Source organism: Pyrus communis, chromosome 7 (assembly GCF_041283825.1).
Source record: "Pyrus communis isolate YQ-2024b chromosome 7, ASM4128382v1, whole genome shotgun sequence".
Taxonomy (NCBI): Eukaryota; Viridiplantae; Streptophyta; class Magnoliopsida; order Rosales; family Rosaceae; genus Pyrus; species Pyrus communis.
Genome location: NC_142571.1, coordinates 17,644,534 through 17,711,010, shown reverse-complemented (window position 1 = coordinate 17,711,010; position 66,477 = coordinate 17,644,534). Strand labels below are relative to the sequence as shown.

Below are 66,477 nucleotides of genomic sequence, written 5' to 3'. Positions count from 1 at the left end.
ATTGAAGAGATATGAAGTACCTATCAGAAGAAGCTGGTTCTTTTGATAGCCATTTCTTTCCAATTCTCGAGCTTGCCCGAGCTAGGATAAGATTTAAGAGAAAGTTGGTTGAAGAAATGGTCGTAAGCCTCATGTAGATCTCTTCTATACTTCTTGATCCATTTAGCCTCCCACCAAGTAAAGAAAGTCGAGGTGCATTCGAAATTAAGGGTTAAAAGCTTTTGGACAACCTTGCTTATAACCTTAAGGCTACGTCGGGTAGCTCGGAAAGTGAATTCTTCAGGAGAATGAAAGCAGTAAGAGGTGCCACAATGAATAGAGTCAAAGAATGGGATTGGGATGGCCTGCCTAAAGCCTAATTGCCTACTGCAGAAGTTGGGATGATAAACCTCCGGCCTGTGTTCATAACGATCACTGCGAACTTCTTAGGCTAAGTCTTGTGGTTAAATACAGCTGATAAATTTCTCTCTGCAAAAAAAGATTAGCATTTTCTCCAAAGTCATCTTGGAAGGCTTGATAAAAAAACCAGGAATACCTCCTAAAAACAGACGCCCCCCACTCCAAGTTTGCCTGAGTTCTACAGATTCTAAAAAAATAAAAGCAGGCAAACATGGAATGATCTGTAGGAGTAGCTTCAACTAGAATTTGGGTAGAGGCCACACCTTCTGGGAACTTCAAGTTAGCCGCATGAAATTCTAGGAAGTACCATTGTAGCCATAATTGGACCATCTAGATTGGTTCGTTAAGGTTGGTTTCAAATGGTTCACCCTGAGTCATCTCAAAAAGGAGATGGTAAAGATGGGAGAGGAGGAACGGGCCAATAGCGACATCGTCAAAATTATGAAGAGCTAATACTAAAGGAATCCATTCAAGCTTCATTCCCTTCGATTTGTTGGGGAAGACATGCTTGTTGAGCCAGTACAGAAGGAAGTACATGTGCTCTTGATCTAAGTTAACATTAAAGGAACCTGCAACAAAGTTCTTCTTCACAAAAGGGATGAAACCTTTGAAAGATGTCCTATAACTTTTGAAAGTTGCAGAGTTATATTTCAGTGAAATGGGGAAGCCGAAGTACCCGAACTCTTAGTAGTCGGACGAGTTGGAGGAGCCCAGTCATGAGTCACATCCACAATTCTGCCCGATGGTCTTAGCCCGAAGACTTGCGCAATATCCAGGATAGTTGAAGACATGAGGCCCATCCTGAAGTCAAAAAGTGTTGGTACCCGAGTTCCAAAAAAGGAGAACGGTGGTCAATAACTCGGGCTTAGTGACCATAGTGGTTTTTGAGAGCATTATCATTTCATAGATGCCATTGTTCATCCATTTCCTTTTGAAGGTAGGCTCGAGCTAGTTTATCCACTTAACCGAAGACTCATCATTCATAAGATGAAAGAGCTGTGGCGGTGGTTTGACCACTTAGATGAGGAAATGCCCGACTCAGCCAGGAACGGGTTCGAAGTAAACCAATTGGCCTTGGGCATGTTGGTCTCTACTGCAATTGGAACTTGAAAAGTTCATACAGGTCCTAGTAAGTACACCCTTTTATTCAAAGAAAAGTTCAGAGTGCAGAATTCAAAGAAACGTTCAGAGTGCAGACCTACTCGAGGACGATGAAGAGCGTTGAGCAAACGTCGCATGATGGCAATACCTTCACTAGATTCATAACATGATCGAGGTTGAGTGATTGATCGAGTTTGGGTGGTTTTTGGGGCCATTGATTAAGCTTGAAAGGAAAAAGGATAATAAGAATTCAAGTCAGAAGGAAGGAGGAAGCCAAAAACAAGAAAGATCTTTTGGGAATTCTGGGAAGTTTTGAGGATTTGAAGGTTTGAAATTGCTTAAAGGGATGAGGAAATAATTATGTAATGAGTAGTTGATTAGTAATAAGAGATCGTGGGTTAGTGCAAAGGGCCCAGTTTACAAACGACTGCATTAAAATGGCACAAGTTCCGAGTAAAGGCGTGCGACGATGGTTACTAAGGAGCAGCTGTTCAATCATTATTAGTGGCTCGGTTTGCAGGCTTAACAACTATTGAAGGAGACACTATTTGGATTAATATTTAAACTTTGGACTTAAAGGAATGGAAGCCCAAAAGAGCTAAAGTGAAGAAACTCGCCCGAGGCCCAGCACCAAGCCTAGCCATCCATCTCAAGATAATATGGCGGCTCCTCATTAATGAAAAGGATATACAAGAAAAGTGACAACCAATGGAAATCAACCTACTATTAGCTAGGGGTGGTTCGGTATGGGATACCATACCGAAACTAGTATCCCGAATCCCAAACCAAAATTTTTCGGGACGGGAATTTGAAGACCAATCCCAAACCAAATTTTCGGGAATCCCAAATTTCGGGAATCCCGAAATATTTTCGGGATTTTGGGACAAATCGGGAATCCCAAATTGAAATATGAAATTATGAATTGTTCTTCAAATATATAATTCAAGAACACATTCATGAACTAGGAATTTCATTTCATTCACACTACCATTTAATTGAACACTGGCATGCTTGACTGTTTTTATCATAGTCAAAATTCAAATTAATTAAACCCTTTTTGCAATATGTTGAGAGACAAAAGAATCAAGCCTTCTAAAATCATCAGCCATGGCAGCAGCAATAATAAAATCCACATGAATATCAAACAAAACATGAAAAATATGCAAGGTGTAGGGCATTCCAGGTTGCAGAGCATGAATTAGAAACTACTAGCATCAATTATAAAAGAATAATATATATAATAATTAATATTATATATTTTCGGTTCGGTATGGGATTCCCGAAATATCGAGAAGCCAATCCCGAATCCCATACCGAAATTTTGGGATCGGTTCGGGATAGCATCCCGAAAATTTCGGGAATTTCGGTTTGGGAAATTTTTGGTTTGGGATCGGGATTTTTTCGGTTCGGTTCGGGATTTTTGGGAATTTTTTCCACCCCTACTATTAGCCAAAGAGAACTTTATGGTGGCAATACAAGTAAAATGTTGTTGACTCACTACCCCCAAGTTACTTTCGGGCAAATACAAAGGCACAACAGTTACGCTAATTTGTCTATAAAAGGAGGAGAGGCCCCAAAGATAAGGACACTCAACTAATCAAACAAACAAACATACAACTTGCCTTTCAGTCAAGCAAATACCCAAAAAGCTGTGCTTTGCCCAGATTCTATACCCTTTTAGCCTTAGACTCCTCTTAAAAAGACATCTTTTGTCTAGTATAAAAGCTCTGCTACCTTTTCTAAATGCTGTAGTATCAATTGTCTTGTGTAAACTTGCTTACCATTCATCCTGCTTTAGTACTCAACCCTCTGTAACTACAAAGAGAAAAGATCGCAAGATGTTTAAACCTTGCCCGACTCTCTTTGTTTTATCTTTAAGTTAAGAGATCTGGTGTTATGATGTATTCCCCAGTATATATTCAAGTCATTTCCAGTCTTTTGATGAACCAAAGTTCTGTTAGTTCTCAGATTTGGTTCACTTAGTGGTTTTACTATCATAAGAAGACTAAATGTGAATTAAACTGATGACTTGATCAGATCTGGACATCCACCCTTTAAGGATACAAGATAACCAACTAAAATTCCCTAATCTTAAGCCATAGAAAAGAACTTAATGTAGACTTAACCCATCTACGACAATCCTTTGATAACAAGAAGTCAGAATAACTTGGAACGCAAGTAATCGGCTTAAAAACACTTATTCTATATCTGCTATATTGAGATGGTAGTGGCACGCCTAAGCACTTAGTCAGTTTTGATTGTGAGCCTCAAGGCCTACACTTAAGGCCCCACAAAGGCACCTTTTAGAACTAACTTTGTCCTCCTCTTGCAACATCTCGGCAAACCGGAGCCCAACAACCAACGAAAGTGCCAACTCCTCGAGGAGCTATGTGCTCGAGCCAGGAACCCCTCACAGCGAGATTTCCTGCTTGAACACATGGCAGTTCCTGCACTAGATCCATGTAGTTTTTACCTTTTTTGGTCGATGTGTTGTCTGGATTTGATTCACCTTCTTTACTTGATACTTTGCCTTCATTTGGTATGGATAATTGGATTAGACATTATGGAAACTTCTCTCTTCTAATCCTACTATTTTGGGAAGGATTGGAATCGATAAACTTTTCATTTCTACCTTCTCTTTTTAATTGTCCATCTCCTACCTCACATTTTGTTTTTATTTCTTCCTTCAATATACCTTAAATATAATGTCTTACTCATTTCGACCCAATCCTCTACCAAGCAAGACAATTTATATTGGTGGCTTAAAAAGTCTTTGCGGCATGGAGTTTATATGTTAAAGTTCCATTGAGCTTGTATATTGGTTCAGAGACTTTCTTTAGGGATAATTTAGTTGCGGTTCCTGGTCTCTAACAGTTATAAACTTAAACCTTATGCATTTTAGGTGTTTGATGAAGTCCCTCTCCTGCCACATAAATGACATAATAATTAAAGAGATGAAATAATACCAATAAAGACTCAACAGTTTTTTTGCTTTCATTTACACTACCAATTCAATTTTTCAAAATTAGCATTCTAGATATATATATATATATATATATATATATATATATATATATATATATAAAGGGATTTTATTTTATTTTTATAAAATATGAGTAATTTATATAATAAAATTTGGCTACATTTTACATATAAAAATTGGCACATTTATATAAAAGTGTGGGTAAACATTCAAAAGATTGATACATTTTATGCAAAAAAAGGGGCACGATTATATGACAAAAAATGCATTATATATATATAAAGGGTACATTATAAATAATTATGGGTACAAATAAAAGATTAAATAAATTATGAGTACAAATAAAATTTTAAAAATAAAGAGAAAAAAAATTTAATATATGGGTACAAATTAAAATTTATAAGAAATACAATTAAAAAAAGGGTTTCAAACTAAAAATGGGTACATACTAGAAATAGAAATACATGATAAAAAAGTTTAGCCATAAATATAAATATACCAAATGTAACGTTTCTAACATGAAATGAATATATTTAGAAATAAAATTTAATTATCTTGACATGTAAATATTTTATTTTTGAAATAATTAATGAGGTTTATTAAAACCCAAGGACCTTGATAAAAATTTGAAAAGGAATAAGATTTTAATAAATGGAGTAGAAAAAATAGGGATGAGAACCTAATTTCTCCCCTTCTTTACAATGACCTTTTAAACAAAATTTGATTTTTTATTAAATAAAATGATAGTGTACTGTTAATTACTGAATTTACACACAAACACTAGTAAAAAAACCCCTTGCGCGACGAAACACATATCGTCATGCAAAGTGAATTTGCTTGACGAAATATTAAACTTCGTCCCGCAAAGTCTTGTGCGATGAAATTTTGCGTGGCAAAACACTTATCATCATGCAAAGTCACTTTGCGCGACGAAACTTTAAACTTTGTCGCGCAAAGTCTTTACAAAAATAAATAAAATAAAATAAATTATTTTTGAAATCTTTGCATGATGTAATCCAAATATTTCGTCGCCTAAACCAATTTATTTTTCGTTTTTTATTTTATTTTATATTATATGTCACATCCCAGCCCGGGCCCCCACCACATCCCGGGCCCAACTCCACCATAGTACGATATTGTCCGCTTTAGGCCTAGACCATGCCCTCACAGTTTTGTTTCTGGGAACTCACACGAGAACTTCTCAGCGGGTCACCCATCTTGGGATTGCTCTTGCGCGAACTCGCTTTACTTCAGAGTTCCGATGGAACCCAAAGTTAGTGAGCTTGCAAAAGGTCTCGTGCTAGGTAGAGATGAGAATATACATATAAGGCTTACATGATCCACTCCCCTTAGCGATGTGGGATGTAACAATCCACCCTCCTTAGGGGCCCAACGTCCTCGTCGGCACACTCGGCCAGGGATTAGCTTTGATACCAAATTGTGACATCACATCCCGATCCGGGCCCCCACCACATCCCTGGCTCGACGTCCTAGTTGAAACTAGTTTCGTAGAATGCGTATCCTATCAAAACAATAGATTCACTAATACTTAGAGTTTATTTATACTTTCATTAAGTATAACATAACTAGTGTAAATATTTTAAATTGAAGATCGAATTCTTTCATTGTATTCATATAAGGTCAATGAGTGTAACTGTAAAAAATCATCAAAATTGGAGTTAAAATAACCGTTAAATCGTGAATTTTCGTTTATAACCATCAAAAATTTTTGTCTTGTTACTTGATCTTTGAATGTTTGTTTTTTGCGATCTTTGGTGTATACGATCTCGAAGTATATACAAACATGTTTGACGATTGGATGGTTGAATGATATATATATTTATTAAGTAGCTTTAAATTATTTATTTTGTACGTATAACACTTAAGAAATTGAATGGTGTGTGTATATATATATACACACACACATATATATATATATATATATATTTATTGAGTAGCTTTAAATTTATTATTGTAGTTCGGATCGGGTTTTTGTTAGAAAAATAAAATATTGTGGGTCTTATGTAAAAAAAAAAATAATAATAATAATTGAATTTAAAGGGAGTAAAGTCACATTTTCAGTAAATTTTATAATAATTTTTTTTTAAATGTAACTTGTGTGGCACCACAATGGGGTCGTTGCGCAAAAACCAATAGCACGATGTCATAATGTATACATGCGTCGCGCAAACCAATTTATATTTTTTTTTATTTAATTTTATATTATAATTTTAGAATATAGTTGTTTTCATAAGTTTTTATTATTTTTTAAAAACTTTGCACGACGAATACCATTATTTCATGGCCTAACCCTTATTTAATTATTTAGTTATTTATTTTTATATTTTATATTGTTAAACTAAATTATTTCTTTATTTTTTATTATTTTCTTTGTGGGACGAATACACATTTGACCGCCTAATTCGTCGTGCAAATCCTTAAATATGGACAAGAGCCAAAAATGGGACGAGGGAATTAAAAAAAAAAAATTTAAAGAATTTGCGTGACCAATCATTCGTCATGCAAAACTGTGACATCCCGTCCCGGAAATACCGAAATGTACGTATGAAATTACAATTTTACCCCTAGTGTGCTTTCGTCACGTTTTGGTTGTTTGTTGTGTTGTGGCATGTGTTTGGAACCTCACACACTCCCACACACACACAGACACTATCCTTCTCTCTCTCCCTCTGTCTTCTCTCTCTCCCGAGTCCTCTACCCTTCTTCTTCTTCCTAAAAACGTACGGACCAACACATATACCCCTCAAACCGTGACAGATCGAGGAAACTAAGGACACCATTCGACTCGTGAGGTCGAGGCGAGCACGACCATAGCATTTTCAGGTAAGAACTTCGACGTTTTCACGTCGATATCGCGAGGTCCGTTTTGAGCACTGTTCATGCAACATTAATTTACTTAGTTTTTGGACATTTGAAGCTTGTAGGTGTGTTGGTGAGGTCCTAAGGAGCGTCGGAGTAGCTCGTTGGACGAATTTGGACGTCGGGAAGGCCTAGTTCGAAGTTGGCCGGTTTTTGAGTTTTGAGACAGGTATGATCGCGTAACTTTTAGCCTTTAAAAGTGGTCCAACGTGATTCTACTAGTTTAGGGCTTTCTTTTGGTCCAAGAATCATAGAAAACGGTTGAGAAACGAAGGAGAATAGTTAGTTTAAAGTTTTTCCCAGTTTCCGGCGACCGGAGTCCGGCGAGGGTAGGCCGGAGAAGAAAGGGGAATATTCCGTCAAGTTTGACGGAATATTCCTAACGGCAGTGACGGTATCCGGTTAGATTTGACGGAATATTCCGTCAGTTTAACGGAATATTCCTGACGGCGTCTGTTGACACCGTCAGTGTGCCTGGCACGTGGCCGCGCGTGGGGGGCGCGTAGGTCCGTGCCTGTGCTGGCGCGTGGGGGCGCGTGCGGGGTCCAAAAATTATTTTAAAAATATGGTTGTGATCCTGAGGTTGTGTAGAGCACGTTGGTATATTCATTTGTCCATTTTGAGCAATGTATGAGAAGTTATTACGAGAAACGGGTTATGTGCTTTAAAGTTAACGTTTTTATAGTTGTTTCGCATTTAGGTGACACGTACCCAGAGGACGAGCGTGCACACGCGAGACAGGGGGGCTACGACCCTTCTACATACCAGTGAGTGGGCTTTTGTTTTCCGTATATACCTATATACATTTATATTCCCAGAAATTGATTTAAAAAGGGTTATTTGCCTTATGCCATGCATGTTATTATTAACGTTTATGCATCATCACATTCATTAGTAGTGGCATGCATATACATATTTATATGTGGGTGCTGTGGAGGCATAGGTAAGTACCAGGTAAGCGTTATTTAACGATTGCATTAAATAGTGGTTAGAGATGCTTAGAGAGCTCATAACCTGCACCCCCGGTGTTAGTGCTCCCGCCCAGAGTAGGGCACAGTCCTTCACGTGTTGTTCACCTCCCGCACCATACGCTCAGCTTGGATCCAAGCTAGGTGCATAGGCCTGTCGTACAGACCACGATAGGTGGTTCCGACTCGTAGGTGACCCGCGATTATTCGCACAGCCTTCACGTGATCGTAGCACTAGAGCGTATATATATGTTACACCCAGGCTTGTCGTACAGACCACTTTAGGTGGTTCCGACTCGTGGGCAGGTTTAGATATTGAGATTGAGATTTGAGCTCTAGATGTAGCCGTACAGGTCACGTAGGTGACTCCGGCTGCCTGATTACATGATATTGATTATGATTATACCTGGGCACTTGCATATCACTTTGAGATTTTGGCATGGCATATCTTGAGCATGATTGGTATACCCTTGAGCATGTTTTGCATGTTTACACATACGTACATATGTTTATTTTCTGGGAAGTATACAGGTTTTACGGCGAGGGGTTAGAAAGTATTTTATGAAATGGTTTTCAAAGAGCTTTGTTTTTGCCCACTCACGTTTTTGTTTTGCGCCCCTCCAGGTTCTAGTTGCTTAGCCGTTGCGGTGGTTTCCCTTGAGAGCTTTTCGGCGTTCTGACAGACACTCCCCATTGTAGGGTCGCCTTCGGGCGTACTATCGTTGTTGTTTTAATTGGACTGCTATAGACCTGCTCTGAATTTGTATCGCACTAACTAGCACTCATTCTAGTACTTGTATGCTAGTTTTTTTTTATTATTCGTACTTTCATATTACTACTTTAGCTTCCGCACGTGCACATGGCTACGTCACCTTTGTGTGACGGCCAGCACGCTCCGATCTCGGTCGGGGTGTGTCAAAAACTTTGCGTGACTAACACTTCGTTTCACAAAACTCTAAAAATTTGGGCGGGCGCCAAAAATGGGGTGTGGGAAAAAAAATTTTATAAATTTTTTAAGACTTTGTGCGACCAATATTTTGTCACGCAAAGTGATACGGTTTTTAAAACCAAAATATATAACTCCACAATTTTCTCAATGTCTTTCTCTACTCTTACCTCTCCTCTTTCTTTCCCTCTCCCCAAATTCGACCCTCTCTCTCTTCATTATCTCTTACTCTCACTCACTCTCTCATCTCTCTCTCACTGTCTCCTCTAATTCTCTCACACTCAGCCATCCCTCTCATTCTCACTTACTCTCAATCTTGCCAAAAGGTATATTCTCCCCCAAATTTTAATTTTTTTTTCTTTTCATTAATATTTTTTTTGGAGTTAATTTTAAGTTTGGTGCGGGCTTTGGGTTTGAGTATAGAGTGAGGGGTGGAGTTTAGGGTCGGATTTGGGGTATACCAATTTTCGGGGAGATTATGCCAATTTTATGGTATTATTTTATGTTATGTTTTGGTTATTTGACCATAATGTTTTTTTTGTAGGGAATCGTCGAGACTTTGACGGCTAAAGTTGAGGATTAGGATGCTATCAAACCATATCACCCACCACTACCACCACAATAGAATTGTATTACGATTTTATTATTGTACTTTGTTAATTTATGTGTACATTTTGAATACATTATATATATTGGATAACTTGATCACTATTTTTTATATGTAATTTTATTTTGAATATGTCAATTTAAATTAAAGTAATTAAAAAAAATAAAATCATACAATTAAATTAAATTTAAAAAGTAAAAATTCAAAAAATCTTGCGCTACCAAATATTTCGTTGCGCAAACAATTAATATAAGAGAAATAATAAAAAAAAAAAGTCAAAAACTTTGCGCGACAAAATATTTCATCGCGCAAAATATTAAATTAATTTATTTTAATTAAAAAATAAAAATCTTTGCGCAACGAATATTTCATTGTGCAAAATATTATATTAATTTAATTTAATCAAAAAACAAAAATCTTTGCACTACGTAGTGTTTCATCGTGCAAAATATTAAATTAATTTAATTTAGTTAAAAAATTAAAAAACAAAAATCTTTGCGCGATGAAGATTAGTTTTTGTCGCGCAGACCCTATCTTCATGAGCTTTGCACGACAAAGCATTCGTGACCAAAATTTCGTCATGCAAGGTTTTGTACGACGAAATTGTATTTTGCGCAACAAACTTATTTCGTCGCGCAGAGTGTTTTTTTGTGGTAGTGAAATGTGGGTTAAGTCAATTGACTAGTGCAACAATGCAAGTTCTCACTCACCTCTTTGTATAGTAGAGTTGTTTAGAATAGTCTTGTGTTTAAAATTAGCACTTTTAAGGTCTGTTGTTTTCAACTATATCATAATATTATGATATTGGAACTATATAACACAACAATGTTGGAATTGCTTTTATAATAACTAAAAGCACTTTCAAGTCGCTAAAATGTTTCTGATTATGCTTGACAGAAAAAAAGTTAAAAGTGTTTTTGTGTTTCAAAAAAGTTGAAGAAGCACGTGTTTAAGTGCTTTTCAAGGAAGTGTACTAGTGTGTTTCAAGAAAGCAGTTGCATTATTTTTTGTTAAAAATTTTAAGTGCTTCTAATAGAAGCGCTAGAAGCGGTGATATTGAAGCACTTTTGAGGAGAAATTCTTTCTAAAGAAGCATTCAAAAGCATCATTTACATTTTGTACCCACATAGTTTAATTCTTTTTGGTAGTCTTTAAAATGTATTGAGGAAACAACTCTAAGTTATAAATCGTATACTACTAGTTCATTCGTATGTCAAACTATTAGGGGGCGTTGATTGACCTGAATTGGGTTATCTAACATTAGTTCCATCTTTAACCAAAATATGGGGTTAATTGATACCTGGATAAGCTGAGACTACACATTTCCTCTATCAACTTATTTTAGACAACTTAAAATGAGAAGCCTAAATAGGAACACTCAAACCTAACCAAATCAATCCAAGCCAATCATATATATATCAAATATGCCTTCAAATCATCATCAAACCCTGAACTCTTCTTCTGAACCTATTTGCAGGTGGACTTTGCAAACCCCTTACTGCAACGACGATGATTTGATTGTTGAGTTTCAGGGAAGGTAGGTGGGGCTTGGAGAGTTGCCGTGGGTTGAACAAGTCCTGAGTGTATCAAACACCAAATAAGACTCCAATCCTAAGAGAGTGGTGAGGTAACCTTAAGGGCTTATGTGTTGCCTAAACATTGGTAGGAAGTGGTTCTCAATCTCTCCTTTCATATAAAAGCAACTTACATGGAATGAGTTCGCCACTACATGATTTTCTCAGAGATCTGTATGGATGGGGCATCCTCAAACAACAAAGTCACAAATTAAAAAGCTCAAGAATTGACTAAACAAAACACTTAATATATCCATAAGGTTTTTCATACAATATATTACAATATCCCTCGATGTGTTTTCATGTTTTGAAAACGTTGCATGACAACTTCATTAACAATACCATCAAATATCTCTCTCTATAAAAATAACCATATTATCATTCATCCACTGATCTCATCTGATTTCTCAATTGATTGTTCTCATAAATTTCATGGCCAAAAATACACTTTCAATGGTGATAGTAGCAACTTAAAGAGTTGATGCTAATATAATGTCTCTCATGTAAGTTTGCTTTATGCAACATGTACATTTTTCTCAAAAAAAAAAAAAAAAAAAAAAAAAAAAAAAAAAAAAAAATTAGTGGGGGCATCCGTCCCCTGGGTCTAAGGTGGCTTTGCCTATGGGTTCCCGAAGCAGTAACACATTGCCATGTAGAGAAAATCTTACACATTACACTAAATTATTGAACAAAAAACACTACATAATGATGAACATGTTTCATATAAGTCATTCTCCTTTCATACACACATCTTCAAGGTAACTATTTGCTTTAGGAAATCAATAGAGAGATAAAACTGTCACAATGCTTGTGGGTCACATAGATGAGGATGGCGTTGCAAACATACACATAACTCGGTCCAAACCTTTTTGCTTGGCTTGGTTGGTAAACAGTATCTAGTCAAACTAAACCCAAATCTTATGGCATTATTATTTGAACATGTGTCCTACAGTTCTCAATATATTAAACTATTACAGAAATACCTATCTCGTGAATCTTGTAGGTGAAGATCCGAAAGAGAGAGAGAGATGCATGCAAATCCATGCATTGATGATAACGTTATGCATATTTTGGCACGTCACCTTTTGTACTTGAAATTTGCAGTTGAACAGAAGTAGTTGAGATGTGGTTGGCCTTAGCTTTTACCCTAGCTAGGGTAAACAACATAGGGTTATACCAAAAACGGCAATTAAAACCATCCTCTCATTTAATTCAACCCTAAGCAAACAACTTCTCTCTCTCTCTCTCTCTCTCTCTCGCTCTCCCTCTCTCTAACTTTGTTCGTGCACGTCAGTCCAACTTCTTCTCACCTTCCACCACCTCGCTGGAGAGGACTTCGTATATACTTCCCTCCATCAAACATTCTCGCTTCCTTTCACATCATTATTCTGATTATTCAGTAATTATAATCAGATCACTCCTATTAATTATAAATGGAGGATCATCATCAACAGCATAATCCACCTCCATTAACCTCCCAATTGCCGCCCTTATCGTTACCATTCTTGTTGCCCCCGCCACCCCAAAACCCTCCTCTTCCTCCTCCCTATCTCTTCACACCCTCTTCATCCTCCTCACTGATGACCAACCCTCCTGATCTTCTAGACATTGATTGGGTCAGCCTTCTCTCTGGTGGTACTCAGGCGGCTGGCTGGCTTAGTCATGATCAGATTAATAGTTTTAAGCCTATGGCTACGGTGGACAAAAATATTAGTGGCTCTGCTGGGACTATTATTAGTGAAGCTGCAGATCAGGAAGAAAAGGTGGGTATTAAAAGGAAAGCTGGGGGTAGGATGAGAAAAGCAGCGGCAAGCCGACCTAGGTTTGCTTTCCATACTCGGAGTACGGATGATATTCTTGATGATGGCTACCGCTGGAGAAAATATGGACAGAAAGCCGTCAAGAATAGCTCATATCCCAGGTTTATTCATTATTTTTTCTTTTATAAATATTATAAATATGAACACATTGTTCATACCATGTATCAATATAGCTAGGGAACAAATTTTATTATTCTAGAAAACAAAAATTTGAAAATAATGAATACTGGTTACTTCGCTGGCTAGTGAATCAAGGGAATCTGAGACATAAACGAAGTATGATATGCACATATTCATCGTTTTAGCTGCTTAATTTGTCAGAACTTGTGAATTCTCTAATGAACATAGTGAATCAAGTTATTTAGTCAAATTGTTTGCATGACTAGGGTTTGTCTATAATATTTAATATAGCAAAACATTTCTAAGCCTGACCCCAGAAGAAAATTGAGTACATGAATATTTGTCATTTGAAGTCATCAGAAATTTATGATCCAAAATTTCAAAAGTTCAAAATCCGAATCCTATATGTACTTTTAATAGCAAAATATGAATCTGACAAAAAAGTATATTGTTAGTAGAAAATACAATTCTAACAAAACATTTGTCCCACAAAAAAGAGCTCCCAAGTCGTTTAAAATACCAATATTAAATTGATTAGGGAAATTAGACTAATTTATACCATAAAGAAGAAGCCATTAATTGGACCAATCATATAGGTACATTATGTTCTAGCTAGCAACCTTTGAGGTTGTCTAGCTAGCATCTTGAATCCAAAACTCCTGTAATTATTTGGTTATGTGTATTATATAGGATAGGACCCTCCATATATAACTGTGTGACAATATATATGCAGTGAATGATTCAAAAATTTATATGTTGGGGTAGTTTATTTTTGTCCAGCTAGTTAAGCACAATGATACTATTAGGGCATTTACTCAATTAATTATGTATTGTAGGAGCTATTATCGCTGCACACATCACACATGCAATGTGAAAAAACAGGTCCAGAGGCTGTCTAAAGACACGAGCATCGTCGTGACAACGTATGAAGGAATTCACAATCATCCTTGCGAGAAACTCATGGAAACCCTAACTCCTCTACTGAAGCAAATGCAGTTCCTCTCTAGGTTTTAATTAACAAGTTCACTATATGTCATCTTTCATTGGCATTTGTACTTATATATATTAACCCTTTGCACAAGTTGGCGACAGATTTGTAGATCAAGTGGGTTAAGAAAGTTTACTTTGCATCCGAGACTATGAGTCATGTGTTCAAGTCCCCTTCCCTTAGTATCCTCTTGTATAAAAAAAGAAAAGAAAAAGGGAATTGTTATTAGCACTTCAAAAATCTCATTCTACACTCCAACTTTCTATATTAGGAAAGAAAATACACTTGCGAGGACTGTAGAATGAGATTTTTGGAGTGCCAATAACACTTCCCAAAAAAAATTGTATTAACTGTTGACTATGTGATCAAGAAAAAGAAATTAAATGTGATCAAAGTACCTGCAGAATCAATATTAGTATATGTTATGCATTAGGCTTTAGTCTTTTGTATATTTTGTGTTACTAGATATACATATGTTTAGACTCCTTTTTTTATTCTTGCTTTCTAAATGATATGCTTGTGAATAGTGTTACAATTGCTCCACTTGTAACTGGGAGGTCTCGAGTTAAAGTCTCATGAATGGCGAGTTTAAAACCTAGTTATAGCTTGCCCATTGGCAAGTTGTATAAAATATGAGACACTAAAATCCTTACCCTGGTTAGAATAGAATATCGCTCAATAAAAGAATGATAACATTTTGGTTGATAGTGAGACATAAAGCCTGAAAGAAAGAAAAACTATAGGGATTTTTTAACTTTAATCCTTCAAGAACATTGAAATTTAAAATAAACCTGGTGTTAGATTATATATAGATTATAGACTTATAGTCCCTTGATGTGTCCTTAATTCAAAATAATTAATGTGCATTTTATTTAATGTCTCCCATTAAATATATAAATTTATTAATATACAAATTTTAATTTATTTTTTGACCAAAAAAAAGTTTTTTCTTTTTAATTTATTAATTTTATTTAACATTCTTCAAACTTGAAAGACTCAATTAATGTACCTAAATGTTAGTACCAAAATGTATGTACTGAAATGTATTATATTGAACTAATGTATTTAAATGTTAGTATCGAAATGTATGCACTGAAATATATGCACCGAAATGTATTATATTAAATTAATGTACCTAAATGTATGTACCGAAATGTTGCACCGAAATATTAGTACCGAAATGTATTATATTGAATTAATGTATCAAAATATGTATACCTAAATGTATTATAATGAATTTAATGTACCTAAATGAAGAAGACAAAGTACATTGAAATATATTGTATAACAAAAATTAGTTTAAATGTTTACAACAATATATATTATGATAAATGAAATTATAATTATAATTATAATGAAATAAAATTAATACATTAAAATTAGGAAGAAAAAGATAAATAATTAAAAAATCAAAAATGTAATTAACAAGTGAGGTTATTAATGTATCAAGGGACTAAAATTATATTTTGATCTTACTCATGGTTTTAGTCTAAAAGTCATCTTTGCCAAATATTAGAATGAAGTTTTTTAAAAACTATATCAAACTATCTCAAGGCCAAACGATCTCAACTATATCAATAACCAAACGAGATTGACAAGATGGAGGAGTTTGCTAAAAAAAGACTAGATCTAAACCCAAATGAGCCAGTTCATCAATAAAAAAATTCATTTTCCGATAAATAGTATGCCAAATTTCAAAAGACCAATTATGGTGCATAAAATCACGATAATTTGTAATCAAACTCCCCAAAAGTTGAATATCAACTTTGGCATTTAAAATCAAGTCCACAGCAAAGGCAGAATTAGATTCAACCAAAATATTCTTATATCCCTTATTTTGCACAAGTTGCAAAACATACCCCAAATTTCAGCAATTAGAATCTCACCTCAACAAAGGTTGTCACAAAAACCCGCAACCTCTTGCTATGAAGAATTTCTGAAGACCCCACCATCGTTAATAAAATTAGCCCTTTATAAGACCTATCAACATTACATTTTACCTAAGCCCTTTGGAGGATGTTCTAAAGAATATAAGGCACAAGATCGAGGAGGATCAAGGTAAAGAATATAAGGCACAAGATCGAGGAGGATCAAGGAAACCCATTAGCCTAAAACCAATCCTTCAAGTAGGCAGTAACAACATACTTAGGATCCGAAGGAACAAAATCCTACTCAAAAACTCTTCTTCCTCGAATGCCAAAGGAACCAAACCATATATTACTATTTAAGTGGACTGGACCTCAAGCAACCGAGCCTAATGGTTTTTGTGGTTCTTGAGGCTTTCTCTAGTGAACATCAAAAGCGTAAATTTAAGTTACACATGTAAATAAGAGCCATTGGATCTTTTAATCTAATGAAATCTAACGACTCGTGTTCATATGTCACTACAAGAAAAATTGCCACTGCACAAAAAAAAAAAATATATATATATATATATATATATATATGTGTGTGTGTGTGTGTGTGTGTGCCCTATGAGGCTTAAGGACACCAATATAGGTGTCTTATAACAATAGCAATAGTGCAACAACTTAAATATTATTTGTGCTCTCTATGGATGTGCCCTTTGGTCATAGGGCACAATATAGCATTCTGGACTCAAAGACTTAGCACAAATAAGAGCTATTTTGTGCCTTTGTTCTGATGACATGTCAGATGGCTTTTCCAAGCCATGTTAGCACAATTTTGTTATTGTGCCCAAAAAGTTCAATATTAGAGAAAAACAAATCTAGATATTACAAACAAGCTTTTACAATTTAGTTCTACAAACAATCAATTTATACTAATAATGACAATAACAATTCTTAATACATGTTTTCTGACACACCCTAACCTGGAATGTCCACTTGAACTCCGAATCAAGCTGTGCTGGTCAACATTAGAAAGGTGACGCAGCCATAGAGTGTAGTGATGTGGAAAATATGAATAAATTTAAACCTAAAAGTAACTAAATGCAAGAGTGCACATGTGAGTGAGATTGAACCCATTTCACATGTGATGTCAGAGCATAAGTAAAGTACAGTAATCTCCTATACCAACATTTGCCAAGAATCCTCGTCGACACAAAAGCGCTGCTACTAAAACTTGGAGGGGTGAAAAACAAGGGTGAGTGGGCCTAAAAATCAAACTTTATAAAACTTTTTTCGAAAACGTAATAACCCCTTGCTGTAAAGCAAGTATAGTTTCCAAACATAATATATTACATATTCTAAGAAAACACTTACCATAAACAATAATATCTTGAAAACATTCAATAATTCCCAATATTTCCGCATATAAACATATAACATCCAGTAATTACAATATATTGCATAAATAAACATATCATATCGAGTGCTCATCGACATATGCTGACAAACAAGTTTATGCAAAGATATTCTGACGCGAACAAGACTAGGTGTAATAATGATTTACGCTCTAGTACTACAATCACGTAAAGACTAGCGCTATGTGTATCACATATGAGCCCTAATTGCCTATAGCAATCTAGGACAGGACTAGCACCTGCAATGGATCTAAAGTGAGCATACGGTGCGATGTGAACATACACGTGAAGACTGGCTTGGCCCGGGCGAGTACTAACACCAGTGTAGTACATGATGAGCAGATAACGTAAATATAATCATGCAACAGAAAAATCGATAATTCTACTCAACATAATACTATTCATGACCATAAATATAATTAAGGCATCCCTTTGGATTTATAATGATCTCATGATTCTCATCATTACGACATTTTTGTGTAAACATTAATTTAATTATGGCATCACGTAGGAAATTCATTAATATATATATTTATACACACATATATATATATATATATATATATATATATATATATATAAAAGAAAAGACCCACTCATAGATACTTGCAAGATCACATCCGTTCGAGCTAGGAAAGCCGGAGTCTCCGATAATAATTGCACCTAAGCATGATATTGAGGCCCATTAATAAAACTCAATTAAAACGTTTGAATTTGAAAAAATGAATAGGGAATTCAAAATCAGGGCATCAAAATTCATTAAGAAGGGGTATGAGTAAATTCTGTAAAAGTCAATGAAAAGTCAAAGGTCAGCCAAAAAGCCAACCAAGCCGCCAAGGCGGTCAACTACGTTAAAACTTTGGAACTTCACTAAACAGATGTCAAAAACAGACTCGGGGCATAGAAATTAGCCCAAAAGAGGTCTTGACAAAAATATGTAAAATCAACGCAAGGAATATTCTAGATCCGATTTCATAAATGGGTCTTGGGATCTGGTTCGGGTCGGTTTGCAAATCTGGGTTTGGGCTAATCGGGTTGGATCAATATGTTTTGGGCTCACGGGTTGCACCCATCGGACCTAATGAAGAAGAAAGCCGGATTTGGCTTTTTGGATGGAAATTTTCAACAGCTCTGATAGGGGTCGAAACCTCAACCATTTTCTACAATTCAAAAGCCAAAATGAAGCTAAGGACGTAAGGAACAAGTACATACCTAAGTTGGAATAAGCCGTGGCTAGAGTTGGTTAGAAATGACCTGCAAAAATCTTGAGTCCCGTAAAAAAATATGGAGAAATTTCCCCAAGTTGATTTTGCATTCAAACATCACCAAAAACTCTCAAAATTACCCTAATCGTACTCCAAAACAAGATCTAAGAAGTTCTTGGAGGGGGGTTTGAGGTTTACCTTCGTCGAGAACAGTGAGAAATTGCCGGAGAAAGTCTTGAACAGTGGTGGTGCCATTATGCATAGAGAGAAAGAGAGGAGAAAGAAAGTGACCACGTCAGGGCTTGATGTTTGAGACATAGGTGGTCAGGTGGTTGTGTGGTTCCCGGTGTTGCTGGGTTTCATAGAATGAGAGATAAGGGAGTCAGAGAGAGTGAAGGAAAAGACATCGAAAATGTTTCGAGAGAGTTGGGGAAGATTGATACGTGGCAATAGAGAGAAGTTAGTCACGTGTGGGCCCCATGGGCCACAAAAATCACACCAGAAAATAATAAAATATCTAAAATTCAAATTTACTAGAACACTTTCAAGTTTTGTAATTCCGTAATGAAGGGAAAATATGAGATTTATGTGGGATTTCTATTGACGAGCATGCATATACAATTCAAAATTTATATACGAAAACAACGGAAGCATGTCATCAATTAATATCAAAGCTCTAGTCATGAAAATCCCCTTCAAGATTCATAGGTTTATTTATGATGCATCAAAAACAATTTATTGAAGAACAAAGTTTAGGAGTAGTTTTATACCTCTTGATCTAGATCTTAGACCAAGGATGGACCACCTCCAAGCTCTTTGCTCCTTGAACTCCTTGAGCCTAGCCTCCCTCCTTGCCTCCTCCACTTTGTTGAGAATGAGTGCTCCTAGGTCCTCTTCAAGTTTCCAAAATTGAAAACCTCTAAAGATCCTCACCCACTAGTGTAGTGAGAAGGATGAAGGAATAACCAAAGGGGTGATAAAATGATTAGCTAAAATCCCCCTATGGTGGCCGGCCCTTTGAGTGTTAGAGAGAGTTATTTTCTTTTCTCTTTTGTTGTTTTGAACACACAAAAAACCCTTATGAAACTTTCACTATAAAGTTCCTTTTATTACATAAAGAAACAAGTCAACAATTGACCTTCTCTCTCCCTCTCTTTGGCCGGCCTTCTTTGTGCTGTTTGGGCTTTGGGCTTTTATTATTTCAAGTCATCCAATGCTTGAATAAAAGCCCAATGGGTTTAGGCCCAATGGGCCCAATTAAACCTGAACATTTCTTTAAGCCCAAAACGATCTTTTATCACTTTTATGATTTCTTTAGACTTTCTAAATTAATCACAACACTTAATTAATCCAATTAATTATTTCCATCATCCATTAGTTACTCACTACAAGAGTGTATTGGTGAACAATCTTTTAGGTTCTAATTAGCAAGGCAGTGAGGTGATTGGCACCAATCCAATTGATTATATTTAATCCAACCACTTAGTGAATTAAAACTTACTTTTAATTCACCTTCTTCTTTGATGACTACATTTAATCATCTAGAAGAACTCACAAGCCATGAGTGACATCTAAACATATATCATGGCTACCCAAGCTAATGTAGAAGTTTATTCGGAGAACCTATTCAGTTGGAATTATAATGTAATTCGATCCTTCTCTAAAACAATACTCTCAATCATATCACTAGGGTATGTATATACTATGTCAAACCCCTAATGTGATTATGCATTCTTATATGATTCAATTGAGTCGCATAGGAAAGCTTTCCTTTATTACGCTCGAGACATCGGCCGAAGATTCCTGAATCATATCTCAGAGTATTCTTCCTCTCATAACGAGGATCAAAAATCCCTTGTTGATCATTCACATGCCTACATGTTTAGATAACTTGACCCCAACAATGCCGTGGACACTCCAGTGGAATGTCGTTTGACATGATCAAAGATGAAGGACCTAACCATTAGACATCTATGATGTCTCAGGTCAAAGGATTACTTACATTATTCCAAACTTCAGAGTTACTTGCTTGACATGTGAGTAGACCTCCATGCAAGTACTCTCGTTCGATTGTGTTTAGTGAACTCATTCCTTTAATGAGCACCTACATACTTGTCTTAGTGTCACTACACGAATGGGATGAGACTTTCCATCCTTCCATTTGAAGCAGACATAGTATGTACTAGTCTATGCATTGTCAGTATCCCTCCGACAATCCTATGACCAGGAACCTTTTTGGACATAATGGTTATGAGAAGAAGGTCTCTGTAGTCTAATCATCATTAGATTACTTCTTCCATCAATCCATTGTCCATGGATTCATTATTTAGGACATATTTCGTTCATTGAGATAGTCTTAATTAGTATCTTTGCCTTCCGATGTATAAGAGTCATATATACATCATTACATTGTCCTGAAAGGTTTCTTCCAAAGATTGACTTTCAGGGCATATTTCCAACACGTAAAATCTTAATCGTAACTCCGATTTCGATTTCACTTACACCAACGCGTTCGTAGCAATGAGTACTACACTAATACGATAAAAATAGTAGCTCATACGCGTTGTGGAATGACGGTCAACGAAAGTCAACAATCTCGCCTCTAAGGGCATTTTCATCAATTCACTCTTTTCAAAAATTAAATATTGTAAAATCAAGGATGGGTTCTAACATTTTCTGCTATGAAAATAAAGTCAACTAAATCTAAGAATTTAATGGCTTCCAAATTGAAATCATGATTCTTATTCTTTACCTGATGAGCTATTGTTTATCTTTCCTCCACAGATCAACCACAAACCAACAAATATCGTATCTTGTCTTTCGAGTTCTAACGGTGAAGGACTAGTCCCCAATGCTAAAACCACAAATCACAGTATAAAGTAATAAGGAAACTGCATAAAAGCCTTTAAAAATAAAACCCAACAAAATTAGCATATTTATATTACATCTAAAGCCTAAAAACAATTACCAAACGAATATTAAGCATAATTTTAAATATAAGCTCCAAATATTTAGTGGGAAAAACGTAAATCACTTACCTCAAAGTCTGCCTCCAAATATTTAGTGGGAAACTGGGTAGCCATGCAGCCACGCCAGAAATTGGGTAGAGGTTCTAAAATCTGTTTTGAGGTTAAATCTCAACCAAAGCAACATCCATACATCAAATTAAAGCTGGAGATATAAGGAATAATATTATACCAAATTTGAGGCGATAGTCGGCTGAAGATGACTAGAAAATGGCCTAGAAGGTCTCGTTCGTTTTTTGTGCCTTCGATGGAAATCACTACGCAAACCTGAAATCAAGCATGCAAGGCTCGAACTAGATCCAGGGAGGTTGTAAATGACCTAATTGGGTTTGGCCTTGCCAAAACTACAAGGATTTGGCCAGAATCATTGCCGAAGTTTTCTACAACTCGTTGAGAACTGGATAAGTTAGTTTTTCATTCCAAATCACAATTGCAGAGAAAACCACATGGATGCCCAAAAATCAAATTAGAATGACAAGAGAAAACCATTTGTGGTGTTTTTTAGACTCACCTTTATTGGAATCGACAAAATCTTTATTGAAAAAAACCTTTTTTTTTGTTGAAGCTAGTTCCAGGGTTCCTATTTGAGTTTTGTGGATGCAGAGGTGAGGAAAAGGGTTTGTGGTGAGGAAAGGGTCGTGGGCATTGTGATTGGCCATGTGGTTCGTCGTATTGAAAATGTGCCCTAAACCCAATCAATGTGATGATACTTTATGGACATTTCACATGTTAAATTAAACTGTTTAATATAAGGGTAAAGATTATTGTTTAAAGCTGTCTCATATAAATCTTATACGCTTAACCAATAAGTTCAAGAAATATGTGATTAAGAGAATGTGATCTAAAGAAGTTAGATTCATGAGACCATGATCTTTTGTACACATATCATAAATGTTCCTGATCATAAGATTGCCAATTATGCATTAACGATATGTTAAGATTAATACATGCTATGTATTCTGTCTGGGAGAGTGACTGGTCTCGAGTCATTGGTGTGATTGATGTAAAGACAAGAATGTAGAAGCTCAATAGAGAATGAGTCCATTGAACATGATCAACGAAGAGTTCTCATACTCATGTCACATGAGAAGTCATGGTTAAGATAATGTAAAGTAGTCGTTTCACTTGAGGTATCATAATTGTCGTGTGCTTAGTTCATTGGTCTTTAACTATGTTAAAGGCACTCCATCAGAGGATGTCCACGGCATAATTGGGATTAAGCTACTTAACCATAGAGGTAGGTGAATGTGCAATAAGGGATCTCTAACCTTCAAACCATTGAGAGACAATACTCTGTGATACGATTACAAATCTCTAGCAGAGTATGAATGAGATTTAGGAAGTCATTCTAAACCATATTAAGGTAATCATATAGACAAGAAAATCACATTAGATAGTAAACATGAATAAACTATCATACTAAACAATGTGATAGAGAGTATTGTATTAGAGAAAGACTGTATTGCATTTGTAATCCTAATATGAATAGGTTCTCCACTTCTTTTGTCTAGCTTGGATAACCATGACATACTGTTAGGTGTCAATTATGGCTTATGGAATCCTTAAAGATGTATAATCGCTAGGGGTGGGCAAACGGGTCCTAGACCCATGGGGCAAGGCGGGTCCATGCGATTAGGGACGGGTACAAGACGGATTTGGAAATGTAAAATACAAAACAAGGAAGGGCGAGGTGGGGCAGGTTCACGGAATTAAAAGGGGGCGAGGTGAATCCAAAAGTCTAAGGAAACGAAGCCCCAGCCGGACCCGTATCTTCTAATCCCACTCGTTTTCTGGAATATTGTATTTGCTTTGGTAGTACACATCCACTAGTACTACATTTGTTTACTACAATACACTATTACTACTTTCGTTTTCTTTATTTATTTTTTTATTTATTTTTGTTATTTATTTATTTAATTTTTCTTTTGTTGCAAAGAATGTCATCCATCATCAGACCATCTTCTGCTCCATTCCATCCATTGTATGAGGAAACGGGGACTCAGATCCACTGTCTTCTTCTCCACCATTTTCATCTCTCAATCACAAATCTTTCTCTCACTCAGTTCTTCTGCACCAACAAAAAAAAAAAAAAACTCATAGTGTTTTTAAAACCCGATGTCTGATTTTCATTTTCTGAAAACCCAAAAATGATGAGCAATCTAAGGTCGAATCTCACTTGCCATTCCACTTCACTCTTTATTTCTCGCACAGGCACGCTTTCACGTTCTCTGATTTGTCTCTGATGTCGCCTTATTTCTCTCCAACAATTCAATTTCAAACTCGGATCTAAACTCAGTCGAGTGGAAATTCAACTGGGATATTGAAAATTAAAAAAAAAAAACTAAAAAATAAACAAATTGTACTTGTTGGACCCGTAGGAACTAGCCCATTTTAAACAGGCTGGGTTAGGTCCGGCTTCAAATTTTGTAATAGCAAGATCTGCCCCGCCCCGCCCCGTTTTATTTCCAACCGAGTCCAGTCCAATCCCTCCAATTTTGGGCCCGGCCCGTGCCCACCCCTAATAATCACTAAAGGGAAAATTGAAAGTAAGTTTCAATTCACAATCGATTAGAAAAAGTTCTAATCTTCCATTGCCTCACTAATTAGAACCTAATAGATCGTAGACCGTGTAAGGTAGAGATTGAAGAAACAAAAAAGTTGAGTAAAGACAATTAATGGTTTAATTGTTTATGGCTAGGATTAATCAAACAACAAATTTGTTTTAGACATCTGGTTAGTTTTAGGCCTTAAGGTCCAATGGGCTTTGAGTAGTCAAGCCCAATGACTTAAGTTGTATGACAACTTAAATCACAAAAGGGTAAAAGACCCACTAACACCCCAAAACTGGTCATAGAGAGTGAGGGTTATGGTTTCATTATTTGGGAGCCCTATTTAAGGAACTTTATAGCTCCATCCTCACTAAAGGATTTTGTGTGAGAAAAAAGAGATGGTTAAAGTTTCACCATTTGGAAGCCCTATTTAAGGAACTTTATAGCTCCATCATCACTATGATGTTCTTATGAATAATATCTCAGTGTAAAATGAGTAGGGGAAAGGGGTTGGGCCAATGGATCTTTGATATCTAAGTCAGTTTCTCTGATAAGAGAGAGTTTAGGGCTTAAGTGCGTAGCAAAAACTTACCAGAGATTGGTGGAGATGGAATATTTATAGAGTTAGGGACAACTATATGTGTAGGATTTTGCCCTGACATGTGGCAGCATCCGATTGGCCAAGGTGAGTTATTCGTAGGATTCGTAGGATGGTTGAGGAAGGAATAATCCTAATAAATAATATTTTGAGATTATCTTGGAAGTATCCTTAATTGGAAATTTTTGGGATTCCTTACTTGTTTGAGTTGATCCTTAATTAGGAGAGTATTAAAGATAAGATTGAGTAATTGATCATATCTTTAATGCCTTTGACTTTGGGCAGGGGAGCTTAGTGATATTGTAGTTAGCCGCTCGAGCCTCTAGGGATGTTAGACTGCAGGTGGGAGTCTCATGGGTCTTGCCAATTTAGTAAGAGCATTCTTGCCTTCTTAAGAAAAAAGTAAATGTGTCACCTACATGATCTTTCAGATTATTTTTGGGAACTTTAACGAAAAGCTCCTGGTACTGTTCACTGTAACGAAAAACCACATTTTTACACTAAAAGTCAATCCTGGTACTATTCACTTTACCCTTTATTTTGTCATTTTCGTTAAAACTCAAAGTTTTCAAATCATTTTCATTAGTTTTCCTATTATGTTTTGCTCCACGGGGAATATTTACCATACATATCAAATTCATTCTCTTCGATTCTATTTTAGGGATTTCTAATATTCTGCTTAATTATATTTTACTAAAATAGAAGAATATGTCAAGCATGTTTCAGTTGGATTGTATTCCGATATTTTTAAGAGAAGTTAACATATTTTTCTCAATAAAATTGTAAGAAACAAAGAAAAAAAATCTCTGGTGTAGCATACATGCTGCATTTTGACCTAATACACAGCCATTATTTAGTCTTAACGCTTAATCAAATGGACAAATATTACTATAAATACCAAAATTTACGCAGCCATGTTATCTAATCACCGATATCCAAATAAGGAATAATATAATCCCAACACGTATGTGATTATAATCAAGGTGATTGTGGGAAAACCACAAATTAATTAAGCAATGCACCTCCTATATATAACCCAAATGAAATTCTGAATCTCAATCAGCAAGGCTGTAAGGCTTGTCTAAATCAATCTACATTATTTTGTTCATCTGTGTTTTCTTTGGCTAATCTATTGGTTTGTTCTTAATTTCTTGATCTCCATCTTGGAAAATGTCGGGGTTGGTGGACAAGGCCAAACACTATGTGGCAGAAAAGATAGCAAATGTGCCGAAGCCTGATGCAAGCCTCACAGATGTTGATTTCAAGAAAGTGAGTTTTGACTCTGCGGATTACATTGCAAAGGTCTCTGTGAACAATCCCTACCCACATCCTCTCCCCATCTGCGAGATCAAATACACTCTCAAAAGCGTTGGCAAGTTAGTTTCAGCTCTCATTGTTACATTTTTTTTCAGTATTAGTGATCTTTTGAGCAATGAATGAGATCAAAACTGAAACCCTTTTTTAAAAATTGTAAATTTTCTAGTTCTACATATCTAACCAATTAGAGGGTTTCCGATCAAAATAGAGCCCTAATTTTGAATTCAATGAATGAGATCAAACCCGATAGCCTTTTGAAATGAGCTTGGATTTAACAATCTGACAATCTTTCGAGTCAAATTGATGAGTCTTCAGTTTAATCTGCAGAAATTTAAGGGTATATTAGTTTACGGAAAATTGTAAATGGTAATCATATGATTTAGAAAAAGAGATTTCTACACATTCCGTTTTATGCACGCCTCTGTTTATTTTAAGATTTTGAATTGAATAAATCAAACAAAAATTAATAGACTTGTGCAGCAGATGAAAAAAATTGAGAAATTTTGAAATTGTCCATCCAAACTTTTGCTCGATGTATATTGATCCTTTTCTGGGTTTGTATTTATATATGTGAATTAGGGTTATTGCATCTGGGAACATGCCAGACCCTGGCTCGATAAAGGCAAGTGGCACTACTGTATTGGAGGTGCTGGTGAAGGTGCCGCATAGTATTATTGTGACATTGGTAAAGGACGTTGCTAAGGATTGGGACATTGACTATGAGTTGGATTTGGGTCTCATCGTTGACCTTCCTGTAGTTGGGAACATTACCATACCACTCAATAGGAAGGGCGAAATCAAGCTTCCCACCTTATCTGAAGCCATTTGGGGTTCAAATGATGAAGCTGCAAAAGAGGCTTCCAAGGAGACTAAAAGGGAGATTGCAAACTAGACATGGCTAGATCCGAAGATGGAAAAAAGGTGAAAGCCGAATTCTCGTCATAAATGTAAAGAGTACGTAGTTTATCTTAGAAAAAGAAAGGTGAAAGTCGAATTCTTGTCATGTGGATGAGCATTATGTCGATTGCTTTCTTCCCGGCATTGAATTGGCATTGGAAGGCATTTTAGTACTTAGTAGCAATATATTAAAGTGGGGTTGGTTTGGGAATAGGCTTCCTAATAATTGATTAATTTCATGCGGTACGCTTTAATCTTTTGCTTGTAATTTCGCGTCAGATCTACTTTTTGTTTTATATTCATGCAATTATTTTTACTTAATTGACGATTCTAAGTTTATTTCTTATAGCGGAGTAATTTTTATACTCCTTTTATCTCTAGATGATTCTTTTATTAACTTTGTTCATTAATTTTTTTCATCCAATTACTAGAAAGAAGGGGATGCGGTAATCACTCCCTAAATTGATAACTGCGCTGCAATTTTAAAATCTTCTTCAACTTGCTACTTTTCTCTTTGTAATGTTCTAAGACCATCTGTAAAAAAAATGTCAAATCATAAGAATTAAATTACAATTGATGACTGATGTGGCACTCTGAAGTCTTATGTCAAACTTTGTACCTCTCTAACCGAATTGTCAAATGTTATTTTATAATTTAAATAGAGCTTTAAGTGGTTGTAATTATTAAAAAGAATATTGAAACAAAATTTTTATTAGTTGAAATATTAGTGGAATAAGGGATCCACTTTTAAAATGAATTAAAAATAAATTTGACATTGATATCAAATATGATTCCAAATCACAAAGCCTTCAAATCCAGTCAGCAAATAACATTTCGGTTGGAGAGACTTTGATGTCAAATATATACAGTGGTGTTCCACCTAAGAATTTGACATTTCTTTTGAAGATGCTCCAAGCGATATGACTAATTCATAGCGCATATGTTGGTTAATTCTTCTTATTTGCTTATTGTTTTGGTTGCAGTCAATCCCTACAAACCGACCACAGAAAGAAAAGATATAAAAATAAGATGAAGTTTTGCTTGTTGTATATATGAGACTTTTCTTTCATTTTACATTATCCGTAATGTCCTTTTAATTAGAAACACAAAAAGAATGGGTAGAACTTGAAGTTCGAAGTCTAATCATAAGAAAAAATAGCATGATTCTAATTTGTGGACATCGAAATTTCGGTGAAATGAATGTTGACCAATAATTAAAATTTCAACGCTCACGTGTCACATAAATTTTACATGTAGCGTGTGACTCAACGAAAAAATCGAAATAAATTGGAAAAGTCATCAAATAGGACACGTGTCATTACCTGGCAGAAATGATTTATTTCATCTAATTATTTAAATCCAAAAATCAAGTTTTGGAATTCTATAAATAGGAGGCCAAGGCATTCATTTTGGAAAAAAAAAAGAAAGGAAGAAAGAAAGAAAGAAAGGAATAAGAGAAAGAAAGAAGGGAATTTACATCACACCAAAACCTTGAAGCCTTGAAACTCTAAAGCTCTCAAGCAAAATCCCGAAGGATCAAGAAAACACTCTTCGTTCTTCATTAAACCCTCCTTCAAGGTCAAGCCCCAACGGCCCTTGAAGAACTTCCGCCGACTCAAGATCAAGCCCCGACGGCCCCTTGAAGAAAGTGTTCATCATCCGTTCGTCCTAAGATCAAGCCCCAACGGCCCTTTGGATCAACAACCTCAACAAATCCACACATCCAATCAGTCTTCAAGATTAGGCCCAAAAGCCCTTGAAGATCCGCTCATCCATCAACCCTCAAGATCAAGCCCCGACGGCCTCTTGAAGAAATCCATACACTCAGTCTTCAAGATTAGGCCCAAAAGCCCTTGAAGATCTGCTCATCCATCAACCCTCAAGATCAAGCCCCGACGGCCCCCTTGAAGAAATCCATACACCCAGTCTTCAAGATTAAGCTCAAAAGCCCTCGAAGATCCGTTCATCAACTGTTCATCTCTAGATCAAGCCCCAACGGCCCTTTGGATCAACAGCTCATCCACAAACCTACACCCTATGAAGATAGAATCAGAGGATCAAATTACAAAGAGATTGTAACCCCAAAATCATTAAACATAAAATATATTTTGTACACGAATTCTTGTTTCTTGTTTCAGGAACTTTTTCGTGTTTACAAATTTGGCACGCCCAGTGGGACCTCTCTACCTCTCATCTCTATCCTCAAATCATCGAAAAACGCAAATGGCATCAAGAAAGGATCAAGCTGTTCCTGCAATCAAAGCAAAGAACAAGAACATCATCGCCGCAAGTGGTGATATTTCGGGCATCATAACCCGAAGTAAGGCAAGAGCTCTTTTTGCTGCAGCTTCCGCCCCTGCATTAACTCTGTCAAAGGAACAAGAGCACTTGAGGTACGAGCCTGTGATCACCCTAGCCTCGCTAAGGGCATCAAAGGGGGAAAGCCCGAGGAAATACTCAGAGTCCCTACTTTCCGACGCTGATTCGAGCGGTAGTATAACCATGCAAGTCATGACCACTGGAGCAACTTCAATCGAGGAGCAGCTAGCTCAGATGAATGAAGCAATCGCAAAGCTCACACGGACTGTGGAAGAGAAGGACTTGCAGATTGCCGCACTTGTCAACCAACTAGATGCGCTGCCCGACGTGAAAGTCGACCCAAATATTGGCCTATTAAAGAAAGAAGACGACGAAGAAGAGGAGCCACCAGTGGAGAAAGTTGAAGAAAAGCTGAAGCTAGACCAATCAACGGCATTCATGGGATCTCTCTCTATCCAGCAGCTACAGGAGATGATCGCAAGCACTGTCAAGACACAGTACGAAGGAAGCTCGCATGACTCCGTACTGTACTCAAAGCCTTACTCCAAGAAGATTGATGCTTTGAAGATGCCAAGGGGTTATCAGCCCCCAAAATTCATGCAGTTCGATGGAAAAGGCAACCCGAAGCAACATGTCGCCCATTTCATTGAAACTTGCAACAATGCTGGGACAGAGGGAGACTACCTCATCAAACAGTTCATGCGTTCGCTGAAAAGTAACGCTTTTGACTGGTACACTGACCTCGAACCTGAGTCTATCAACAGTTGGGACCAGCTAGAAAGGGAATTCCTCAACCGTTTCTACAGCACTCGTCGTACTGTAAGCATGCTAGAGCTGACCAGTACGAAACAGTGGAGAGATGAACCTGTCGTCAACTACATAAATAGATGGCGCTCCTTAAGTCTGGATTGCAAAGATCGGCTTTCTGAAACCTCTGCCATTGAGATGTGCGTTCAAGGCATGCACTGGGGGTTACATTACATCCTCCAAGGCATAAAACCAAGAACATTCGAAGAGCTAGCAACTCGTTCCCATGACATGGAGCTGAGTATCGCTAATCATGGGAAAAAGGAGCCAATTACTAACTTCAATAAGGAGAAAGTATTCGCCCCAAATGTAGACAAGACCGGGAAGAAGCCCGCTAAGGAAGCTTTCACCGTCAACACTACCCCCATCAAGACCTCTTCAGCGCCCATCAAGACCTCCTCAACGCCCATCAAGATCTCCTCCAAGAAGAAAGCGAAGGAGATAAAGACAAGTGAGCCTTCTCGCACCCAAGACAGATACAAGAGCACCTTGAGAGAGTTGGAACAGAAAACGTACCCTTTTCCTGACTCTGACATGGCTGCCATGTTAGATGACTTGCTGGAAAAAAAGGTGATTGAGTTACCCGAATGCAAGCGTCTTGAAGAAATGAATCGCACAAACGATCCTAGGTACTGTAAGTACCATCGTATTGTGAGCCATCCTGTTGGCAAGTGCTTCGTTCTCAAAGAACTCATCATGAAGCTAGCACAACAAGGGCAAATTGAGCTCGACCTTGAGGACACGGCCGCAACGCATACCACTACAATTGCGTTTGGATCGTTTAATCCTGTGCCTCTCCAAACGACACCTGGCCATTCCCGTGAATGCTCAAGTTGCACGGCACCTCCTACACAACCATCACTGGAGAGAAGCGACCAAGATGCACATGCTGATGACGAAGAAGGATGGATGTTGGTAACCTACAAAAAGACAAGGAAACCAAGACCACGAGTCGTACAACCAAAGGTGGAACAAAGAAGAAATCACCACGGCCGCAACCATGCGAAGCCTAAAAGAAACATAAAGCATGATAAGACAACATATGCTGGGGAACCTACGGAGCAGGAGCCACTCATTCCCGTTTCCTTGCATGAATACTTCCCGAATGACTTTTTCCAACAGTGCACTACTGTGGCCTGTCACATGGTTGAAGTAGAAATAGAAAAGCCCTCAAAAGGCAAAGCTATCGCCACTGAGGTAGAAAAGACCCTTACACCTGGAGAAGGTCTGCCAACACACTTTAGCATCGAGGAAGCGTTACCATTGCCAAAGAAGATGCGAAGAGCACTAGCAGCAGTCTTGGCAGGTCCCGACGACCACGAAGTGCAAGAAAGTAACGACGAAGGCTCGAAGCTTCAGCCACATGAATGTGCCACATGTTGTGCCACCCATGACGTAATTAACTTCACTGACGAAGACCTACTGTTGGGATCAAAGCCTCACAACCGTCCTCTCTTCGTCTCCGGGTACATAAGGGAATACAAAGTTAATCGCATGCTTGTGGATGGTGGGTCGGCCATAAACATCATGCCAAAATCAACAATGACCATAATCGGCATCAAGGTGAATGAACTATCCCTGAGCCGTCTGCTGATCCAGGGTTTTAACCAAGGAGGACAAAGGGCGATGGGCATGATCCGAGTAGAGATGACCATGGGTGAGCTCAAATCAAGCACGATATTCCACGTGATTGATGCAAGAACTTCCTACAGCTTGCTCTTAGGAAGACCTTGGATCCACGCAAATGGGGTAGTGCCGTCCACGCTTCACCAATGCCTAAAATTTTACCGAGAAGGAGTGAAGGTGATCCAAGGTGATACCAAGCCATTCACCGAAGCCGAATCACACTTTGCAGATGCCAAGTTCTACATGGATGAAGAGACGGTACCCGAAGCCCTTCCGGAAGAGATCAAATCCATGGGCAGAGCAGCACCTAAAAAGCAGGAGTGGCAAGCCATGCCTAAAAAGCAAAAAGAGCAGGGCGGGCCATCTTCAAGCAAAGATGATGACGAGTTTGCTAAACCTGCAACAACCAAAGGGAGTAGGATGCCGTCAGAAGGACCGAACGCACCCATATTCCGGTATATCCCGATGTCAAGAAGAAAGAATGGTCAATCTCCATTCGAAACTAGAAAAGCCGACACACAGTGGCACACGGATAACGTGAAGTTGCTCAAGACGAATGCAGTTTTGCCTCTGACACAGCTAGGGGGTGCTAAGGCCGCAAAACTACCACAAGGCTTCATAAAAGCTCTACCAAAGAAGGTGGAATCAAGCTTTCTTCCAACCAAGAGGACCGAGGAAGGTTTCGACCCTAACGCCTACAAACTCATGTCAAAGGCCGGGTACGACTTCGCTTCTTCTGCGGTGGCTGGAAAGAAGGTTTCAAACACTATCAATGACGAAGAACGTAACCTCACCAAAACTCAAAAGAAGTTGGAGGAGCATGGTTACGGAGTTGACAACAACAAAGCCGGACTTGGTTTCACACCAAATGCACCTGTGATGATTTCAAGCCAAGCGAAAAACACTAGCACTCAATATGTCAGCATGAGCATTGAACAAGACCAAGAAGAGCCTAAACCCTCCCCTCGGACGTCGGTCTTCGATAGGATGAGCCAGTCAAGCTCCAGAACTTCAGTACTTAATCGCATTGGTGGTCAAGACCGAACCTCTGTCTTCAAGAGGCTTAACGCGCCGACATCCCAAAGCTCTGTTTTTGAAAGGTTGTTAAAGCCTAAGAAACAAAGCAACACAGTTATCTCTCCTCTGCGACGATCAGCTTCAGAAAGGTTTGAAGATAATGGGAAGCCTTTTGGAAAGAGGAAGACAACACCAAAGGAAGAAAAGCTCAATGGGTTAGGAGAAAAGGACGACGTTCGAAGCTTGATTCCTTCAAGGATGAAGCGCCAAGCAATCCTAGAGGTTGACACAAAAGGACCACTAAAGGTAAGGAGGCGCATCATCGTCACACTGGCAAATCTTCATGCCAACAAACCCAAGAGAACGACACTGAAGATGAAATCCCTAAGAAAGATGTCACTTCTGGCTCTTTCGACTCAAAGTCTTCACCTCAACCGCTGGGGGCATGCTCCAAAACCATGTCAGTAAAGTCAAGTGAAGATGAAGGATGGATTCATCTCACTCCGAAGAAACTGCACGAGAAACATATGTCTTGTCCACAAGTTCACTAATCGGAAAGGGGGCAAAGCAGCTACCGTCAACCTTCAAAGCTACATGAAAATGTTGAGGATGATGAAATTACAACACAAAGATCGTTCATGCGGGATCTTTTCTTCCTCGAAGACGTCTTCAATTCCTCGATCAAGGCTCCTTGTTATGAAAATTGTGAGGAATGCATTCCGAAGATCGCTTCGAAGAAATTGGACAAGCAGCAACCATCTTGTCCACAAGTTTATCAGTCGAAAAGAGGGCAAAACAGCTCCTGTCAACCTCCAGAACAATGTGAAAGTGTTGGAGATAATGAAATTTCGACACAAAGATCGTCCATCCCCATCACAATGTGCGACCTCTTCCCAGAAGACTTCTTCAATTACCCGGTCAAGGCTCCTTCCTATGAAGATTGCGAGGAACGCCTCTCCCAGAACACCAGACAATCCTTATGCCGACAAGCTCGAGAAGACAGCACCGAAGAGGAGATCCAAGATGTTTTCCACGTCACGGTTCAAGAAGGTAAAGAAGACGAAATCCCCGAGGAAGATGTCACTGCTGCACCACCACAGCTCGAAGATGGGGGGCAAGCCACAATCGATGATCTCAAGGAACTCAACTTAGGTACAAGCAAGGAACCAAAGCCTATCTTCGTAAGTGCATTATTAAGTACAGACGAGATAGAGGAGTATTATCAGCTGTTGTTAGAGTACAAAGACGTCTTTGCCTGGACCTACAAAGAAATGCCCGGCCTGGACCCTATCATCGCTGTTCATCATCTTGCGGTCAGGCCTGGAACACGGCCGATAAAGCAAACTCAAAGACGCTATCGATCTGAGCTTATCCCACAAATCGAGGTCGAGATCGACAAGCTAATCGAAGCAGGCTTTATTCGAGAAGTGCAATACCCCAAGTGGATCTCCAACATCGTCATTGTCCTTAAAAAATCAGGACAAATACGTGTTTGCGTAGACTTCCGGGACCTCAACGATGCTTGCCCAAAGGATGACTTCCCCTTGCCAATCATTGAAATCATGGTGGATGCAACCACTGGCCATGAGGCATTATCATTCATGGATGGCTCTTCTGGGTACAATCAAATTCGCATGGCCCTCGAAGACGAGGAACTAACAGCCTTTCGTACTCCAAAAGGTATTTACTGCTACAAGGTAATGCCTTTTGGTCTAAAGAACGCTGGAGCTACGTATCAACGTGCAATGCAGAAAATCTTCAATGACATGCTACACAAAAACGTAGAATGTTACGTAGATGATGTGGTGGTTAAGACGAAGAAAAGATCAGAACACTTGAAGGATCTGCGAATAGTGTTCGAAAGGCTGCGAAAATACAACCTCAAGATGAACCCGTTAAAGTGTGCGTTTGGCGTCACCTCTGGAAAATTCCTCGGCTTCATTGTCAAGCACCGTGGTATTGAAGTAGACCAATCAAAGATCAAGGCCATTCAAAGCATGCCCGAGCCAAGAAACCTGCACGAGCTGAAAAGTCTACAAGGACGGCAAGCCTTCATCAGACGCTTCATCTCCAACCTCGCAGGGCGTTGTCAACCGTTTAGTCGCCTTATGAAGAAAGATGTTCCATTCGTATGGGACAAAGCATGTCATAATGCTGTTGAAAGCATAAAGAAATATTTGTCAAGTCCACCTGTCCTGGGGGCACCTGTGCCCGGGAAACCACTCATATTGTATATTGCTGCTCAGGAAAGTTCAATCGGAGCACTCTTGGCGCAAGAGAATGAATCCCAAAAAGAAGGAGCACTTTACTACCTCAGTCGAACTCTCACCGGCGCTGAGTTGAACTATTCCCCAATAGAAAAGATGTGCCTCGCTTTGGTGTTTGCCATTCAGAAACTCAGACATTACATGCATGCTTACACCATCCACTTGGTTGCTAAAGCCGACCCTGTCAAATACGTTATGACTAAGCCAGTCTTGACAGGGCGACTCGCTAAATGGGCTTTGCTTCTTAATCAATATGAGATCATCTACGTCCCAGCTAAAGCTGTCAAGGGACAAGCGCTAGCAGACTTCCTTGCCGATCTTCCAATCCCGGCTGATTGGAAAATCTCAGACAACTTGCCTGACGAGGAGGTGTTCTACATCGACATCTTCCCGACATGGACGATGTTCTTCGACGGATCCGCACGAGCAGACGGAGCGGGGGCAGGAGTAGTATTCATGTCACCACAAAGGCACATACTACCTTACTCCTTCCAACTGAATGAGCTATGCTCCAACAATGTTGCTGAGTACCAAGCATTGATCATCGGGCTCCAAATGGCGATCAACATGGAAATCACAGCTCTTGAGGTATATGACGATTCCAAGCTCATAATCAATCAACTCTTAACTGAGTATGAGGTGAGGAAGGATGATCTCGTCCCATACTTCCGGCTAGCAACCCAACTGCTACAAAAGTTCGAAGCTGTGACACTAGAACATGTGCCAAGAAAGGAAAATCAAATGGCGGACGCTCTCGCCAATCTAGCCTCGAGTATGACACTAGGAAAAGATGAAGTTGCAGACGTGCCAGTTTGCCAAAGATGGGTGATTCCGCTCGTTAATGAAATGTCACTAGATGATACAAATGTCATCTCAGTACTTCCAGTCGATGCTGAAGAGTGGAGACAGCCGCTGATCGACTACTTAGAGCACAGAAAGCTTCCAGATGATCTTAGACACCGTTCCGAAATACGTCGACGAGCACCTCGCTTCCTTTACAACAAAGGAACACTCTACCGACGCTCTTTTGAAGGACTGCTCCTGAGATGCCTAGGTGAGGAAGAAGTTAATCAAGCCATGGAAGAAGCACATTCAGGTGTGTGTGGGGCACATCAATCTGGACCAAAGCTACATTTCCAGCTTAAAAGAATGGGTTACTACTGGCCGAGCATGGTGAAGGACTGCCTGGAACACGCCAAAAGGTGTCAAGCCTGCCAATTCCACGCCAACTTCATACATCAACCGCCTGAACCATTACACCCTACAGTTGCTTCATGGCCGTTCGACGCATGGGGATTGGACGTTGTAGGACCAATTACGCCAAAGTCATCTGCAGGGGAAGCTTACATCCTAGCTGCAACAGATTACTTCTCCAAGTGGGCTGAAGCCATACCTTTAAGGGAAGTAAAAAAGGAAACTGTTGTTCGTTTCATCAAGGAGCATATCATCCATCGATATGGGTGCCTCGCTACATTATCACTGACAACGAAAAGCAGTTCTCCAACCGACTCGTGGATGAGCTTTGCGACAAATACAAGTTCAAGCAGCACAAGTCTTCCATGTATCATGCTCCGGCCAACGGCCTTGCGGAAGCATTCAACAAGACGTTGTGCAACCTCCTGAAAAAGGTAATCGGCCGAACAAAGAGAGACTAGCATGAAAGAATAAGTGAAGCACTTTGGGCATATAGGACTACACATAGGACTCCTACCCAAGCTACACCTTATTCTCTCGTATATGGCGTAGAAGCTGTTCTACCGCTTGAAAGTCAAATCCCCTCATTAAGGATGGCTATACAAGAAGGCTTGACTGATGAAGAAAATGCAAAGTTGCGCCTTCAGGAGTTGGAAGCGCTGGATGAGAGAAGGCTCGAAGCTCAACAACACTTGGAATGCTACCAAGGACGGTTAGCCAAGGCATTCAACAAGAAAGTCCGCTCAAGGTCTTTCCAAGCCGGAGATCTCGTGCTGGCATTGCGTAGGCCTATCATTACAACTCATAAGACAAAAAGCAAGTTCACATCAAAGTGGGATGGACCCTACGTAATACAAGAGATCTACACCAATGGCGCCTACTTAATCATGGCAGAAGACGGGTTGAAGATCGGCCCCATCAACGGCAGATTTTTGAAGCGCTACTACCCCTAAAGCAAACGCACCACGCTCCTGGCCCGCAAGAGCATAAACTGTGTACGGCAAAATCATCATCAAAACCATCACTCATTTGAACTACGTTATGACTTGATCTCTTCTTTGGAAGAGTACGTAGGCAACTTGAAACTTCAAAACTTCAAGTACAGTCACATCAAAATAAATAAATAAATGTTTCATTAAAGAAAGTCAATTTTATTACAAAAGAAAAGAAAAGAAAAAAAAATACATATGTTACTATGTATTAGGAAATATATATATATATATATATATTCTCTATTCAAAAAAAAAAAAAAAAAAAAAATATATATATATATATATATATATACATGTTAAAGTGGGTTTGCCCACACTTAAAACCCATGCCAACTCAAAAAAAAAAAAAAAAAAAAAAAAACAGAAGTTGAAGTCCACAAAAAGGAGCAGCCCAAATCCAGGCTCAGGCCCGGCCCTCAAAGCCATCGCAAGAACCCTCACCACCGAATTCATTCTCCACAGAACCTTCGATGTGCCTTCTACCCAATTGATCAGGGACTGTCTGATTCAGACCACCTTCGAGGAAGCAGAAATTCGAAGACGCAGTCGCCGCCCTGAATTCGCTGCTCCGCGACCACTACTCTCTCCTGATCGTCTCGCGTGCGCAATCGGACGGTGCAGATGATCTGATCAGGCAAGTGGTGGACGGCGGAAAAATCCAGAGATCAAACTTAACCACCCGAATAAATGGCCAATCGGTGGCGCGCAGCCGGCAGCAACCTCCGCGCGGTTCTGCAAAACCCCAGCTCTGGACCCCAACCTCCATTCTCATCCTTCGCGGCTATGTACCACACGATCCAAGCCTTCGTCTACGTCTGCCCCGAGACCTCCTGCGTGCACAACAACCCGACCCAGGCGATAGGCGACCTGACGGGGATTAAGAAGCACTTTTGTCGAAAGCACGGCGAGAAGAAGTGGCAGTGCGAGCGGTGCTCCAAGAAATACGCAGTGCAGTCCGATTGGAAGGCACACATGAAGACCTGCAAGTACTACCGGTAGTCGTCCCTACCTCGTTCACAACAGCGATCTCCATTTCCACTCTCCGCCCTGCGCCGAGAGATCTCCAGTTCTCCGACCACCAGGACGGTACCGTTTAGTAATCGCTTCGGATATAAGCACTGCCGGTTTCGCTGAACTGGCTCCGCTGTTTGTTTCGGTTGGGATCTGAAACGTTTGTCTATCTCGGATTGAAACGGAGCGTTTAACAATGTCGACGACGGAGGTCGACGGCCAAATGGAAGAGCATTCGAATGTGGATTCAAAATCGCTGAAGAGCGGAAGCAACAGCAATGCCACAACTCTCAGCAGCCAACAGCAAAAGCAGCAGCCGCAGAAGCAGAAGCTAGAGGAGCAGCAGCAGGGGAAGCACACCATCTTCCATGATTTTCTGGGCATGAAGCCTGGAGATTCCCCTGTGGTTTTAGCCCCAAAAACCTCCACCGATTGTAGGCTCTCTGAGCCTTCTCCCTCCGCCTCCTAATTTCGATCCTTTAATGGGCGGTGCCGTCGCTGGGATGCAGCCTAATCAGCAGCAAGTGCAGCTCGTCGACGACCCGTTTTTAGCTAGGGGGAGTCGTCCATCACCACCGTCGATTTCCCAGATCAAGAATTCTAGGATCGAAATCGATGACTTTCCGGGAGGCCTTGATGGGTTCGAGTTAGTTTCTCGATTCTGTTACGACAACGGCAGAATCAAACTCAAGGTTTCAAGCGTGTGCCTACTCCACTGCTCTGCAATCTTCCTTGGCATGACCGAAAAGCTTTCGCCCCGCAATTTGTTGCAGAAAACAAGTCATTTTCTTGAGGGACTTTTCGAGTGGTCGTTCAAAGACGTATTAGTCTGCCTCAAGAGCTGCCTCTCGTTCTTCGACCACGCAGATTCGTCCGGTCTTTTAGACAAACTCATTACTGCACTGCTTGCAAAAATCGCTCAGAATTCTGACGTGAGCAACCTCATTGACACGTCGCCTTCGTCTTTGTCTTCACCGGAAACTGCATCTGGGTTCAGACTCTCTTCCACCCCGGAATCCATCAGGCCGAGCTCGTCCAGCAGAGCGTGGTGGTTCGATGACGTGGCCCTTCTGTCACCAAATATCATTGAGAAACTCCTCCAGATTTTAGGTGCTTACGGACCTAAAAACAACAGCTTGATCCTCACCTTCAGCTCCCGAAAGCCGTCCCTCTACCCATATTTTTCTTCACCTCCGTCGGCTCTGCTGTTGCGGCATCGTCCGATTCATCATCATCATCACTTGCGAGACCCGGGGAGTTGGGTGTCTTGAGAAATTCTTTTCAATTTTATCCTTGCTATCTCTACCGCAACGGATGAGCTTGAAAGGTGGGAAATAGACGCATACTACGGTGATAGTTGCTATTGGGGTGAAAGAGCAGAGAACGCAGAGAGGCTTCAGTGGTGGAGGAGCCAATGGAGCTCAAACTCCAACAGTAGCTTGTTCGCTGCCCGTCAACGCCTCCACCGATTGCAGCAGCAACCATCCTTGCCGTCTTTGCCGCTGTCAACTCCTCCCGCGGAGTGTTCCTTCTTCATCTCCACCGATGGAGGCATTTGCAGCACTACAAAAAAAAAAAAAAAAAAAAAAAACAACGGAGATCTCACCAAAACGCAGCAACAGCATCCACTAACTACCTCGAGCTCGTCACCCTGGCCACCATGATCAAAATCAACGAAGAGCTTCATTGACCGCTGTCAAACGACTAGCCGGTCTTCAAACTCGACGCCTTACACTCTGCCTCAAGCTCTGGCTGTTACTGCTTGCCTCTGCTGCTGCCTTTGAATGTGATTGACAAAACCAAAGTTTGGCAACTCACACCCAAAGACTTTCTCCGTCTCTTACCTCCTACTACTCCAAGCTCCTCTGCATTTCCTCCCTGCACCATGTGGGGAATATATATATAAAAAATATATATTATTAAAAAAAAAAAAAGATCTATCTTGGTGGATCAGCACCACCACCGAAAGCAAAGAAAAAAAAATATAATAAAAACAATGATGGTGCTTCTGGCACCATCTGAAATATATATAATAAAAAGAAAGAAAAAAAGAAAAAAAATGATGGTGCTTCTGGCACCATGTGCAAAAAGAAAAAAAAAAAAAATATATATATATATATATATATATATATATATATAATAAAAAGAAAGAAAAAAACAATGGTGGTGCTTCTGGCACCATCTGAAATATATATATATATATATATATATAAATGAATGGTGGATCAACGCCACCGAAAGCAAAGAAAAGAATAAAAAAATAAAATAAAATAAAATAAAAAGGAATGATGATGGACGGTGATGTATATGTTTTATCTGTATTTATCACAATACACTGAATAAAATAAAGCATGTCCATTAATCTTCAAGAAATTACAAGCATGAAAAAAAAAAAAAAAAATACAAGATTGGAGCTTTCACAAAGGATGTTCACGTGAAGCCCCATTATTTGGCAAAACTCTCGGAGCGGAAGGCATCAGAGCGGGAGGTATCGAAGATAGAGCATTCGAGGCCTCAATACTTGGCCAAACGCTGGAAGACCCAGGAAAAATGTGCCTCTGGAGGAAAGACGAAAACCTTTGACAGTCATTTTGAATCCGACCTTCAGACTCTTGCAGCTCATCAAGCTTCCTCTTCATGCCCGTCGAATAGTTGTTTGCAAGCACGTGCAAACTTATATTCTCATACTTCAGCTGCTTGATCTCTTACTTGAGACTTTCCACCTCTGCCATCAACGATTCAACCTGACGGGAGCGAGCAAGTAGGCGTTGGCCCATGTTGGACACAGAGCCTGCACACTGAACGCTGAGAGCGAGGGACTCTTGAACGGCCAACTCATCGGACCGTCCTGAAAGCAGCTTACTATCCTTAGGAGTAAGGAGGTTTCTAGCTACTATCGTAGTTGTTGTTGCATCCGTCATCATGGAGTCTTCACCTGAAAGAGGACCGTTAGAAGATAAAAAAGAAGGGCGCCATACATTACCTTGAAGGGGTGCAACCGGATCGCTGCTGAGACTCAAATCTAAGCAAAGGTTCGATGAGTTAGTCATTTTTTCAAAAGGTGTTCAGAGAGAAGGGGTGGATGAAGTTAATTCTCAAAAGGCCGGAAACGATTTTCAAGAATGGGCAATTTTCAGAGTGTGTATGTTGGAGTGATCGATACCTCTGTAAAAAGCCAAGCGACACGACCACCGATTCAAAAAATCCGGATTTTCCTGCGTGAAGTTCGGTGACGCGTTCGCGGCTTTTCAGAAAACGCGTTCAACTTTGTCAAAAGATATCTGACAAAGTCGAAAACACGTGGAGGCCATCATCGCAACTACACGTCTTCAGCCGACAAGCGCAAAGTTCGGCGACGCTTTCTCTGCTTTTCAGAAAGCGCGTGCAACTTTGTCAAAAGTGGCGCTCGTTCAGAAATCGAAGAGGCGTCGTTCAGAAATCAAAGAGGCGTCGTTCAGATATCGAAGAGACGTTTGTCGACAAGGGTAAAAGAACAGTACCACCACTTGCTATTAAGAAATCCCTATATGTGTCGACCTTCATCTCTTATGGCAAGGCAGACCTGAAGAAAATGCCCAACTCTTCCTCACCTCTGAGGGTGCACTCCCAGCAAAGCCTTTCGAAATACTCAATTTTTTCTTCTTCCCCAAATATGATACCAGATGCCTGGAGTACAGATGACCCAGGAGGAAACGATAGATTGAAGCATGTGCTGATTCATTCACCGCTTCTTCAAAAGCAAAGGTATCTCATATCATCAAGGGCGAAAGCAAAGGTATCTCATATCATGCTTTTTCCCTATCTTTTCCTTTGCCCTTGTTCTCACCTGCCAGGACAAGGACAGAGAAAGCAATATGTCGGAACCTCCACTCAAACTTGCGCTGCCACCAAGAAGTGATGGTCCATTCAAATGCAAGGTTTGCATTCAACTCCTGCATCAGAGGACAAATACTACAAGAGAAGATGCCAAACCTGCATAAGGAAATACCACTTCTGCAAAGGGAGCAAGTAAGGCAAGTGAAAATGATACATCGAAGCATGTGGAGACAAGCACAACAAATATATGTCCTGATTCATTCGCTGCTTCTTTGAAAGCAAAGGTACCTCATATCATGCTTTTTCCCTGTCTTTTCCTTTGTCCTTGTTCTTACTCACATGGCAAAATGAAAGAAGCAATCAGCCGGCACTTGGAGTCAGTCTTCCGATCTAGAACCGACTGCCTGGAATCTATTCCCTGGTTGCTTACCTAGCGTTGCTCTCGAGTAGTCATCTTCAACGGTTGATACACTTCCCGAGAAGGGACCACTTCTGCAAAGGGGAGCAAGTAAGGCAAGTGAAAATGATACATTGAGGCATGTGGAGACAAGCAACAACTGCATATGCTGAGCTATCCTCTAACCCTCTTCAATACGAATTGGAGAGATTGAACAAAGAAACAGATAAAAGGAGTAAGCTCAGACCTTCGGGGAAGACCAAAAGAATCCTGCTGCCCAGTTCAAGAGTAGCACAAAGGAAAATCAATGATTGGAGGAAACCAGAAAATCTTCCAGTCGAACTCAAGATCAAACCTCGATGGCCCTTGAAGAAATCTCCAGCCCAGTTCAAGATTAAGCTTGTGGAAAATCAACGATTGGAGGAAACCAGAAAATCTTCCAGTCGAACTCAAGATCAAGCCTCGATGGCCCTTGAAGAAATTTCCAGTCGAACTCAAGATCAAGCCTCGACGGCCCTTGGGTTGACATCTACATTAAGGGACTTCAAAACGCATCTTCTACACGTGACAAGCACATGTCTACGACGCACCTTGAAGTGTGGGCATTTGTGGACATCGAAATTTCGGTGAAATGAATGTTGACCAATAATTAAAATTTCAACGCTCACGTGTCACATAAATTTTACATGTAGCGTGTGACTCAACGAAAAAATCGAAATAAATTGGAAAAGTCATCAAATAGGACACGTGTCATTACCTGGCAGAAATGATTTATTTCATCTAATTATTTAAATCCAAAAATCAAGTTTTGGAATTCTATAAATAGGAGGCCAAGGCATTCATTTTGGAAAAAAAAAAAAAAGAAAGGAAGAAAGAAAGAAAGAAAGGAAGAAGAGAAAGAAAGAAGGGAATTTACATCACACCAAAACCTTGAAGCCTTGAAGACCAAATTATCATCACCACCTATCATACAATTATACACTTATCATCACCACATATCATTCATTTATCACTTAACATATCATTCATTTATCACTTATCATATCATTCACTTATCACTTAACATATCATTCACTTATCACTTATCATATCATTCACTTATCACTTATCATAATCATTCACTTATCACTTATCATAACCATACACTTATCAATTATCATACCCATAAATATCAACACATTTCAACCATTTAAACACATGCATTTCATCTCACATGCACACCCACCTCTTTCCACCTAATTCACATGCATTCCATCCTTTAATTCACCCACATGCCCCTTTAAATCATTCAATCACACCATCACACATTCATCCTCCAACATTGCACATGCACTTTGCCTTTCATCATTGCACCACAAATCAACCACATTCACACATCACACACACACCCTTGCCGTGCAAAATCCATCCCATTTTTCTCCATCATTACACAACCTTGCAGCCACATGCATTCATCCTATCATTTTCTGCACATTCACTTCCATATTCCCTCTTTAATCCACATGCATTCCTAATCATTCACCCTAGCTTGTATCCACATGCTTTCCCAACAAACAAATCAGCCACATGCACACCAAACCCCACCTTGCTGTGGCATCCCTTGCATTTCCAGCATTCCCATTTGCATTTTCAGATTTCCACCAACCAATCTAGTTGTCATTACACATGCATTCCCTTCTTTAATCATTCCTAGCTGTCATTCACATGTTCTCCCATCCATTCTCTCCCTATAAAACCATGCAATGCATTCATACAATTCATTCCATTCACAACACAATTCACAACACAAACACTTCCCCTTTGCCGTGCATATCCTTCCATTTCTGTGCAGTTTTTCTCCTCCATTGCAGCCACTATCCAACCACTTCCCATCCCTCCAAAACACTTCACATAATCCCCAAAGCTCACCTTAGACCTTGTGCTACAACAACGAGGAAGAAAAGAGTGCCTAAACGTTCATACAAGTCAAGTTTGAGTTGTTGGAATGTTTAGGTGTTTCTTTGATTTCAATGTTTAAATTCAATTCTCTTTGTTTTGTACGTATGAGGAATGGAAGAGAAGAGTGCCTAAACGTTCATACAATTCAAGTTTGAGTTGTTGGAATGTTTAGGTGTTTCTTTGATTTCAAAGTTATGACGAACTAAACCCCATTTAGCTAGGGGGTGATTCGAAACTATGTTTATATTTGCAATATGAATTGATTAACTTTCGTTGGAATTTCATAAGTTGTGGATTCAATTTGTTTAACCGTTTGATTGATAACTTATTTAGGTATGTTTATTGAGAATGCGCGCTTAATTTTCATGCATGAATATGACGCTAGAATATAAGTGAGTTTCACCTAATCGTTATGAACTTATATTCACAAGTAGTGGAGGTTGCTTATAAACAATCGCGTTAAATGAATTCTTGGCACGAGTTTCATGCTCATCATAGTAACGAATGCCTCATCAACACTTATAGTTTTCATAATGCTTAATGATCTTTGATTGTTTCTTTATTGTGCTGTTCACGTAAAGGACTTTTGGAGAATGTTGTGAATTGCGTTGCGCAAACCCATCCAATTCATTAACTTAAGGAAAACTTGACGGTTAATTTAAGCGGACCTAATTAACCCGGGGCGTTGAGTTTCATAATTTATCAAAAGACCAACTGAGAATCAATCTTGTATGCAAGTGTAACATGTGTGGAGAAGAACCCCTTGGCTATTCCATCATCCATATTTTCATCACATTCATATTTACGTTTTGCCTTTAATTACAATTTGTCCATTTAATTTAATATCGTCCAAACACAATTCCCCCTTTACTTTATTGTTCAATTTAATTAGAAATCAATTTAGTTTGTGTTTTTAAAATATGGTTTAGTGTGGTGTCTTATATTATGTTTTTACGTTTTTGAGTCAAATCCAAGTGATTTTGCAATCCCTCCTAATCCCCGGCCTAGAACGATCCCTACTTACATACTTACTACAATTGTCAAAAAGAGGGTTTAATTTGTGTGCGTATAATTCTCGCATCAGGTGACCCACTAGGAAGTTCTGCTCGTGTGAGTTCCCAAAAACAAAACCGTGAAGGCGTGGCCGAGGCCTAAAGTAGACAATATCGTGTTATGGCGGAGTCGAGCCTGGGATGTGGTAAAGCCCGGGTAGGGATGTGACATTTTTTTACACTTCTACAATAATTATTATTAATTTTATCCTCAAATAAAAAACATTATTCATGAGGGTTTGGAGGATTTTAAAAATCTAAACAGTAATGTAAGTGTAACCATTATCTACTCGTGGAGGAATAATGATGAATCACGAGTGTTTATATATTCTTTCATATTTTTCAGACTTGTATGTATGTCTTCTTAGTTCTTGCCTATACGATTTTTTAACTTATATAGAATAATAATACAAAACTACATACTTAATATAGAATATATTTTATATATTAATATGGCTATTGTATTTTATAATAAATCTTTTAGTAATTAAACTTTAAAATTATCAAAATAATTTTTTTCTTAACGGGTCGAAACGGGTTACCCACGTGTTACCCAATAATGACCCGATTAGTTATCATGTTGATCTGAAACCAGTTATTTTCGTGTCGTGTCAGAAACTGCCTGGTCTAGATGTCTGTAACCTTTAACTACACCTTTAGATGTCTGCAACCTTTACACCATAATGAAATAATAAATTAAAAAATAAACACTTTGCGCAATGTAGGTGCACTTGCGTTGCGCAAAGTTGTTTTGCGCAACACAAGTGTACCTATGTCGCGCGAAGTGTTTTTTTTTTTTTTTTTTTTTTGCCCCTTTGCTTTTCTTTTGTGGTATCCACTTGTGTAAATGTTTTAAATTGACGATCAAATTAGTTCATTGTATTCATATAGAATCAAGGAGTGTAGCTATAAAAAATTATCAAAATCGGATTCAAAATTACCTTTTCGTTTATAACCATAAAAAAGGCTTGTCCCGTTACATAATCTCTGAATGTTTTTTTTTTTTTTGGCGTATGCGATCTCTAAGCATATACAAACAAGTTTGACGGTTGAATCGTTGAAACTAGTTTCGTACAATGCGTATCCTATCAAAATAATAGATTCACTTATACATTGAGTTTATTTATAATTTTGTTAAATATAACATAAGATTTTGTAATGTCCACTAGTGTAAATATTTTAAATTGACAATCAAATTAGGTCATTGTATTCATATAGGATCAAGGAGTGTAGCTATAAAAAATCATAAAAATTGAAGTTAAAATAACTGTTAAATTGTGATTTTTCGTTCTTTGCCGTTGAAAAGGTTTGTCTCGTTACTTGATATCTGAATGTTTGTTTTTTGCGATTTTTGGCGTATACGATCTCAAAGCATATACAAACAAGTTTGACAGTTGGATCGTTGAAACTAGTTTCGTACAATGCGTATCCTATCAAAACAATAGATTCACTAACACTTGGAGTTTATTTATACTTTCATTAAGTATAACATAAGATTTTGTGGTATCTACTTGTGTAAATGTTTTTAATCGACAATCGAATTAGCTCATAAGCAAAAAACAACGTAGGTGCACCTGCATTGCGCAAAACAGCTTTGTGCGATGAAGACCTACGTCATGCAAAGTCTCCTTTTTTTTCTTTTTTTTTTTTTTTTTTTTTGCTCCTTTTTCTTTTCTTTTGTGGTATCCACTTGTGTAAATGTTTTAAATTGACGATCGAATTAGTTCATTATATTCATATAGGGTTAAGGAGTGTAACTATAAAAAAATCATAAAAATCAAAGTTAAAATAACCGTTAAATTGTGATTTTACATTTATTGCCATCGAAAAGATTTGTCCTGTTACTTGATATCTGAATGTTTGTTTTTTGTGATTTTTGGCGTATGCGATCTCAAAGCATATACAAACAAGTTTCACGGTTGGATCGTTGAAACTAGTTTTGTACAATCCGTATCTCATCAAAGCAATAGATTCACTAACACTTGAAGTTTATTTATACTTTCATTAAGTATAACATAAGATTTTGTGGTATCCACTTGTGTAAATGTTTTAAATCGATAATCGAATTAGTTCATAAGTAAAAAAAAAAAAAAAAAAAAAAAAAAAAAAAAAAAAACTCTTTGTGCGACGTAGGTGCACTTGCGTCGCGCTTTTGCGCAATACAGGTGTACCTACGTCGCACAAAGTGTTTTTGTTTTTGTTTTTGTTTTTTTTTTTTTTTTTTTTTTGCCCATTTTTCTTTTCTTTTGTGGTATCCACTTGTGTAAATGTTTTAAATTGATGATTGAATTAATTCATTGTATTCATATAGGGTTAAGGAGCGTAGCTGTAAAAAAATCATAAAAATCGTAGTTAAAATAACCGTTAAATCATGATTTTTCATTTATCACCGTCGAAAAGGTTTGTCCCATTACTTGATATCCGAATGTTTGTTTTTTGTGATTTTTAGCGTATGCGATCTCGAAGCATATACAAACAAGTTTGACGGTTGGATCATTGAAACTAGTTTCGTACAATGCGTATCCCATCAAAATAATAGATTCACTAATCCTTTGAGTTTATTTATACTTTCATTATAACATAAGATTTTGTGATATCCATTATTGTCAATATTTTAAATTGACGATCGAATTAGTTCATTGTATTCATATAGGATCAAGGAGTGTAGCTGTAAAAACTCATCAAAATCGGAGTTAAAACTACTGTTAAATGGTGATTTTTCGTTTATAACCATCAAAAAGGTTTGTCCTGTTACATAATCTCTTAATGTTTTTCTTTCTTTTTTTTACGATTTTTGGCGTATGCGATCTTGAAGCATATATAAACAAGTTTGACGGTTGGATTGTTCAAACTAGTTTCGTACAATGCGTATCCCATCAAAATAATAGATTCACTGACACTTGGAGTTTATTTATACTTTCATTAAGTGTAACATAAGATTTTGTGGTATCCACTTGTGTAAATATTTTAAATTGATGATCAAATTAGTTTATTGTATTCATATAGGATCAAGGAGTGTAGTTGTAAAAAATCATAAAAATCGGAATTAAAATAACCGTTAAATCGTGATTTTTCGTTTATAGCCATTGAAAAGGTTTGTACCATTACTTAATATCTGAATGTTTGTTTTTTGCGATTTTCAATGTATGCAATCTTGAAGCATATACAAACAAGTTTGACGGTTAAATCGTTAAAACTAGTTTCGTACAATGCGTTTCCCATCAAAATGATAGATTTACTAACACTAAGGAAAATATAGCTTGCACGACGCCACAATGGGATTGTAGCGCAAAAGCATTTTGCGCGACGCCACAACGAAGTCATTGCGCAAAACCACTTTACATGACGCCATAATGTATACCTGCGTCGCGCTAGTTCTAAAAATTTGGCCATGCAATTGTAGTTAATAGGCCTTTTTTTTTTAATTTTCCTAAATTTGGATAAACTTTTCCCTCACAACCTGTCTCTCTTCCCTCTCTCTCACTCCGTAGCCTTCCTCCGATCTCTCTTCCCTCTCTCTTACTCGGCCTCTCTCTTCCTTCTCGCTCATCTCGCCCTCTCTCTCTCACTTCGTAGCCTTCCTCCTCATCCTTCATCCTCATCCTATTGACTAGGAAGATGGTGAAGACGCAGTGCAAGACTGAGAAGGTGGAGCTTGGAAAGTTCGTCAGGAAGTGCGAGAAGACCGAGCAGCTTCTCAGGGACTGCGCCGGCCAGTAAATCCCAATCTCTCTCATTCTCTCTATCGATTTCTCCATTTCCCTAAAACCCAATGGAAAATTGGGAATATTTTATCTAGGGTTTCTGTGAATTATTGGAAATTGCCTGATGGTGTCACTTTGATTTTGTCATATCGTTTTGAAATTGGCCTGTGATGTTTTGATGTTTTGAGAACTCTGCTTTTCGGGCTTGTTGATGCCAACTTTACACTCTGAGCCTTTTTTTTGTTTATACATAATTTCGGAATTTTTTGTGTTGATTTGGGTTTTTAAAAGATTAGGTGATTGGAAAGGCAAGATTAACTTGTTTCAATAGCGTAGTTAGTGCTGTACGTTGCCGATAAGAAGATGGGAACTGAGATTCTGGCATTTTCCTTTTACTTGCAAAAGATTTATGCATTCAGATGTTCCCACATCCAAATTAAAAATTCAAGTTAATTGCATTTGTGTAATTTAATTGGGGCTTGGAAAGGTAACAAATTATAGTCTCTGATGTTCTAAATGCAGTGGGGCTTCAGTGTTGTAGGAAATGTTGTTATCTAATATGGTACGGACAATACAATATTTTTGTGAATTGTTAATTTGGGGATTTTTATGCTATTTGTTCCTTGATAAATTGTTTGAGATTAATTTGAACGATGCCCCGAAAACATCAACAAGTATGCGTGTAGAATTGGTTTAGCAGCTGGTAAAACGTTTTATGCTTGTGCGAAAAAAGTTACATTGACAGTAGAGCTGAACACTATAATTGTTTGGTATGGGGCTAAATGTAGTAAAACATTTATAAGCACCATATCTCTGAATGTCTTTCGCAGTCTTTGGGATATAATTGGAGCTATCTAGTGCTGCAGTGCATAAAAAAGAACCTTTTTCGTTTTCTTCCCTTGTTTGAGTATCAATGGTTTATATGTTGCGATAACTAGCTTTGGGTGGCTGGAACAAGAAGAAGACGAAGAAGAAGAATAAGGGTTTCTACAAATTAGGGGTTCAAATTGTTTGTAGGATTTGGGAGGGTTATGCTAGAAAAGGGGGAGGGGGGTGCGGGGGTGAGAATAAAGGAGAAGAAGAAGAAGAATTAGGGTTTTAGGTTGAAGTTTTGATGTTGTAATTGGAAAGGGCTTTCCAGAATTTCAATTTTATGATGAAAATATTTATTCCAATCGTCGTTTTATCTCCAACTAATCCATCCTTGTGCTTCATATCCAATTATGTGACATTTTGTTATATTTTCTTCCTACATTACATTGCTAGGTTTCGTGATTGTTCGGGTTATGAATTTTGTACTTATGCATAATATTTTTCTGGTATTGGTAAATCATCTTTCGACTACTTTGCTAGAAGTGAGGTGTGTTCCAACTATTGAGGTTCCAAATATTGAGGTGTCATTCTATTAGGGGATTGGATGCTTTTGTTTGCACCATTTGTTTTTTCTCATCACACTACTCCTAAAATGCTTTTGTTTGCACCATTTTTTTCTCAGCCACCACCCCTTCGTCATGCTCGTCTCTCTCCTTGAAAGGAAGTCCAATTACAAATTATGAAATTGTGAAATTAAGGATTTTGATTGTGAATTGAGATGAATTTTAGAATTTAGGGTTTTAATTTGGGATAAATTACTAGGGCATGGGATGGATTTCAAGGTTTAACATTTTGTGAATGGGAATTAGGGTTTTAATTTTGAAATGGGGATTGAATCAGAGTTTTTATTTAGGATAAATTATTAGGAAAGAAATGGGCTGAATTTCAGGGTTTAAGAATTTCATTGTTGTTTCTTGTTTGCAGTTTGAAGCAATTTCGGCATAGATTTTCAATTCCTAGCCAGCCAGCAGGTATTGACCCAGGTTCGCATATTGCTAGAGGACTTGTTCTATTCCTTCACTATTTTCTTCTTTGAATGTCCTCAATTTTTTTCTTTCTGAAGAGAATATTATGTGTGTCATTTTCTTGTTAGAATTTACAGTATTTGACTCAAATGCTTGGAGGAAATGTATAGAAAATGTTTAGCTGCTGGATACACATAGGCATACCCCAAATTCCATTTTGTTTTATCAGTTGAGCATTTCCTTGTCCACATTTATAGTTAGATGAACATTTCACTTGATTAAACATGGTGTGTTTGTTAGTAATGAAAATAAACTAGACGTTTGTTCTCACTTTGATACTGGGCTATAATTTTCGAGACAATTCCATAGCCGCCCTGATTTAGTTAGGTTATATGTTTTCTCGCTTAATACTTTTATTCCTATGCATTCCATTCCTTAATCTTGGGAGGATGACTACACAAGCATTTGAAGTGTGACACCTTTAAATCATGACTTAATTATAAAAGTAGAAGCCGTGGAAATTGAAAATTATTGGTTTATTACATTCTGGTATGTGTTTTCTTCTTGAAAGTTTGAAACACTTGGGAAATGTTTAAGATATAGCTATAAAACTCCATTAATGTTGTATGATCTATGTGGAGGCTACTTCTTGTTGTTGCAGCTGCTTCACCTTTGCAATGTATTCAGCCATTGCTTCTTCTTTATTCTATGGTGGAAAAGAGCATTGATGTTCTCCAAGAAGAAACATCGCAACTTCCCTAGGAAACCCTAATCGAAGACGTCACTGTACCCGAGGATGCAGGTCTTCAGATCGTGACTGAGGTCCTGGTTCAGAAGTTTGATCATCGTCATGGCAAGGTTGTTTGGTGTATAAGGAAGGTGGCGGTTCGTGAGACGGGTGCCTCATCTTCCAAATCATCCACAAGAGAGGTCAATGCCCTGAAGAAGGAAGTGACAACCCTAAAAAGTCAGCTTGCGGCCCAGGGCGAGCAGATGAGAGCCTAGGGCGAGCAAATAAGGGCCCAGAACGAGAAGATGAGTATGATTGTACGGGCCTTAAAGATGTCCGGCTCCCAATGCCAGCACCTGATCTTGCTCCACCTTTGACTTCCCAGCCACTTGGCCCAGCCGCTGCCCAGTAGCATGATGTATTAAACTTAGAAGACTTGTAGTTTTTTCTTTTTTGTTCGGACATATTGTATGTACACTTTCATATATTTTATAATTAAATATTTTTTCTTGGTTTATTAATTATTGTTTAGAATTTAATTACAATATTTATTAAAAATTAAATAAATAAAAAATTTGCCCAAAAAAAAAGGTTTGCTTGATGAAGAAGTGACCTACGTCGCACAAAGTGGTTTTGCGCGACGTATGGACCTACGTCGCGCAAAGTAGTTTTGCACGACGTAGGTCAGTTCTTCGTCACACAAACCCTACTGTCATTGCCTTGGGTCGACAGTTGGTGTGCAACGTAGGTTATTTGGGCTAATTTTTGCACGATATTTTTTTTACTTTGCACGACCAAGGACCTGCATCGCACAAAGTGTTTTTTGTACTAGTGATAAGCATTGACAAACCATTCGTAACTATGAAAAGCATGATAATCTTGCCAAGAATTTACTTAACTCAATCATGACTAGTGACTTTTACTACTTACAAATATAAGTTCATAACAATTAGGTGAAATTCCCTTATATTATAGCATCAAATCCTTGCATGCAAACTAAATGTGCACCCATAATAAACATACAAGAATAAGTTTTCTATAAAGCAGATAAGTAAATAAATCGCATTCATGTTCTACGAAACAATAAATAGATGTAATCAATTTATATAAAACATATGATCATGGCTTCGAATTCACCTTTAGCTAAAAAGAAACTTAGTTACACATGTTCATCATAACTGAAAAGCAATCTAAAATAAACATTGAAACTTAAAACAAAGATAGAAGAACTCTGAAAAATTCTAGCAGCTTCAATGGATGAATGGTAGGCGTGGCACACTTCTCTAACGTTTTGAATTATTTTAGGACTCTAAGAAATAGTTGAAGAGTGTTGGAATATGATTACGATTCTTCCTTGCAGCTGAAGATAAGATAAGATATGATAAGATAATGTTTCACTCTAAGTAAGATTCCTCTTTCTTGTTTAATTTCTTGTCTTCCAAGCCTCAACTGTAATTTCTCCAGATTTTAGCACATGTTTAACACCTTTTAAACACCAAAAACGTCCAGCCCATATGGTATCCAATCCAAGTCCAAAATTGCTCCATTTGATATCTAATTGTCAACTTTACCAATTGAACCTACAATCAAACGAAAATAACTTAAATTACTATAATAAATGGAAATTAACTAAGTAAATGCAAAGAAATAAGATAACAAAGTCGCATAAGTATGCTCCTGTCAAATTCCCCCACACTTAACTTTTGCTAGTTCCCGAACAAAACAAAATAATTTAATCAAAACATTAAATACTAAATAATTAAGTAAAGAAAAGTTAAAAAAAATAAAATAAAATAAAATCCCCTAAGACCCATGTCTTCCCCATCCCCAACCTCATTCACCCAAATTCCACTTCACTTGATTCCAGAATCACCCCATATTGGCAACATCCCAGCCAATCCTCGCCTTTTGCAACCCACACAAACCAAGCCTTTCAGCGACGATCAGGCCTTTAAAGTGCTCAACACAATTTACAGATCCAGCGGACGTGGTGTTTATCGCTGATCTGAAGGGTTTATTGATGGACACAAGAATCTCAATTAGATCCCAATTCGTCTGGAAAGGCGGGATGAGATTGGTTAATGTCCTTCGAGAGTTCTTCACCGGCGACAACCTCGAAGTCGATTCATCACCTTTGCAGTTGCTGCTCCGCCCTTCACTCTTACTCCAGTGTAGAAACTCCTTCACACCCATCTGGTATTTTAATTCCAATCCAAAAATTCAAAATTTTGAAATCTTAGATCTACCCAGCAGAAAGGACGAAAAGGTAGGCGTGCTGCAGGAAGACAATTTGCTTAGGCTTGGAGAGCCTACCGCTATGGGTGAGGTGCAACAGAAGTGGGTTGTCGAGAACGGATCTAACAAGTCTATCGAGGATCCTCAGCATCGACATGTCGAGATCCCAGAAGCTGCCATTATCCCTTTCTAGAACCTTCTGCAACTCTTTAAACCCATTTGACGTGGCAAATGGATATCTATGTGTCCAAGTTTTGGAGGAAGTGGGCTGACGTGTAATGGGGTCCACTACTGCCACGTCATTTCTTAACGAACCAATGAATGAAAAATATAACGGAGGTATTTATATTGAAATAAAATAGTACGTGAGGTATGGAAGTGAAATTTTTTGAAGATGATGTAATAGACCTTAAGCCTAAGGTGATAAAATGTAATTTACCCAATTAATTAACTTTTTAAAGTTGTCATTAACTTTAGCATTTTAAAGTAATATAATTAGAATTAAATAAATTATTTACTATAAATATTGTTTTGAAAATGAATTTTTTAAGGGGTATGATATCCACACACCCATTTTTACTTCTCCCACACCTTTTTGGTTTTCGACCGTCGAATCAGATGAATTGAAGAAGATCAACGAACAGAAATTAACAAGAAGTGTGTGAGAAGTAAAAAGGGGTGTGTGGATAGCATACCCTTTTTTTAAAAGAAATGGAAAAGGTTAGCCCGACAAATAATTTCGTAAAGCAGACTTTGTACTATATTTTTATTTTCGTTTAAACAGTTACCTGACGACATTTTCGTTGGGCCAAATTTTTAATACTATTTATTTAGTGTGAGGTGAAATCTCTTGGTCAATCAAGATAATTTCGACGGGTCAAAAATGTCACCGCAGCACTATTGTGTGACAACTTTATTCAGCGGACAAACTTTGTTTCACCTGACGAGTTTCTATTTTTATCAGATAATGACACACCCCGATCGAGATCAGGGCATGCTGGCCGTCACGTGGAAGTGACGTAACCATATGCACAGCGCGGAAGCTAATAAAATAATAATATAAATAGTACGAATAAATAACAACTAGCTTTACACAAGGTTACGTCACTTCCACGTGACGGCTAGCATGCCCTGATCTCGATCGGGGTGTATCAGTTTGGTATCAGAGCCTAACCCTGGTCATGTGTGTGCCGACGAGAACGTCGGGCCCCTAAGGGGGTGGATTGTGACATCCCACATCGTCCAGGGGAGTGATCCTTAAATGTATATTCCCATTCCTACCTAGCACGAGGCCTTTTGGGAGCTCACTGGCTTCGGGTTCCATAGGAACTCCGAAGTTAAGCGAGAAGGGGGCTAGAGCAATCCCATGATGGGTGACCCACTGGGAAGTTGCTCGTGAGTTCCTAAAAACAAAACTGTGAGGGTGTGGTCGGGGCCCAAAGCGGACAATATCGTGCTACGGTGGTGGAGCGGGCTCGGAAAGTGATCCGCCCCGGACCGGAATGTGACAGATAAAGCTATACTAGGGGTTGGAGAACTGGACTAAACCTCACAATGTGCTAGCAATAATGTGGTTCAAATTCGTCTTTGGCGAGAATCAAACCTGAGACTTCTCACTTACAAATGAAAAGGAATACCACTAGAGCGTATTACTAAATAGCTCTACAACAATATATTTATATCAATTTAGAGCCTTTGTCTCCGTACCATTCAACAATCATGACTATTGCCTATTGGAAAAATTGGAAATAAAATTATAATTTGATTACGTACACGCTAATTTTAAAATAAAATTACAATTTAGGGCTTTTGTCTCTGTACCATTCAAGAAGGGTAAATTACACTTTACCACCTCATGTTTGAGGTCTATTACAACCTCATACAACATCTTCAAAAAAAATTTCTTTCATACCTCACGTATTATTTTATTTTAATATAATACATCCATTACATTTTCTATCCATTGATCCTTTAAGAGCTGACGGGGCTGCCACATTTGTGGCACGTGGCTGCCAAATTTGTGCCATGTGGCGAAAAAATAATTTTTTATGCATTAAAAATATTATAATATTGACCCTATTAAAAAAAAAAAAAAAAAAAAAAAAAAAAAGGCAAAACTGAAAAGAGTGGAGGAGAGGGAGGTGGGTCGGGGAGGGGGGTGAGGTGGGGGTGGGGGTGGGGTGGGTTTTTGGATGGGAGGGGAGGTGAAGAGAGTGGAGGAGAGGGAGGTGGGTCGGGGGGAATAGTTTTTGGGTTTCAGTTTTTTTTTTTTTTTCTTTTTTTTTTAAATATTAAAATATTTTTAATTTAAAAAAAAAATATTATCACGTGGCACTAATTTAGCAATCATGTCAGCTTTTAACGGATCAATGAATAAAAAATGTAATGGATGTATTATATTGAAATAAAATAGTACGTGAGATATGAAAATAAAGTTTTTATGAAAATATTGTATAGATTGTAATAAATCTCAAACCTAAGGTCCCTAATCATGACTATTGCCTATTGGAAAAATTGGCGATAAAATTACAATTAGGGCCTTTGTGTGTGTCCCGTTCAAGGATCATTATTGCCTATCGGAAAAATTGGCGATAAAATTACAATTAGGGCCTTTGTGTGTGTGCCATTCAAGAATCATGACAATTGCCCATTGGACCCTACCATATAGCCACTCAAATCGACCACCACTTTTCACCGTTGAGATGTGGAAAAAAGACACCCCATATAATCTAAACCCCACCTTTTAAAAGTAACGCGTAAACTTTTTATTTGTTTTTAGCTTTTTTGGTCGACCAAAAAATATTTATAGTCTCGTCCTTTTGTTGTGGGAGCTAACCCATTACCCTAAATAAAGTACAAAGTCAAGCAATAATGTAATGTTTCAATCCGACTACAAAACCACTTAATACAATAGTTTAATAATATTCTAATCATTTATAAGTTAAATGTCTTAAATTTAATTCTAATAAAAAAGAATTTGAACTATACCATTTTTAATTTAATATGAAACTTAAACTCACTCTTCTACTATTTTAATATAAGATAATATGGATCTTAGAGTGAAAAATCCGATCCCAGATCTGTGAACATGGAAGAGACACGAGCGGACACGTACATCGACAGGTGTCCTCAACTTCTCATGCCAACCTCCTTGACACGCGTCACAAACCCAGTATACACGCCACCACCTACCTACAAATATCCCCGAAAGTCCTCCCCTGATCAACAAGCCTGCAAGTCTTTGAAGTCTCTATTGGATTCGATCAAAAATCTTGTATTTTGTTGGCTTGCGTTTGAAAAATGGCCGAAGAAAGTTTCATGGATAAGGCCAAGAACTTCGTGGCAGAAAAGATAGGAAACATGGCGAAGCCAGAAGCAGAAGTCACAGACGTTGATTTCAAGAAGGTGAGCTTGAGCTCTGTGGAGTACCTTGCCAAGGTATCCGTGACCAATCCCTACAGCCACTCGATCCCCATCTGTGATATCAAATACACCCTCAAAAGCGTTAACAGGTTCCATTTCTCACTTTTTAACACTGCTCAATTGGGTTCCTTGATTTCTGGCTGCAACAATCTTTACGAAGTTCCGCTTTCGTGCATATATTTCTAACTGTGTCGAATCTGATCCGTGTAATTTGCGAATTGTTTCGATCCGAGGACACACATTTAGCACCTGTTGATTTCTTCGCTAAATCCGTCAAGTTTGCCCTAGCATTTACTTTTGACCATTTCGTCACAAGAAACCAACAGAAGTGGACAAATGTCCTCGGATTAGAACAGTTTACAAACTAGGTGAATCAAATTTGATGCAATTAAAGATGCAATTGAAAAGTCGTTTGTACTGCAGTCTGTTGGAGGTAAGTAGGAAGTTTTAGGTTCGATTGAGTAAAAAAAGGCTGTAACGCGCTAGCATGCATACTCTTTCTCTATCTATGGGCAAGACTTGATCCAGATCTATAGATCTCCCCAGCATCAAAGAAAGAGTTTAATCTCCATTCAATGTCGTTTTATAAAAATAAAATTAAAAGTGGTGGGTTGACTTGGTGGATAATAGTGAAAACTTAGGGAAAATTAGATGGCTAAAAACGCGTTTTGCGCATTTATTTTTTCCATGATTTGTGGTTTGATTTTGTGTATACATGTGGATTTGCAGGGAGATTGCATCCGGGACCATACCGGACCCTGGATCCATAAAGGCAAGTGATGTAACTGTGCTGGAGGTGCTATTGAAGGTTCCACACAGCATATTGTTGACATTGGTAAAGGATCTGGGTGCAGACTGGGACTTCGACTATGAGTTGGACATAGGCCTCATCATTGACCTACCCGTCATCGGCAACTTCACCATACCACTCAACAAGAAGGGAGAGTTCAAGCTTCCCTCCCTCTTCTAATCATCATGTCTCTTGGGATTCAATTATTTTGCTACTATTTTATGTTATGTTATCTTACGTTTGTTGTTCTTTAATCATGGAATGGATGAGGATTTGCGTGGTGCTAGTGATGTTTTCATCTAATTGAGGGAGAATAAAGTATCTTAAATTTTCGTGTCATTTTCTTTATGCAAATGTTCGTGTCATTTTCTTGTCACATTTTAGTTTAAGCATCTTCCGAAATATCTTAAATTTTTGTTAAATTAGATAGTAAACGATGTTGCATATTTATTTTAGCGTGTTTAATTTAGCATCTTCAACAACCCTCTTTACTTTGATTAAAAAAAAAAAATCACCTTTTACTCTTAATAATTTTAATATTTCATTAGTTTTTAGGGAGCTATACGTGCATAGATAAAAATGCAACATATATTTCACACAATTCCACTAGTTTTCAAACATTTTAAAGAGGACAAAAGCTAAAAACAACCTAAAACCAGTCCAAGAGCAGGAACAAACTTTATCAAATTACAGCACATACCCCTTAACGGGTCCGTTACTAAATGGCCCAACATTAACCACAGAATCGATAAAATAAATGAATTGCCATTACGCCTTTACCAAAACCACTAAACTGACGTCATTTTCTTTTTCCTCCACATTTTTGGAATCCCTCACTCGGGATTTGGATCCTCTCCGAATCCCCTCCTTGGGGATCTCGGGGATCAAGACACAAGGATCGTTCATCAAAGATCGTCCGGTCACAATTTAATGTTTTTTATATTTTTAAAAGTAAAGCAATCTCGTTTTGCATAAAAAATATTTAATTATGACCGTACGATCTTTGATGAACGGTCATTGTGTTTCGATTCCCGAGATCCCTAGGGAGGGGATCCCGAGTTGTTCAACTGCTCCTTCCAGAAACCTAGATCCACTACCAAATTTTTGAGATTTCTACATTTCTCCAAACTGACCGACGAAGTTTCCACAAATTGACTGAAGAAGTTTTTGCAAATTGCCGACGACAAAGTCGACCGTTTTCTAAAAAGAATTCAAGGGACATTTCTGCATGATCAGTTCTCCCATTTTGAAAAATGTAATCCACAACTCATAACTTGTTTTTATAAATCCAACTGGTCCTTAAAAAACTTAGATCCACTGTACAAAACACAACTATTTTTTCACAATATCAGTCTGGAAAAAAAAACAATTAGTTTTGCAAATAAAAAAAAATTAAAAAAAAAAAACCGCTATTTCAAAACAAACTAAACTCATTCATTTATACCCGAACACTTTCATTTCGCCAAAAGTCCACTGGTTTTTTCTGCATGATAAGTTTCGCCCTTTTGAAAAATGTAAACACCCACCCAAAACTTATTATTTTACAAATTTGCATGTGCAAAAATCTTATGCGGTTATTTTTGCAGGATTAGTTCCTTCTTTTCAAAAAAATGTAAACCCCCACCAAAAACTTTTTATTTTGTAACTTATATTTCTTCAAATCAATTTATCCCTTGAGATGTAGTCTGTGTTAGTCTATTGATATGTAAAAACTGTAACTCTTATTATTGCATTTATGTAAGATCAGTTGCGGATTTTAAAATACGTAGAAGCAGTTTGTGTGAGATATTTTTATAAAATTTTTTGTAGGCGTGTGAAAATTGATTTTTATTATAATTTAACCAAAACTATGTAGAAACAGTTTATGTTAGACTATTCATATGTAAAATCAATTTATGTAAGATTAGTATCAAATTTTATGTTCTTAGTTTATTTTTTGTAAGATCAGTTTCAGATTTTTTTTTTTATTGGAAGCAATTTCATTCTAAGTAAACTGATGTGAAATTAATGTGTGTTAAACTACATGTTACATCACTTGTGTGAAAAAATCATTGAGAAATGCCAGTTTAATTCTTAGTAAAATTTGCAACATTAGTTTAAAAATAATATGCAAGTTTAATATATGCACTCATGTAATGTCAGCTTCAACACATTCAAAAGTTTCTATCACATCACTTTCAAAACAATATGAAACAAATATGTTACAACATGTGTACCATTAGTTTGTGTTATTATTAAATTATGTAAGATCAATTTTAATGATTCCACATCACGCTTAACTTAGGCAGGTTACAAATTATTGTAATCATTCAATCACTACTAAATTGGAGTCATTGATTTATCTAGAATGCTTCATAAAACATGCTAATTCCTCCAAAGTATTTCAGGCGGTGCCGGAAACGAACCAAGGGAACTGAGTACTTCCATCGATCCCCAAATCCAACTCGATAAAAAAAAAAGGTCCCAACACAAACAATGCAAAGAAGTGCCTCATTCCCTTCTTCTTGCAAGGCCCACCGAGTCCAAGACCAAGCAAGGCACTCTACCGCATCATCCCAGAAAAGGACACATGTGGGCATCCTCTAGTGTCCCTTCGTTGCCACATATAGGCCAAAGAACACAGGGACAGCTAGCAGGTCTAGTTAATGCATCTAGCGCTTTAAATGCAAAGGAAGTGATATGTTCAAACATAGGGGCTGAAGATTCAGAGAATGGCCTATAAAAGGTGGACGAGTACTCCTTAGAAGAGGTCGAACGAATTGAGAGAGAAACTATAATATTCTAGCCAAGAGCTACTTGTATACCTTGTTCTCAATTTTACATAAGAAACGTGGGGATGAATCACTTACATTCTTTGTCAATTATCCTTTGTTTGCAAAGCTCAAGTCCATCAAAGAGTCAACACTCGATCCATTCAATCTCTGTAAGCTTCACCAATTTTGAGCATTAACACTACCAATATAAAACTAACATACACTGACATCATATTCCAGAAAATGACGAAAAAATCATACACTAATATACACAAACATGCAAAAACATCATTCTTCAGACAGTGACTACAAATTCATCGATAATATAACAACAAAAAAATCACATTGGCAATAAATTAATTATAATTTCAACCTTAACTTACAATAAAATGGTTGCTCTACTCCAGGATTATGAAGAGATGCCATCATCACCAACATTAGCCGTCAATTGCCTAAATTCCTTTATCTTCTTTTATGAACCCTAATTTGCTTCGCCAAGAAGATCAGTGGATTAAACTCAAGGGTAGAATGAAGGCAAGACAAAGAGGTGTGTAAGAAATGAAATGTCTAAAATACCCATGAATTCAATGTTTTTTTTAATGGAATGAGTGAAGTGAGACCAAAAGAGTTGAAAATGGTAATTTTAGGGGTAAAATAAGACAAAACTAGTTTGAAGAGGTAAATTGAGATTAAATGACAGTTTTAAGGGGCAATTCAATTAACCAAAGGGATCAATGTTTGTATGTCAATATGCACTGAAGTTTGCTGGGTCGTAGCATTGTATGTAACGTGTTCCAGTTACACTTTTCAGAGCAAATATAGGTTGTATTTAATTGATGAAGCAAAAGGGGATGTAGCTCAGATGGTAGAGCGCTCGCTTAGCATGCGAGAGGTACGGGGATCGATACCCCGCATCTCCATTCCAAGCTTCCATTTATATCACTGTTTTTTTGTATTGTCGATGAATTTTGCTTGTTAGGTAATGAGGACAACTTAATCTATGATTATTTATCTTAATAATTGGTTTCATTAATTAAGCCAAAAGAATTAAATCCCCTGTATTGAGGCTGTATGACTTTCGTAATGGCTGCTGTCAAGAAGTCCAAATAGAAACCCAACAGAATCAACCACCAGAGATATAGGCCTCCTCTGGTTTCAAACTCCATGGCAGAACTTTCAAAGTCCTGCACACTTTATTGTTCAACGAATTTTCCTCACAATCTGAATTTTGGTATTTTTGGCTCCAAAAAGTAAACACAAAAAATCCAAGTCCAAATTCATAATCTTAATCTCTTTCTGATCAAGGAACTCAAACATGGCTGATCAGATGAAGGAAGACCAGCTCCATCAGCCCCATGGCTCAAGGAATCTAGAAGAAGTGGTACCAATATTTTCTGACAAGTCACTTCCCCGGAGAAGAAGAATCAAATTCTGTGGGATTGCACTTGCAGTTGTCATCCTCCAAATTGTAGTCATTGGTGTGCTTTGCCTTACTGTGTTCCGATTCCGAGATCCTAACGTCACGATGGCTGGAATTTCTACGGAGAATTTGAGCATGGTGGTTGGGAATCCTACCACAATCAACGTGACGCTGAGGGAGGAGATTAAGGTGAAGAATGCAAACTGGGGTCGCCTAAAATATGACCAAAGTGTTGTGGTTTTGTCACATGAGGGTGTGACGGTTGGAGAAGCAACAGTTTCAAAAGGGTCTATTGCGACAAGGAGGAGCAAGGAGGTGAGCGTTTTGGTAGAGGCGAAGATTTATGGTGGTGGCGGAGCAAGCGGGGAGATTAGTTCTGGGGTTTTGAATTTGAAGAGCTATATGAAGGTGAGTGGGAAGGTGGAAATGGTGGGGATGGTGTCGAAAAGAAGAAGTGGGAAGATGGATTGCAGTTTCACAATTAGTTTGACCAGGCAGGCAATCCAGGAATTTCACTGCCAATGATTTCCAAGTTAAAATATATATTGCTTTTTTCTTTTTTCTTTTTTTTTTCTTTTTTTTTTCTTTTTTTTTTCTTTTTTTTTTTTCTCTCTAGAGTGCAGCTATTGTATTTTTCAGCACATTATTGTATGCCTTGATGTCTAAATATTTTTCAGTTTATGTTTTTAAGCTTGTTGAACGTAAAAATAGCTGAATGAAATCTTCAAGTTTTAATTTTTTAAGCACATTATTGGTGCTGCCAAAAGTTCATCTTTCAAACAGATGGTCTGGTTTGCAGTGAGGATTGAACCCGTCATGGTTGAAACTTGAAAGCAAACGTTGGAGATTTGCAATGTATTTGGTCGTAGATTTGTATTAGTCACTTAAATAACTCGTCCAAACATTACCATCTAGAAGAAAGATGTGAAAGAGAGTGAGTATGTGACCATGCCATAGATTTGTATTAGCTTCACATTTAGGTCATTTTGTTGTTTGCATGACCACAATACATGTTATAATAACGATAACTTACTTTATCACATCACGTAACAATGTGATAGTAACACTGATAATTCTTGATGAGATAGTATGATCATACATAATGGAAGTAGTAAGTAATGAGAAACTTCGTTACAAGTAAATATTGTATTAAAAATAGGGTTATACCTTTTACACAGCTAACTAAAAATATTGTCAAAATTAGAGTGCCGGGGAAAGAAGGGTTTATTTGCACTTAATTAATTAATTAGAGGATCAGGTGGAGAAAGTAATTAAAGTTGGATGGTAGACTATTGAATTAATTATTTTGTATTTGATATGAATAGTCAATTGAATGAAATAATGGTTTGGAATTTATGTGGTTATTGGTCTCATTCAGGTACGTAGGCACCAGCACCCCCACATTTGACATTTCTTATGTGGTCATTGTCCTAATTAATGTAACATGAACAATGGCATGAATTTGAGAAAGACTGCAATATGACACTACAAGAAATACTTTCACTACCTAAAGATGTAGAGACAGAAAACTTATCTCTTTCTTTAATGAATAGAGACAATGCAGCTACAAATTGGTGATCTGTTTGTTCCAGTAACAGTGTAGCTATTGATATTTAAAACATGCTAAGATATGTCTCTTAAATTTAAAAAATGTTATAATTAGGCTTTGACACATGATGCATGTTATCGCCCTTTTACAAGGGGTTTATAACTTAATTAGTTAGTTCAGAACATTCATTAAAATAGAAAAGATAAGTTATCTATTTTCATTTGTGAGATTTGTTGGAATATGATCATGATGATGTGCTTTACTATGTGTGTATTTGATGTATAGAGGTGCACCATAGGATCGGTGTACTGGTATACACTTAACCAAAAGGTGTGATAAGATGTATGACTTATTATAAGTGTTATACCCTTCTATAAGTGAGAAGTCTCACAACTCTCTAGAGAAGATACGATGAAGTCTATAAAAGGAGAATTCATTAATTTAGACAATCAATCCAATGTGAAATACATTTTCTCTTCTTCCTTTTAGTATGCTATTTCTTCTTTGACACTACTGCATAGTAATTAATAGTCTAATGACATTAGAGATTGATCCTGTAATCCACCAGTGTATCATAGTACTGGTTCTCTAGTATTACAGAAGGAAGAAGAAGGCTTCGGCACTACCACGTTTTACAAAATCCTATTTTGCGTACAAGCATGTCAAGGCATTGTATGCAAGGAATTTTATTTTATTTTTTATTGTCAAGGTTACTCTCCATTAAACCCAAGTACAAATATACAAGGAAACAAAAGGTCTAAAGTTAACATAAGTACAAGCACACTAAAGGCCCAAACTTAACATATAAACTGACAAAACATGGGTCAAAAAAAAAGAAAAAAAAAAAAGAACCACAACACAAAAGAACCCACGAACACATAGACCCAAAATCAGAACAATACAACAAAAACCAGAAGCTTCTACTGGCTTCTCCGCCATAACTGTTCCAGACGATCCGTTCCATTCCTTATTAGTTGCAGAGCATCGCCTCAACAATCGCCACAACCAACCTCAATTTGTTTCCTAAGTACAACCATAAAATAAAGATAGTTGGTACCCACACAAGAAAAGCCAACTACCAGATGAAGTGTTAAGTACTAGATTTATTGTTTGGCTTTCTTTGTCAAAATTTGTAAATGCTATCACACATACTCATAATTTAGAGTTAGGGTACAATACTGATCTGGAATTATTATTGGGATTAAACTTGTCAAATCACAAGCCATCTTCACTACAAAAGGTTTGAATCATGCATTTGCATATGCATATCAAGCTTATTTTTCTAGATTCCTTTTGTTTAGTGTGGTTGTCTAGTCAGAAATTCCTTCTATTGTACAGCTGTGTAGGCACGCAAATTAAAACAACCTACATGGGTCATCTGACACCTTTTCCCGTGCGTGGATTTCTCACCCTTGATCTGAAAAGGTTTCTTTGGCTTGTGACACGTGTCTCCTTGTTCCCCTTGTTTGAAACACCCATCTCTCCCATTAAAAGGGTTTTCAAGGATTCATTTGAACTTAGCTAGGTTATTCACATTTCAAGAAGAATAGTGCATTTAGCCTAGAGCTATCTCTTGAGCTTCCAAACTGAAACCCTAGCCACAAAATCATCTCATGCATAAACACCCAATCACTGCATGTTAGGGTTGCATTATTTTAATGGTTTTTCATTAAGCTTTTGGTCTATGCATAAGTTTAATACCCTTCATAGACCAATCTCTCGGATTCATGTTAGGTTCTTCTTTAACTGTTTGACTGGAGAACCTGACTAGTCATATCCATATCTCATAAGCATATGATAACATCATATCATTGATCGTGTTGATCTCGGTACCACAAGGTGATGAGCTCAAGAGGAACTACCACTTCGTAAAGACTGAAGGAGTCCATCTCGTGTAAGGCAAGGTTACACAAAGGTAAAGTTACTCCATAGATAGGGATCTAGGAATTAAGCTTGCGTGGTCTTTGTATGAACCTTTGTTTTCACTAGTGGATTGGACTCAGTGGATGGTCCTCGGTTTTTTAACCCTAAGGTGAATTTTTCTGGCCAAAAACTTCCTTGTGTTCAATTTACAAAGCTTCATGTATAACCTTTGTTGGAGTTAAACATTGTAGGCTTTGCTAGTATTGACAATTTATTAACCAAGTGAACTTACTAAAGAACTAAGACTAAAACTTAATTGAAGTTCACATCATTAAGTTTTAACCTTTTAAGCTTGTTTGGTTTATATGCTTGTGGGCTTCTAACCATCTATACTCAATTGACTAGTCAGTAACAGTTCGTTTTAAGTATTTTTTGTAGGGTATTCCACTTGATACCAATTTCATGAAACCTGTGGAAGACTACGAGCGACACT

The 66,477-nt window shown here is 38.0% G+C and overlaps 4 protein-coding genes, 1 non-coding gene and 2 pseudogenes across 5 annotated transcripts; all 7 read left to right on the top strand.

The window, feature by feature from the left end:
* Nucleotides 1–12,792: 12,792 nt before the first annotated feature.
* On the top strand, nucleotides 12,793–14,600 carry LOC137733229 (putative WRKY transcription factor 56). The gene is made up of 2 exons (XM_068472380.2): nucleotides 12,793–13,379; nucleotides 14,235–14,600. Exons 1-2 carry the CDS (start codon nucleotides 12,892–12,894, stop codon nucleotides 14,410–14,412), a joined length of 666 nt encoding a protein of 221 aa, XP_068328481.2. The 5' UTR covers nucleotides 12,793–12,891; the 3' UTR covers nucleotides 14,413–14,600.
* An 11,472-nt stretch (nucleotides 14,601–26,072) lies between these two features.
* Nucleotides 26,073–27,564, top strand: LOC137735429 (desiccation protectant protein Lea14 homolog). Its single transcript, XM_068474851.2, has 2 exons — nucleotides 26,073–26,405; nucleotides 26,926–27,564. Exons 1-2 carry the CDS (start codon nucleotides 26,200–26,202, stop codon nucleotides 27,236–27,238), a joined length of 519 nt encoding a protein of 172 aa, XP_068330952.2. The 5' UTR covers nucleotides 26,073–26,199; the 3' UTR covers nucleotides 27,239–27,564.
* An 11,394-nt stretch (nucleotides 27,565–38,958) lies between these two features.
* On the top strand, nucleotides 38,959–39,747 carry LOC148695802 (BTB/POZ domain-containing protein At3g19850 pseudogene; annotated as a pseudogene).
* Nucleotides 39,748–51,929: 12,182 nt separating this feature from the next.
* Nucleotides 51,930–52,468, top strand: LOC148695801 (uncharacterized; annotated as a pseudogene).
* Nucleotides 52,469–57,396: 4,928 nt separating this feature from the next.
* On the top strand, nucleotides 57,397–58,738 carry LOC137734050 (desiccation protectant protein Lea14 homolog). Its single transcript, XM_068473307.2, has 2 exons — nucleotides 57,397–57,698; nucleotides 58,339–58,738. Exons 1-2 carry the CDS (start codon nucleotides 57,487–57,489, stop codon nucleotides 58,577–58,579), a joined length of 453 nt encoding a protein of 150 aa, XP_068329408.1. The 5' UTR covers nucleotides 57,397–57,486; the 3' UTR covers nucleotides 58,580–58,738.
* Nucleotides 58,739–61,999: 3,261 nt separating this feature from the next.
* TRNAA-AGC (transfer RNA alanine (anticodon AGC)) lies at nucleotides 62,000–62,072 on the top strand. Its single transcript has one exon. It is a non-coding gene; the product is annotated as a tRNA-Ala (tRNA).
* Nucleotides 62,073–62,467: 395 nt separating this feature from the next.
* On the top strand, nucleotides 62,468–63,097 carry LOC137734310 (late embryogenesis abundant protein At1g64065-like). Its single transcript, XM_068473600.2, has one exon. It carries the CDS (start codon nucleotides 62,468–62,470, stop codon nucleotides 63,095–63,097), a length of 630 nt encoding a protein of 209 aa, XP_068329701.2.
* Nucleotides 63,098–66,477: the final 3,380 nt, after the last annotated feature.

What these genes read in the sequence shown, in the direction of transcription:
- LOC137733229 (XM_068472380.2), top strand. Translation starts at nt 12,892, where the DNA reads ATGGAGGATCATCATCAACAGCATAATCCACCTCCATTAACCTCCCAA. An exon ending in AAGAATAGCTCATATCCCAG is followed by an intron (nt 13,380 to 14,234) that starts GTTTATTCATTA and finishes TATGTATTGTAG; the next exon opens with GAGCTATTATCGCTGCACAC.
- LOC137735429 (XM_068474851.2), top strand. Translation starts at nt 26,200, where the DNA reads ATGTCGGGGTTGGTGGACAAGGCCAAACACTATGTGGCAGAAAAGATA. An exon ending in ACTCTCAAAAGCGTTGGCAA is followed by an intron (nt 26,406 to 26,925) that starts GTTAGTTTCAGC and finishes TATGTGAATTAG; the next exon opens with GGTTATTGCATCTGGGAACA.
- LOC137734050 (XM_068473307.2), top strand. Translation starts at nt 57,487, where the DNA reads ATGGCCGAAGAAAGTTTCATGGATAAGGCCAAGAACTTCGTGGCAGAA. An exon ending in ACCCTCAAAAGCGTTAACAG is followed by an intron (nt 57,699 to 58,338) that starts GTTCCATTTCTC and finishes GTGGATTTGCAG; the next exon opens with GGAGATTGCATCCGGGACCA.
- LOC137734310 (XM_068473600.2), top strand. Translation starts at nt 62,468, where the DNA reads ATGGCTGATCAGATGAAGGAAGACCAGCTCCATCAGCCCCATGGCTCA.